The following is a 72,089-nucleotide window of genomic DNA, read 5'->3' as shown; positions in this document are numbered from 1 at the left end:
TGTATTTTGTGTTCTCTGTGTAGCAAATTATTAGGAAGGTGAGTGCTCAAAATTAGAAGAGTGCTAGAAGATTTGTAGTGTCACTAGATTTGTTTCAGAGTTGATTGATAATCATATTAGTAATAATTTTACCATATAAGAATGTAATTAATGGTTTAATAATATATGAGATTTACAGCAGGTTTGTGTGACACATTAACTGTGTTTTATTTGTTTCATTTTTTTATATATGTATTTTTCTTCATAGTTATGTTGGCTTATCAACTGGCTTAAAGAGGGGCATTTCATATTTTACACTTTCATTTAGATGCTCAATCATTTTCATGTCATAACCTTCAGATTCATTACCACAATAACCCCACCTTTATCATCTTTCAAGATAAGAGACAAGATGTTCTTCTTTGCTAATGTTATTTCTAGTGGCTTTGGCACCTCTATGATGGAATTTTTTTCTTCAATAGTTAATAATTATACACTATCTTCTATAATAAAAAAATAAATCTTTTCTCTAAAACTTTTTGTTCAACACTATTTAATACCAAATTAAAGAGTAACGCTATTTAATACCAATTATAAAATAAGTTGTGAGCTGTATTTAAAAAAATGATTATATTTAATTTATTAAAATTACAATAATTTAAATTTTTTATTATAATAAATATATATATATATATAATAGAGTATATCAAAATTTTTAAGACCATATCCAAATTTTAATTTTCATATTAAAAAGTAACTATAAAATTCAAACAGAATTCATTTCTCTTATATTAAAAAATTCATTTCTCTTATATTAAAAATATAATTTCAACGTTGTAATATTCACTCTTATTAAATATGAAATTATTTAAGTTTATTACTACTTGTAATCCCTCACACTCCACGGCTTTCAATGACAAACTCAAGAATTACAGCTACAAATTTAACGACATAATGACACAGTTTTATATAATGACCTGCATATCAATACTGTAAATCTGGGAGAAGGTTATGGGAAACAATAACCACTGAGATACATGGGAGAAGGTTATGGGAAACAATAACCACTGAGATGCATGCAGCTGTGTTAAAATTTACAACTTTTAACAGTAATATGATATCTTACCCACAACATAGCTAAACAGAGTATCAACTTCTTGTAAATTCTAGATTTGGTTATAAAGGCACAGGTTCAAGGAGGGTTCTCATCACCAAACTCTTTGTTTCAACGCTGGAAACGCTGTAGCCATCTCGGTATTTGTAACCTTAATGGAAAGCTCTAGTAATGTCAAAAGTAATTTTCTTAGAAGAAATGGGCACACTGCTCTGGGGTTTGAACCCTTCACTACCGTTCAGTTTATATAGAGGTTTTACGCCCACGCAGGATACTCTTTTTTTGTTGGTTTCTCCAACACGTTCACTGTGATACCTTCCACATCCATTGAATTGTTGAAAAAATTAATTGTCAATTGCCCTTTGAATTGTTTTATTTTTATTTTATTTTTTTTATATGAGATTTACAGCAGATTTGTGTGACAAAATCACTGTGAATGGTAGGGATTATCAATAAATTAATTGTCACGTGCCCTTTCAAGCATGTACCAGGTGAAACATGCGCTTTCTCGACAAATATTTTACTAATTTTGTTCGGATTTGAATATTATTATTTTCGTCTAGATATGATGCAGTAGTACCCACACTTTGGTGAGTGTGCGTTTTATTCCTACATGATTAAATCGTGTAACTTATTTTAAAGAATTGTTATAGATTTATTGTCCAAGTACGGAGCACTTTTGTTAGTGGGGTTTTTTTATTTTTTCTAATTTAAAGAATTATTATAGATTTATTGTCCAAGTACGGAGCACTTGGGTTGGTGGGGTTTTTTATTTTTTATATTTTTTCTAAGAATCAGTATAGGTTTATTTTAATTTCAAATTTATAAAGTGTTTAAAAGATTAAATTTTTTGAAATGGCAATATAAAATTTGAAGAAATATTTACATTTCAAAAAATTTGATTTTCCAAACTTTTAAGTAATAATGGATATATATATATATATATATATAGAGTATAGAAGAATTATTTATCTTCTTTATTTTAATCAACAGGATAACAAAATATTACAACTACACAATGGAGAAATTGCAATTTTTCATTTATAATTTATATTTTTTAATCCAAAAATGGAATCCACTTTAAAACTCGGATTGTATAAACATCAAAACTTAAATTTATATTTCTAACAAAATTTGTTCTTGTTGTTGGATTTTGAATAAAATTATCCAAAATATATACCTAAAAAAAGAGACCAAAACTTAGAATAATTATTCTAAGTGAAAGGTAAGGTTCTAATCATAAGTATTTTTCTTTCTTCAATCACTACATAGTTGACATTGAAATATTCTAAATCAACTTTTCCTTTGCACATTGAAATATTTTGTTTATGTATTAGTTAGCATGAATACTCAAATAATATATATATATATATATATATATATATATATATAGATATTGTATGTGGTTCATCTGTGATTTGTACTAGGTAGTGGACTCAACGATTGAACCTGACCCCAAGAATGCCAAGAGAAATGAACCCTTGACCCCTCAACAAGAATGGTGCTTTAACTATATTCACTCACCCAATTAAGCTAACCCTCAGGGTGATGTATATATATTTTTATTATATTTGATATTGACATAAAAATTAATCCAACTAATTGTAAACTAAGAGATTATGGTTGAGAGAATCTCTCAACAATCTCTAACAACCCAACCCAAACCAACAAACCATTGATAATCATGTAAACATTAATCCTAACACCCTACCTTAATGCTTACATTACAAAGAACAATATTGAAGTCACATTAGCATATTTCACATTGATATTTTTGTCTCGATTTGTCTTTATTAGCACTTCAATCCATTCACGAATCTCATAGCCTTCGCTCTTTCTTTAACCACCAAATTTGAGCTACCATTTGATTCATTTAAGACACAACTACTTCTCACCATCGTTGATGTATTTGTAAGACCGACGATTCTTAACTAATATGAGAAATAATCTCGATACTGAATCACTCTATGGACATACTTACATCCTAGCAGTATGCATCGAAATACATAATTTAATTATATAGGTAAGCAATCTAGGTCCTAAGTGTATTCAGAATCCAGTCATACAATTTGACCCTTTTTGACATACACAAACTTACATACACACAAAGGTAACCTATAATTATTGATCTTGAAGCACCAAAGAACAATTAGGCCCATCAACATATAATACTCTGTAGACATAATCAAATTAGCGATACGTTCTCTTGACACCAAAGAACGTCGAGAACAACTAATTCAAATTATGTTACTCTGTTCTATATGATTGGTTCTTCATATTTCACAAAAAAACCTTAACTAAAAAGTGATAAAAAAACTTCTTAAAAAAGAAGGCAACAAATCCAAAGACAATAAAACCAATCAACTTCTCTCCTCCAAATAGAAGCTCTTTTCGTTGGCTTAGGTTTGATTCCCTTTGCATTCTACTTGAGAATCTCCAATTTTTCTCGGGCTAAATCTGACCACATGGGTAAGAAATCAAGCCTCAAGGGATTTTTGGTACCATGGAGGATGGCTCCCTAAATATCTGTAAAGGTCTCGACAAGTATTTAATGAGAGAAAACACTGCAAAATCTTCTCCAGATCAATGGGCTGGAAAATTTGCTTCTCCATAATTTGATCGAGAGCCCACACTTTGGGACACATGCTGTATGTTGAATCCACTGGACTTGACACGGTCAATATCCCCACACAATTATGAACAACCTGTGATTGGACATAGAAATGAACTAAACCACATCAAGATTATATACAAAGCAAGGGCGCACATGAACACTTTTTTGTTAAGGCTTCTATTGATCACTCACCACAAAGATTTGAGAGAGTTGACGAATTGGAGCTTGTCGAACGAGAGAAACAACAACAAATCCACTTTTTCATTCCCATCGTTGAGAAAAAAAACATCCCGTTAGACGTTGGAGAGCACGAAGAGCTTCTCCTTCCACACGAAAAAGATCTTGAAATGGGAGATGCTAGTGTTCATTCCTTCCATGAAAATGATGTATTGGTTCATTCCTTTAAACAATTGACCACACCCAACTATTATGTAGTCCCAATAATTGAATTCAACTAGCTTGTTTCTCGAGAGCCCTAAAGGACAATCGAAACTAACATGAAATGCACAAATAAGACCAGAAAACTATTGCAATTAGCTCACCAGATGTTATTCTTATGCGTGACAAATATAGCTCTGTCCCAATGGAAATCAACCGTAAACAAAACGGAGAATACCATTATATTAACTACATCTCCAGTAACAATACATATGTATTTTTCCACAAATTCTAACATGTTTGTAGAACAATTGATTTATATTAGAAGATAAGAAGTTGACTAGCACAACAAATGGAACGTGAAATTATGATTTTCGATTAATTGACAGAGCTAAATGGCTATGCTATAACAACAACTCTTTAAAGTTACATCATAGTCTCAAATCATCATCTCGTAATGCACAAGTCATGGTGCCCATCTTCCATGAGCTTTCCCCTTGAACTTTGTAATTGCATCGTGAGAAATGCATTGATCCTGTCATTTCTATGAAGCTCCCTACGACATTGTTTTCATCTTCATGTAGGTCACAATAAGACAATGATTCCTTCTTCAACTACGAAAAAATACACAGACACACGTAAATCTCAGTCATTAAACTAATCTGATCTTACACCCTATGGTAATCTATGTACAACGATTTAAAATTGCAGAATTGGCATGATCACAACCACTCTCTTGAGAGAGTCCATGCTGAACTAACTCTCATACTATGATAGCAAAAATAATTCCACACCAATTTTTTTAAAATAATTCCACACTATTTTTTTTTTCACTCATTCAATTACAAATATTACACACACATATGATTGGAACTAGATCCAACTAATTCTAAATTAGGAGATTATGATTGAGAGAATATCTCAACAATCTCCAACAACTTAATCCAAACCAACAAACCAATCTACATATACTTTAAAAATATGTTCGGTATCCATTGAATCAACTAAAAAATAATTGCCAATTTCCCTTTCTAGCATGTACTAGGTCAAACATGGCTTTCTAGAGAAAATTTTCACTAATTTTGTTTGGATTTGAATATCTAATATTTTCGTCTAAATATCATGTTGTCCAAGTACCGAGCACTTTGGTGAGTGTGGGTTTTATTTCTACATATTTAAAGCGTGTAATTTTTTATGTTTTTTATTTTTATTTTTTGAATTAAGTATAGATTTATTGTCTAGCACTTTGGTGAGTGTGGCACTTTGGTGAGTGTGGGTTTATTTCTATCTGTTTAAATCATGTAATTTTTTTTTAATATTTTTTTAAGAATTAGCATAGATTTATTTTAATTTCAAATTTATGAAGTATTTAAAAAATCAAATTCTTTGAAGTGTAAATGTAAAATTTGAAGAAATGTTTGCATTTCGAAAAATTTGATCCTCTAAATTTATAAGTTATATATATAAACTTTATGTTGAACATGGGAGAATTACATATCTTCTTTATTTTAAGCAACACAATAACAAAATATTAGGAATACAGAATGGTGAAATTGTATTTTTTCATTTTTAAATTATATTTTATAATGCACAAATGGAATTGAGTCCTAAACACTATGATTGTAAATGGCATAACTTAAATTTATATTTCTAACAAATTTTTATTGGATGTTGAACAAAGTTGATCAAAATATATACCTGAAAAAAAAAGGACCAAAACCTAGAATAATTATCATAAGTGAATTTAGTTTTTAAGCATAAGTTTTTTCTTTCTTCAATCACTTTATATAATATATATATAGTTGACATTGAAATATTTTCAATTACTTTTTTTTCTTTGCACATTGAAATATTTGATTATATTAAATTATTAAATTTCGATTTGTATTTTTTCTTTAATTTTACCTCTATATATATGAAGTTGATATGAAATATATTAGTTAACATGAATATTAAAATAATATATATGTGTGTGTGTGTGTGTGTGTGGTTCATTCATGATTTGTATTAGGAAGTTGCCTCAACCACATAGCTTGACCCCAAGAATACTGAGAGAATTGAACCCTTAACTTCTCAATAACAAAGGTTCTTTAACTACAGGGGCTCATTCAATTGAGGTAACCCTCAGAGTGATATATATTTGTTTTTTTTATTATATTTGGTATTGACTTAAAAGTTAATTTCACACCATAAATTATTTTTTTTCACTAATTTAATTACAAGTATGATACATATATATATATACTTGGAACTAGATCCAACTATTTATAAATTAGGTTATTATGGTTAAGAGAATATCTCAATGATATCTAACAACCCAATCCATCCCAACACACTAATTCTAATAATGTAAGCATTAAGCCTAACACCCTACCTTAATGCTTACATTCCAAAGATTACATTACAAAGAACAATATTGAAGTCACATTAACATATTTCACATTGATATTTTTGTCTAGACTGATCTTCATTATTAGTTCTATCCATTCTCGAATCTCATAGACTTCACTCTTTCTTTAACCACCAACTTTGAGCTACCACTTGATCCATTTAAGACACAACTGCTTCTGACCATCATTGATGTATTTGTAAGACTGGCAATTCTTAACTACCCCAACAAATAGCCTTGATATTGAATCACTCTATGGACATACTTGCATCCCAACTGTATGCATCGATATAGATACTTCTATTTATATAGGTAAGCAATCTAGATATTCACTGTATTCAAAAGTTAATGATAAAACTCAACACTTTTTGATATACACAAACTTACATACACAAAAAGATAACCTATAATTGTTGATATTGAAGCACCAAAGAAAAACAAGGTCCATCAACATATAACAAACTGTAGACATAATCAAATTATCTATATGTTCTCTTGGCACATAAGAATGGTGAGAAAAACTAATTCAAATTAAGTTACTCTAGTCTATATGATTGGTTCTTCATATTTCACAACCAAACTAAAAAGTGAGAAAACAAAATTCTTAACAAAGAAGGAAACAAATCCCATGACAGTAAAACCAATCAACTGCTCTCCTCCAATTATAAGCTCTTTTCGTTGGCTCAGGTTCAATTTTCTGTGTGTTCTACTTGAGAATCTCCAATTTTTTCCGAGCCAAATCTAATCACATGGGTAAGAAATCAGGCCTTGAGGGATTTTCGGTACCATAGAAGATGGCTCCCCAAATCTCTATAAAGGCCTTGACGAGAATTTAACGAGAGAAAACATTGCAAAAGCTTCTCCAAATCAATGGGATGGAAAATAGGCTTCTCCAAAAATTTAATCGAAAGCCCACGTTTTGGACACATGTTGTATGTTGAAACCACTAGACTTGGCACCACCAATATCCCCACACCACTATGAACAACTTGTGATTGGGTGTAGAAATGGCTAAACCGCATCAAGATTATATACAAAGAAAGGGTGCATGGGAACACTTTGTTGTCCAGGCTTTTGTTGATCACTCACCACCAAGATTTGAGTGAGGTGATGAAGTGGAGCTTGTCGAATATGAACAACTGCAACAAATCCACTTTATCATTTCCATTATTGAGAATGAAAACATCCTTCCAGACATTGGGGAGCATGAAGAGCCTCTCCTTCCAAATGAAAAAGCTCTTAAAATGGGAGATTGTAGTGTTCATTCCTTCCACAAAAAAAGGTATTGGGTTCATTCCTTTATACAATTGACCATACCCAATTATTATGTAGTCTCAACAATTGAATTCAACTAGCTTGTTTCCCGAGAGCCCTACATGACAATCCATACTGATTGAAATGCACAAATTAGACCAAAAGACTAATGCAATTCGCTCACCATATGTTTTTTTTTGTAAATAAGATAAAATATATTACTTGAGGAACTAACAGATTACAAAATTTGGGTTGTGTGGGAAAGAGAACCTGACACAAGACCCAATCAAAATACTAGTGATGGTCATAACATTGTCTTTTTTATAGTAAAAACATGACAAAAGAGGGATCTGAGTACAAAGGTGGAAACCGAGAGGTGCTCTCTTAACAACATTCTCAGAATTGAGAGTATAGAAGCAAAGAAAGGAGAAGAAAACCTTATCGCGGCCGACCATGCAAATTTTGTTTTCCTCTGCGACATAAAGCCTTTCACCTAGGAAGAAGAACATAAACAAAGGAAGAAGAACAGGGAAGGAAACCGATGACATCACTCCTGGTTGGTGGTGACCCGATCCTCATCCAGATGAATGGGAGTCTCCTAAGAGCTTCCCTCCTACTGCACGGTGGTGATCTGTCGACTCACGGAGGCCCCAGCATGCTCTTTATTGATGCTCAAGGATCCTTCAGCAGTTGAATGGACCTTTGCTGTCAACTGCTTCTTGATGAAAGTATAATTCTAAGCGTCCCGAGTGATGAATCTGTAGTGGTGGATGGCTTCTACATACATTACAAACTTATCAGTGAGCTGATCAATATTTGTTTCCAGAGCCTTGGTGCGCTCCTCTTGTTCCTACATTGCAAGCCCCATGATGGTCTTAACTTTCCACCATGTTTCGATATTACGCACGTAGAGGTTTTCATGCACTCGAGTGAAAGAAAGGTCCAGAATCCAAGCAAATTCGGCTTCAACCTCCTCAGTGGTGACCTCTCTACGGAGAACATTTTCTTGGGCTTCTAAATCTGAAATTCGCTACTGAGTTTCCAGATTAACTGCCACCGCATAGCACAAAGCTTCACACCTAGCAGATGTCTTTGCGCAAGTGGTAAGGGTCGGGCCCAAGGACTGTTAGTGGGAGGCTGCGCGACTGCGCACACCTCCCCAACTTGGACCAAGGGTGGAGCAATTCTTCCGGGCCATGAGAGAAGAAGAAGGACTGGAGAGTGGGGGGAACGAGAGAGCGAGGGACCCACTGATAGGGGAAAAGGCAGAGAGAAGAATGAGGGGGAGAAGGGGGAGGGGTAAATTTATAGAAGTCAGGAGAAGGAGGAAGGCCAGAATGAGGGAAAGGGAGCGGGAAGGGGAAGCATGCGAGGGGTGGTGGAGGAATGAAAAAGCAGAGAGGATGTGACTGAGAGGCAGCGATTACACAAGGGAGAGGGGAGGTGGCATCGCGGGCTTTAGAATCAGGCGTGCCAAGGATGAGTCTGTACTCAAGCGTCATCCACTTGTCCTTCCAACTGAGAAGAGAATTGACTTTGAAATGATGAAAGGTACGCGAATAATTATTGTTCGGTAGAGTAGTTATCTTCATCATTGATTGATGCGCATTCCTGACAGAGTTCCCTTTCCTCCAATTCATGCCACGTTCAAGACTTCAGGTGTAGGGTATGAGTCGTACCCTCATTTGGCAGTCTGTCCACGAGTTTATTTCCCTTCCTTCTAAGTGATAAAAGTGGAGGCCTACCATGTTGTCAATTCCCTGCTTGATCTGTTGTATTATTTTGTTTAGGCACCATTTTTCTGAGAAATTTTCCACCTCGATACCCTGCTGAAGTTTTTTGTCAATTTGGGTGGCCAATGTGGAATCTCCTTTAACTATCAGAGGACTGAGGTTTAGGTCATGCACTATGGTGATGCCATGTTCTAGGGCATGAAGTTCTGCAGAATTGTTTGTGGCTGAACCTATATTTCCCTCATAAATCCATATTATCTCTCCTTTAGAGTTTCTGAAGACTCCTCTAAAACCGGTTGGGCCTGGATTCCCTTTAGCTGCGCCATCATAGTTGAGCTTGAAGGTTCCCTACTCTGGCGGCCACCAAGTGTTATGTTTATTTTCATGCTTGGGGAGGGGAGTGACTTTGCAGACCTTTATTTGAAGGAGGTCCAACATTGAGAGAATTCTCACTTCGAAGAAGGTGGGAGGGCCTTTAATAGTCTGAGTGGGTAGAGAGGTCACTGTTTCCTGGAGCGTGCTTTTGATCTTCGAGATAATGAATTCCCCCTGGATGGAGAGGCCACAAAAGATTCTTGCGTTGCGTTCCTTCCACAGATCCTTGCAGATCAGACCAGGAATTAAATTCCATGCACGGTTAACCAGAGGATGTGGGAAAAGACTGTTCTCCAATTCGTAATGGTACTTTGAATAGATGAGGGGTCCTAATCAGAGCTTTTAAAGACCAAATCCAATTCCATAAATTGGATGTGAAAGGGCATACATTTAACAAATGATTGGGGGTTTCTTCTTCTTGCTAGAAGAGGGGGCATCTCGAAGGGCCAATAAAAACTTTTCTTCTTAGATTTTCCCATGTTAAAAATTTTTTGTGCATTACTAACCATAGAAAGATAGAAAATATCGACCAGTGCTTCTTGTCCCAGATTGCATTCCACTTCGGATCTAGTTGGAGTTGATCATGCTTTTCTATGTATCTGTAGGCTTCTCTTAATATGAAGTGTCTAGTTGAGATCCACCCCCCCCCCCCATCTGAGTTTATCCTCAACAGAGTCAAGGAGGATATGTCTTTTTTGTAATTTTGAAGAGAGGTCCGAATAGGTTTGGGGGTTCATATGGGGAGTCCATTCCGCTTGTTTAATCCAATTTCTCCATCTGTCATTTTCTTCACTTTTTCCCCAGTACTGGTTGACTTTGATCTTCCCTCTATTTTACATTTCAGACTTGATTTGGTGATAATTATCTTGGTCAAGTTTCGACCTTTGTTTCCCGGAATCCTCGCAGAAAAGAGCCTTGTTCCCACTGCCTATTTCCCAGAAACTATGTCTTTGAATGATGTCACTGTTCTCCCAAGCTTGATTCCAGATGACTAAACCTTTGATTTTTCCACTGAGCCTGATGATTTGCTCTTGTGTTAAGGAGGGGGTGTACTTTGCTTTCCAAATGATTCCCCAAGGGGAGTTGGGGGTTGTAATCCATCTCAATAAGTTTTTGGCTCCGAGGGCCTTTCCCAGGAGGTCTATGTCTCTAAGACTGAGGCCACCATATTTTTTGGGCTTGCAGATTTTTTCCCATGCTACCAGAGCCCATTTTTGTTTGACCTCTGCACCTCTCCATAAGAAGTTCCTCTGAAGGTTTCTAATTTTTTTTTAAATCACCTTTGGGGCGGCCAGAGCCAAGTACAAGTAAATCGGGATGGCCTGTAGGACATATTTAACCAGGATAACATGACCAACTAAATTGAGAGATCTGAAGGTCCAATTGATAATTCTTTTCCCCATTTTGTTAATGATGTTGTCCCAAGTGGCCCGGGAGAGAGGCCTATCTGTAAGGGGAACACCAAGGTAAGTGGAGGGGAGAGTACTAATGGGAATAACCAGGAGTCTGGTGAAGTTCCTACAAATGGGCAGTTGAGTGTTAAAGAAGAACAACATGGATTTTAGGGGCTTGATGGAAGTACGAGAAGCAACAAAGAAGTCTGTCAAGATGGACATGAAAGAGGTGGCCTCTTTGATAGATGGGAGGCCCATGAGAAGGGTATCATCCAAAAATTGTTAGTGAGTTGCAGGTGGGGTCAAGGCATGGTTCTAGAGACCGGAGAGCTTATTTTCATGCAGGGCAGCAAAGATAGAGTGACTTAGCCCTTCCGCCATTATAACAAATAGGAAGGGAGAGAATGGATTCCCTTGCCTGATACCCCTTGAAGGATTGAAGGGTTGCGAAGGTGATCCATTCAAGAGGATGGAGAAGAAAGCTCCTGACACCACAGCCATGATCCACTTTATGCTTTCTTTGTGGAACCCAAACACATCCAAGACTTATCTCATATAGTTCTAGCTAATTTTGTCAAAGGCTTTGGACATGCCTAGCTGAATCATCATACTAGCTTTTTTTTGGGATTTGAGAGAATGAATAAGCTCATGAGAGAGTATGATACTATCCATGATTTGTCTTCCTTCCTGTTATGAATAAGTTGGTATCTACGGATAAATATTAATTCCCTAGATAAGTAGCCATATCTAGAACAACAACTTAAAGCACTTCAACCTTTTTCTATAAACAATAGATAAGACAAAGAGAATGAGAGGACCTACTTGTACTTTCAATTTCCTCTTGTCTCCTTTGTATTGTTCCTGTCACTCCTTCCCGTACTTAACATGCTTCAGAAGTACTTGTAAACATCAACAGAAGACAAAGAACCAATCAAAGCAAAAGGTCTATTGATTACAAGTAAATGGAATCAGATACATCCACACATACAAGCATCATATATCAAGATAAGCATATGGAAAAAGGTGCAAATACTTTATCGAACAGAAGGATGAATAACAACCATGAAGCCTAATTTGAAGTCACTCCTCCAGCTTTGGTTCCATCCACATCACATTATAAGCATGACAATCCAACAGCATAATGCCACTTACAATAGTCTCAATTCTCAAACTAACATTATCTCCTTACAATAATCAAAGTCCAGCCCTTGATCACTTAGATGAGTGTTCAATTTATAGGAGGATGAAGGAGGTTATGTCATAAATGGGGGTATTGAATGGTCTTCCATACTTAGAATGAGTTCCATGGAGGAAGGGATGAGAGGATGGGATGCATCTTAACTCATTCCTGATCCATTCTCGAGCTCATAGGAGTTGATAAGTGAGGGAAACTTCTAGATGACTCCAAAAGATAAGAATATTCCCCAAACCCTATGTGAATTTCGCTCAATATTGCCTAGCGCAGGTGAAAGAGGGCCTAAGTGCTCTGCAGAGAACCTTGGCATGGACTCAACTGCTTTGCAGCGCACCTTCACATGGGCCTACCTCCACTGGTCCCTTTAGATGTCATTTAAGGATGTCTTCAAGTCATGACACTATCTCGGAAGGAGGCATTCAAAAGGGTGACTTGTTTAGGGCATGTAGCAACTGAAATTAGGGTTTGATGAGCCCTAAAACACTGATCTGGATGACAGGAGTGATATGCCCAAATGGATTTGTAACACTTCCACATAGCCAGACTATTGGTGGGAGATGAGGAGAGGGAGGATGACTTTAATTTGATTGGAAAGAATTTTGGAGAGTATTTTGTATATGACATTACAGAGGGCAATGGGCATACATTTGTTTGGGGAATCTGCAGAGATACCCTTGGGCATCAGAGTCATTAAAGTAGAGTTAAGGGATTTAAGGACAGACTTTTGAATTCAATGGTGAACCCATCCAAACCTGGAGCTTTGCCATTGGGCATTCCCATGACCACATCTTCCACTTCCTGGAGGGAGAATTTCCTTAGGAGCATTTTGTTATGGTCCTCCATGAGGATTTTGGGGATATTCTTGGTGATCTTTTTGATGTCCTGATCCTGATTATTCCTTGGCTCTTTAAGAAGAGATTTGATGTTAGCCTCACTCTCTTAAAAACAATTATAAATCCAAATAAAATAATTAATTAAATTAAATCATGAGAGTTAGTTGCTCAAACTAGGGAGTTTAGTTAGGAGGAGAGGTTCTCTCCAACTAGTTCTCCTAAGTTAGTGTGTAGTTGAGAAATTATCTCAACCAAAGGTGTCTAAGGTAGCACGCACTATCTTGAGACACTGTCTCTCATCTATTTATTTGTAACACTACATTCAATTATTTTAATGAGAGAGAATCCCTAAGGAAGCCATGAGGCTAAAGCCTTTTCTGCCAATATTTTGTGTCTGGTTTATTATGTGTTGTTTATATATTTGTCTGAGTTAATTTCATTTTTCAATATGTGGTATCAGAGCTAATGGTTTGCTCTTTGGGAGCGAGAGAGCATTGATGACAAAATTTTATGAAATTAGATCAGGGTCCATCTCATTCAAATACTTCAATGCATGAATTGAATTGGTTTGGTGGGAAATCAACGTTGTGTACGAGACTACATCTGGTCGGCATCCTCGCTTCGACATTTGTTGAAGAAGCTTGAGGGTAGCATCCATCCTATTGTTCTTGTAGAGAGCTTTGAGAGGAATGTTGTAGGTATATACATTGGGTTGAACGACCTCCTTCGTCATGTTATTGTAGACTGATGAGATCATCTTAAAGCAATTATGGGCAAGAAGATCATCCAATACATGGTTGTAAACTCTCACAGAGACCTTGCAGTCGAAATCCAACATTATGTACATGGTTTTCAGGGCTTGCTAAGATATTCCTGCTCTCCCATATGCCTTTATTATGTCGATGAATAAATCTTCACTGCTGCTCTGGCCTTCTATTTTCGTCCTGTGCAGGAGGTGTTCTACTTTACCTACTTTTTTTTCACAAGCGAATTTATGAATAATCAACCCAACATTCTCGCGTTTTAACTTGCTTGGCAAATTGAAATTGCAATTTCCTCGTGTAAAAACACCCTTTAGCACACCCATTCTTCTCATTCTTTCTTCTGTCCTTGCTTCTTCCGTCCCTGGAATAAAAGTCTAATCCTGTAGTAAACGAAAACACACTACAATACAACAAAAGTTGGCAAGGGGGTCCTGGGTTCTGAAGATTGCGGAGGCCTGCATTAAAATCAAATTTGGAGATATGAAGAAGAAGCGTGGACTCTTTCCTGGTGATGAATTATGAATTTTCTGATCAATGTCAGTGTTAACATTCTTGTGTGTAGGAACCTATAAGAGGCAGAGCTTTGTGTCATAAAAACGTATTTAAGAAATATCAATACAATTTTCTCTACAAACAGATTGTCTGCAGAAAACTGGAGAAAATTCGTGGATCCTGAGAACAGATCCATGCTTTCCCACATTGTGGAGGTGGACACCGTGAATGGAACCCTTGACCTGTGCCAAATGTGAGATTAGATAACTGGGGTTTCTGTGCAAGAATCGAAAGGGAAACAGATTTGGTTTTGTTCTGATGTTTAGATGGGATGGATGTGTCAGCTAAGACCTTGGCATCCTCGTGCTCCTGTTGTCTTGACTGAGAGAGTATTGCAGCCAATGCCTGTTTTCGGTCAACCTCTTTTCTGGCTTCTATGTTCAACATTCTGGCATCTACACCAATCTAAGGTATATGCAATTCTACAAATAATTCATAGATCTGGTTAATCAATGATTTGGTAGGTTTGAAATCTGTGAGTGTATTATTGGCTGTGTTAAATTCGTTGAAAGTTTCTTAGTGAATGATGTGTGACTTATGTATTAGTCTGAGTCAATCGGTTTTATTGGAAGCGTTAATGTTCGGCTTCGCAAGGGGAAAGAGTTTAGATATTTGTGATAACTATGAAGGGATTCGAGGTTTGAAAGTTTTTATGTGGGAGTTATAAGAGCACAACCATTACTATTGCAATACCTCCTACTTTCATATGTTTAACGAATTGTGTAGAGAAGTTTTATTGCATAATTCAGGTTGAAGATTTGTGCATCAATGAGCTAAGGAGGTTGAGTCAGTTTTTTGAAGACATTTTTCTTTCAAAAAGTTCTAGAATTCTGATTCCATGAAGATGTTGTGAAGCTGAGAGATTATGTACTCCAAAGTTTAATAAAGATATCATTTTTGTGGTGATTGTGTCCTAGATCCGCCCGAAATTGAATAAGGGGATCTTAGGTACATGAAGAGTGTGTTGATGATGGTGCATGCTTCATGTTGTTGCTTTTTGATTTGTGTCTAGTTTTGACACATAAATGATCTCATTTAACACACATAAAGTTCAATGCAAGCAAGCACAACACTTGTAACGAAATAGCTACAAGGAAGGATAATTAAACTCAACCCATGCATTTGCGTCACTACAACAAATAATCAAAGTTTTCAACATTGACATTCTACCTCAACAAACAAATTCACTCAATAAAATCAAGTTCATGAATCTGCAAACTCCAACATTTCAAAGCAAAATCTACATCACTACAATCAAGTTAATGAATCTGTAAACTTCAACGTTTCAGAGCATAGTCTACATCAACATTATTGAACTTGTAATCAAACTCAAATTACATTGAATTGTAAGGGTGCATTCTCAATTGAAACTGACACCCAAGTCTTGAATTGAGTCAAATTGAATTCATTGCAGTGAGTCATTAAATCATAAAGCATTTTTTGGGTGCATTTTCGAACAGTGTTCGACACCCTTCCTTTAAGTAGAATCAAGTGAATGCACGAATTTTAACTCCAAAGCAAAGAAGCAACAAGTTCACATCTCCTACAAGCAAGTGTGAGTATTCATTCAAGCAATTTGCGTCAAAACAGTACAAAGTTCAAACCTTCAAGCGAGCTAGAGTGAAGTTCATTACAGCAACCATCAAAGCAACCAAACAAGTTCAACTCTAACACCAATCAAGCAAGTTGAGATCGACATCAAACGAGCATGGCTATTCCTTCAAGTGAGCGTGAAGTCATCAAGTATGGCAAGTGAGCATTCACAAAAACACGATCTTCATCAAGCGAGCGTGAATTCCAGAGAAGTTCTACAACTCTAGCAAGTGCAATAAGCAAAAAATCGAGCGAGCGTTCCATTCAAGTCCCATAGCAAGCGAGCCTATCATGCAAGTAACAAAATCAAGTGAAACAATTCACAGCATGACATCTATGACAAGAGAGCCTGATTTCAAGTGAGCAAGTTCGGATGGCACAACATATTCAGTTGTTAAACATTCTTCATAGTTTGATCATCTCCAGTGATGGAGACATGGTGCACATCAACAAAGAAACTCTTGCTGATCTTTTACGGCATCTACGACAAACACATGAAACCATTGAGTTTCTTCAACTTGAGTCGCAACTTCAAAGGAATGAATTGCAAGAAAAGAGTGATACTTTCAAGTCTTTGAACCATCTAGATGATAATTCATTCATCCCAACAACTTCAAGTGTCGAAGTTGTTCCAGTTCAAATTTCTTCCAAACCCATCATCAAGCCCTAGGAAGAAATTCAAAATAACAAGAATTGACGAGGCTTAGGATATGTCACTGATGACACCAACTTACATATCCCAGATTATTCCAAGCCAATTAAGTTCGTCAGTGCAGGTTTTCTTGCACAACCCACCTCAGCGGAATCTGAGAAAGTTGCAGACGAATAGAATTGCATGCAACCCGAAGTTGAAGTCCAACCGAAATGTTCTCATTGTCAAAGAACCAGTCATATGGAAGATTAGTGTTTTGATCTCCATTCTTGTCGCCATTGTGGCAAGCCCAATCATTCCTCGGAAAAATGTCGCAACCAAAAAAAATCAACCAGATTGAAGATACATTATGAATGGATCGATCCTTGGGAATGGTCATCCACAGTCAAAAGATTGTCTTAGTTCTACAACCGACTACAATCACACATAGTGCAGCCAACAGTGAATCGATGATGGTACTCTCATGCAGTTTAACAAGGGGGTACAACAGTGAAACTCTCCTACACCTGAAGGGGGGAGTTCATATATATTTTGGAGAAGATTGTCTCTCCTTTCAGCTGATAAAGTGGGGAAAATGTTAATGAAATTGACAAGTGGTTGTCAGACTGAAAGTCTTGACAACATCAGCGAAGCAGCCAGTGGGCATCTTCATCAGCCAGTGGGCATTTTTCTTCAGCAGTGAGCATAAGCAAATTTGCCAGTGGGCGATCAACAACAAAAGCAACAGTGAGCAGCTTTCATCATAGCAAAAGTAACATTGAGTTGTTTTTCAACATCTTCAGCCAGTGGGCGATCATCATCAGCAAATACGCCAGTGGGCGTTCATCAAATTGTGTCAGTGGACACCGGATGTTGTTTTCAAGCAAAGGATAGTTGGATCCTTTTATAGCTTGGCACGTGATGGAGTTGTCAAGCGACATTCAGAGATGAATCAAGCATGCAGCTGATTCATGTTCTCTTCAGATTTGAGTTTTTCCAGCATCCAGCATTGGCGGTTTTTTCAGGCAGTGTTTTTTGAGGAGCAACTTGAGAACTTGGCAGATGGTTCCTTGTTCTTTTTGGATTTATCATTGAGGGGGGGAATGTTAGCCTCACTCTCTTAAAAACAATTATAAATCCAAATAAAATAATTAATTAAATTAAATCATGAGAGTTAGTTCCTCAAACTAGGGAGTTTAGTTAGGAGGAGAGATTCTCTCCAACTAGTTCTCCTAAGTTAGTGTGTAGTTGAGAAATTATCTCAACCAAAGGTGTCTAAGATAGCATGCACTATCTTGAGAAACTGTCTCTCATCTATTTATTTGTAACACTACATTCAATTATTTAATGAGAGAGAATACCTGAGGAAGCCATGAGGCTTAAGCCTTTTCCGCCAATATTTTGTGTCTGGTTTATTATTTGTTGTTTATATATTTGTGTGAGTTAATTTCATTTATCAATATTTGAAATAATGGTTGAGCTCTGTTTCGAAATCCTCTTTAGAGTGAATGAGATGACCTTCTTGATTATTTAGAGCCAGAATTATGTTGTTCCTCCTGTGCTGTATCATTGTTTTATGGAAAAAGGCTGTGTTCCTTTCCCCACATTTTAACCAATTTATTCTAGATTTTTGTTGCCACAACTTTAGTTCCTGAATGGCTCTTTTTCCTAGCTTTGTTGTAGTCATTGTTCCTCTTGCTTACTATTCTCCATTAGCCCTTCTTCAATTATATTTTGTTGGAGAAGTTCCAATTAGTGTTCCAAGTTTTTTTATCCGTGATGATGTTGCCAAATGTTTCTCTGTTCCATTTTTTGACTTCCTCTTTGATGTGTTTTAAATTTTGTTGGAAAGTATACATTTTGTTTCTAGTTCTGCTATGAGAATAAGTCCACCATTGTTTCATTTTTTTCTGTGAAATCCTGGTGTTCCAACCAGAAGGCCTCGAATCTAAAAGGCTTATTTTCTGGACCAATGGAATTTGAATCTTGAGAGAGATAGGCCAGTGATCAGAGCCTACTTGCGGAAGTATTCTCGCCTCCATTTCCTAAGAGGTAAGATAAGTTTCCTCGGATAGAAGGAAGCGGTCTAAACAAGAGAATATTTAATGGTTTCCTCCTCTTCTATTATTCCAGGTGAATAAGCCATTACTAGTGGGGATGCTGATGAGGTTGAGGTTTTCAATGGTGGTAAGGAAAGTCTCAAAGTGCTTATCTAAGTTTCAGATTCCTCCTTTATTTTCAGATAAGTTTGTTATCATATTAAAATCACCAGCTATGATTTTGAGAGGGTGGTGCAAAGGGTCAAGGAGATTGGATATGTTTTGGAGAACTTTGATACGATCTACCACCTTGTGCAGGGCATAAATATTAGTTATGCAAATGGTCTCGTTGGTGCCTATGATTCTTAGGATCACTGTTATGGAATGGTGGGTGGCCAGAGAGGAAATAAGGTTGAATTTAGAGTTTTTCAAAAATGTCATTATGCCCCCTGTCGTACCTGTAGCTGTATTAGCCAAGGAGCTGTAAGGCTTGAAGCACGAGTTGAGAAGGAGGGGAGGGTGAGTCGAATCAAGTTTAGTTTCTTAAATTAGAAGGATGTTGGGATGATCAGACATGATTTTGATTTTTAAGATACGTTTCTTCCGAGGACTGTTAAGTCCCCTAATATTCCAAGAGATGCAATTCATTGACATGGAGATGGGTATAGAGCGAGAGCCTTTAACTTTCCTTCATTGATTAGCTTGGCACCCAGTTCTTAAAGGAGCTTACTAGTGGTCTTTCATCCTCGCTTTCTGCTTGAGCCTTTGAGGTTGAGTCCTTCTACTCGAATATTGGCTAATATGCCTTTTGAAACTGTGCTTTCTTGTACTGGATAGTGAGATTTGAGTTTTAATTCTTCCTGGAGGAGATAAGCTCCTTCGATTTTTTGTAAATGTTGTTCTGATATGGTATTTATTCCTTTTTGTTTCCATTCCTATGCAATTGTGGCAAGGTCTACCCCCTCTAGAGCTTCCTCTATTGCATTTTCCTCTAGTGTTTCCTCTATTTTTACTTGCTGCATTTTTGTATCCTCTTGCGCCTACTCCTTTCCTCTGTTGGTATTACATGTATCCCTTTCATCATGTTCACTGTCTACTGGGTTCATTTCTTCCTCTCTTGCTTCATCTACTATCAATTCGTTAGGATCCATTTGCTCTTGGGTAGTTTTCAGTACCTTGAACTGATTCTGGCTTGCTTCTTTAGATAGGTTCTTCTTGGGGATAACTATTTTCCTGTTATTCTTGGTCGTGGAGATGAATTTAGTGATTCCTTCATTGTATTTTTGTTTATTTGCTTGCTCTTGCTTTTGAGGGGTTTTATTCATGGGACAGTCTTGGAAAAGGTGCCCATGCTCATGACACTTTCTGCATCGGAAGGGAATATATTCATAATCTATATTTTGAAGCCAAAATTCATCCCTGAAGATTAATTTTGATTGATTCTGGTAGGGCACCAGAGACGTCTATATATACGCATATTCAGGCGTAGGAAACATAGTGACTCGTTCTGGTGCCTTCAGACATTTTGATGTACTCCCCCAGCTAGTCTCCTATTCCTTTTAAGACTGAATGAGCCCAATAATCAGTTGGTAAGGAGTAGAGGCGTACACAGACTGGAACCCTAGTAAAATCCTCTTTTTCCGGTGTGAAGTTCTCCATCCAAAATCTCATGTATAAACTGGGTAAATTGTAGAAATAGGGTCCTCCTCCAAAAATTCTGTCTCTATCTTATAGGAGGTCAAATATGATTGTGAAAATTCCTTTGGAGCCCAACTGAACTTTGATCTCCCCTTTGGGTTTCCATTTGCTCTAAATCCACTAGTTTAGGGCTTTTTTAGTTGGACACATTCCCATGAACTTGCATATAACTTGTTGTTCTTGCATTTATTCTCTATATTCAGATACCCCGGGGCCCTGGATTTCTAGTTCTGGGATTTTCTTGGCTTTGGGGTTACAATTATTCTCAGTCCTTTTCCCCTGATCCTGCGTTGCTCCTAATATTTTGAAGGATTGATGCTAATAGGGAAGGGCAAGTCTGCGACCTTGCCCTTGTCTGGCCGAGTATCATTGCTTAACCTTTCACTATGTCTTCGTTCCTTTTTGGTAGCTTGTTTTTCTCATGTTTTGTTGTGGATGAGTAGTTTCTTCTTTGTTAGAGCTTCCTCCTGGTGGCGTATAGAAGGTAGAGCTGGAGGCAAACTTTGTGAAGAATGAAGCATGGTCTGGCGACTGACCAGAGACCATATCCTTGAAGGAGTGGGCACCGGGATGCTATTGCGGATCCGCCATTGCTGACAAGGCCCCAAAGGCCAGACCTAAAAGCACCAAGGGGAGGTCCACAAAAATAAATATGTATATGTATATGGTCCCAATAGTGAAGTGCTTTAATGCACGAGGGCTTCACTGGGCGAGCAATATCATAACACATCGGTTCACATTAGGGGTTATATATTAACGAAAAATTGAAATAATATAATGGGGGATATATAGGGGGTAAAGGGTTTTTATGTTGGCAAATATAAAAAATGGAGCTCAAAGTTAATGAAAAAATATAAAAAGATATAAAAAATGTTAATAAAAAAATGGATACCTACAATATCTAGTGAAAGTAGGGGTTTTTTAAATTGGGAAGTTGTATTGGGTTCATATTGGTAGGGGGTTAAATAATGTGATTTTTAGAGGGATTTTCCAATATGTAGTCAAATTAAGGGTATTGTTTAATATACCACAAATGCACGTGATATGTCAGAGGTTCATTAAGTGAATCCCCCATGCTTCAATGTGGAGAACTCAACCAATTGAGCTAATTCTTAGGGCTAAAAGGAGATGTTTTTAAATTGTTGGACATTATATATATACATATTGATATAAATATTTTATTTTTTTAATATTAAAATTTTCTTAATTTAAAAAAAAAGAAGGTACTTTTTGAAAATAAGTGTAATATGCAACATCCTTGATTATTACCTGCCTCTTATGCAACAAGTAATTAGCTAATACATTTAATTTTTTCTAAATTTTATTGGAATCATAAGTTTGAGTTGTGAATGTGTGCAATTCTAGTGACCCATAAGTTTTAAACAACAAAAAATCAAGATTTGATAAAAAATTATATGACCAACTTTTTCAAAAAAAAAGTTCCAAAATATATAATATTTATAGTGAATCATTTTCTAATGGGTTTTAAATAACCAAAAAACAAAATTTGGCTAAAAGTATGACTAGATTTTAGAAAAAAAGAAAAACTCAAAATGTATAATAGCTAAATTGAGTCATATCCTTAATATCAAGGCATTGAAAGATTAGCTTTCAAAAATATTGTTTTTAACCATTTTAAAACTAGTTGATAACTATTTTTACAATTGAAATTATTATAACATTTTTTAATTTCAAAGTAAATAACATATTTGGATTTGAGAGATTGTTTTGCAATATTAATCCATATAATGATGTCAATATGAGTTATGTCAACTATACACTTTTTTAAAATGAACTTTCATGTGACTTTTATCTTATACGTTTCCTCACTAAAGATTTTTTTTTTATATTTTAATTTTATATATTCTTGACCTTGGAAGCTTATATGTTATGTATATTGATGTAGTTTATTTTTGTTTGTAAGTTTGGTAGGACTATATCTTCATCATGTTCAACTTCTCACCGTGATTGGGGGGATAGCACAAGTTTTGAACCCAAGACTTCTGGTTCAGTCACACTTCATTTCCATGGCCATTGCCAATTGAACTATCCCAAGCAAACATATTGATAGTATTTTAAATAAAGAATATGATTTATTTTTTTCTTTTGTTAAAATTTGTAATTGATTAGGATTCTAATTAACCTAAATCATTTTGAAATTATTAAAAAGAATATTTTAAATTGTATTTTTACATATTTATATTTTTGTAAATTATAACTTCAAGAATGTGAAATTAAAATCCAAATAAATTTATCATAACAAACTAAAAATAACTAAATTCTAAAAATAAATAAATTCAAATTCTAAAAATAAATAAATTCTTATTATTATTTTTAACATGTTACTATAATTCTTAACTTTAATTAGTTAAAAAATAAAATAAAAAATATAATAACATAAAAGTTATATATATATAGATATATATATACATAATAATAATAATAATAATAATAATAATAATAATAATAATAATAATAAAATTTAAATTATTAGTAAAATACCGTGAACACAATCACAAACAATTGATCATGTTTACCCTTCTACTCATCATAAAAATATCTTTTCCACAAACGATGCAGAGTGCAGCTCACTTTTTGATTAATAAAGAACACAAGTTTTTAAACATTTATGTCACATCTATGGAAATAAAGAACCTAAAACATATAGAATATTTGAACATTTTGGTGGAGAGTGCAGCTCACTTTTTGAGTAATAAAGAACACAAGTTTTTAAACATTTATGTCACATCTATGGAAATAAAGAACCTAAAAACATATAGAATATTTGAACATTTTGGTGGCCACGACCACACAAAAAGGCAATGTTATAGCGATAAATTTACGTTGTAGTCTAATTAGTTTGTGAATTTGTTTTGAAAATCACTGAAATTTTGGTACGATTTTGATAAAATATGGTAGGGATTTTTGTAAATCCAGGTTATAGCTGTCAAAATTCAAGATTTGGGTGCACCAGAAGTTTTTGATAGTGCTGAATCTATTTCCACCATCAAAAACATAATTCAAACACTGGTACTGTGAGAATTTTTGAATTTTTTTTGGCCGGATTCATACCACTTTTACGAGTCTAAATCATGGATTAGTTAGTCAACTGAATGTATTGACGCGAATGCACTAAGCCTTCAGTCTGTTGGCTACCAATAGTGCCATGGTTGCATTTTTTTCCATCGTGCATTACTTCTGAGTACTTCACCTAGTGTATTACAATCGTATTCATGTAGCCTTGTTTATTTAAAGATATGTTGTGATTTAAAATTACTGCGTGATATTATTTAATTGCAACCATTTTTAGGCCGATAGGCCTTTCTTTTGAATCAGGACACCTCTCATTTTTGTCTACCCTTCTCCTCTCTACTTAAATCTGTGTAGAGGTCTTTGTGCTCACCCTCCTCCTCTCCAATTAACAACTGTGCACCAATATTTTTACGTCGAATTACATGCACCATATTAATGCCATAGTTCCAGGGCATATTTCTTCATTAAATGCACCTCTAGTCTGAACTTCCGATACACATGCATTTTCCAGTCACAACATTTATGGAAGGGTATGGTTTCTTAATTCCTCTTCATGGTCACTAAACCATTGATACACCTATTGCTTCCAGTCACAACATTTCTGGAAGAGTGGCTCCAACACTATGCCAACATGCGAACTAGTTTTATGATACATGATGAATTGTCTGTCGATTTTTACAGTAAGCCAAACTAATTTAGTACACTCCTGGCTAATTTTGTGAATGATCCAATTTCCATTGGAGCATTTCATGCTACTCAGAAAGGAATTCTGGTTGTATCCTATGTGGGAAACGACGAACCTGATTCTCAAACTGTCGTAAATACTAAGCCATGTATTTTTATGGTTGGAGCGACCTCAATCGATCGAAAATTCTTGTCAAACATTGTGTTACACAACTATAAGATTATTGAGGAAAGAATAGGAGACAACAAACCCGAGAGTATTAGTACTTTCAATTGTTCACAGGAATTAGTACTTTCAATTGTTCAACATTTTTCTAATAGATTCGGCCAATATTCAAGGGCATGCCCTGTTTTTACAGAGATAACAATGAGAATTTCATGCTGGTTGCTAATGGTATTAAAGACTATTTAATAAAGAAGTTGATTAAACCTGCAATAAAATGCAGTTTTGTGTCCATTTCGCAAATTGGGGCAACAATTTTGGAAATCAAATAGATGTAGATAGGTTCTATAACTAACATTTTGTAAAATGCATATAAATTTTTTAACATTTTTCATGATGTCTAGACCTATTACTTTGGGAATCTTTGTAAAAAGATTTGTACTATGCATTTAGGGTAAGGGAATCACATCTTTAAATCTCATACAGTCGGACATGCACCCGCTTGTGTATGTAGGAAGCAATTCTGACAAGTCCAGTGATCCAATAGTTGCAAGGTAAATTACATTGATTTTCCAACACAAATTTGTCTTAGGGACATTAAACCATACAATGTAGGAAATTTTATAATCATATTTTTCATGAGGGGAAATTTTAAGGATGGTATGCTGCCATAATTGTCTTCTAGAATCCTTAGACGCAAGAAAAGAGAAAGGAAAGGTTGTACTCTGTATTGCAAATGCCACAACTACTTCGAAGCAAATAATGAAAATAACATTCCGGGACGCTGGAGGCATAGGCATGATTTTTGTGGATTATTTACATATATTTGAAGCAGAGGTCTCTAGTACCTTGCAGCTACTACCGTAAGTACATTGTTTGCAACAAAGATATTTTCTTACATAAACTCGACCAGGTGCGTAAGTGCATTGTTTGCAACAAAGATATTTTCTTACATAAACTCGACCAGGTGCGTTTAATCCTATTCTCTGTCACATGTTTATATTGATGAATTATTCATTTGGATAGTTGATTACAATGTGGCTATTTATAATCTTCTAAGCCTTGTCATTATATAAATCCCATTGCAACAATTATTCCAATAGAGGTTGTCACAATTTTACAAGCCCACTCCTGTTATTGCATCTTTTCCATCAAGAGGACTTGGAGGGTTGACCCAAAACATTCTCAAGGTTAGTACTCACTGATTCAGAGTCCATTTAGCTTAGTTAACATTCAAAAGCTAATTATGAGAGATCATCACAACATGAACACTTTAATTGATATATGCAACTAGACATCAGTGCACCGGGTGTGAATATCATTGTTGCATGGGATCTTACCAATACGTTTATAGACATAGATCTTTCAAACATTTCTTTTAGGGACGATGTCTACCACATTCTACATGATGTCTAGAACATCTGTAGTAGTTCCTCATGTTAGTGGAACTGTTGCATTTGTAAAATCTATGAATCCTACTTGGAGCTCCTTTGCTATCAAATCAACCCTGATGACAACAGGTACTTTTCAAGTTTTATTCTTGAAATTTGTCGTGTAATAATGCAAATATCACATTGACCAAATTGTGGAGAACTTTTTCCCCTTATTCTAAAATACTCGGTATTTATGATTTCAATAATGCCTAAATTGAATTTAGTACTTTGAAATGCATAATCCCTTAAAGAAATTTTTTTCCAAGGGTTAGTTTAGCAAAATCTTTGAAGTCAAGTGTTGATTCACAATCATTTACATGGGGAATTAGTTCAACTAGTGATTGTAGTCAATGTAAATGGTAATGGGTACTTGGCTGATTCAATGTCAGCATAATATCCTCTTTAAAAAAAAATCCTTTTACAATACCACAGTTGCCACTTTTTCTAACATCTACACTCTAATGTATATGTCAGTTGTTGTAAGGAACAATATGGGGGAACTATTGACTAGTGAATTAGATATATCTGGGACAACAATTGGTTTTGGATCCAGAGTAGTAAATCCAATAGGAGCTCTGCAACTAGGACTTATATATGAAATATGTTAGGTCCCTATAATACTAGTGATTACCCCATTACTATTGCCATTGTAGCCCTTATTATTATTAGTGTGCCCCTATTATCACCATATTGTTAATAGTGTGCCCCATAGAAACCCACTATTCTTATTGTTGTGCCCTTATGTTTTTACTATTATGTTGGCTTGATTATATTGTGACCCCTTAAACCCCTATATATAGAAGGGAGGTTTAGTCATTTGTATCATCCAAGAATTGTTCATTTGTGTATATCAGTTTTATGTACTAAGGTTGCAACAGTGACATGTGGCACTTCATACAAGCTCGCTCTACTGAACTAGTATATAATCAGGTCACCGTGGAAGATTTGGCATAACTCTTCCTTGGAGAATCCAATCTTAATCAGACTTGCGGGGTTGGAAAGACGACGCAAAGGGCTACTACAAGACGCAATTTTTGATATTCAAGCTCCACATTCACAGAGATACAACAGATTCAATATCGAGCTCTTACAAAGTGAAAAAAAGGTGTGTAGTTTTTTTAAATTTTGCATAAGATTGATTTGAAAAATTAGTTTGAAGGAATTCAAAGGGAATAGTGAAGAATTATTAGCATTAATTGATGCCTCGAAGAAAGAAAATGGAAACACCTAGTAAGCAACCTGAAAGCTCTAGCATGAATCGTGAAGAAGAGGAATAAATGAAACATGATATATCAAAATTACAAGGCGAAGTACAACAAATTTCACTCTCACAAAAGGTAACTAAAGCCAAGATGAATGACATGGAAGCTAATATGAATGGCGTGCAAGTTAAGATTGATGGTGTGGAAGCTAAGATGGATGGCATGGAAGCTAAGATGAATGGCATGGACATTAAGATGAATGGCATGGACGCTAAGATGGAAGAATTGAAGATAAATTTGAATAAGTTGCTACAAGAAATGGTTACTAATGGTGGAAGGGTAGTAAAGGAAACTCATGATGAGAACAAAAGAAATGTTAATCATGATTTCAGAAGCTCTAATGTTGGATTGAAAACCCACCATGTTCCAAAAATTGATATGAGGAAGTTTGATGGCAAGGATCCCGAAACATGGATACTACAGATGGAGCAATTTTTCGATCTCCATAATGTGAAAACCACACAAAAGGTACATATTGCAACTTTATATTTGGAACAAAATAAGTTTGTATGGTATCGATGGCTTTGCTCTCGTAAAAAAATTGTCACTTAGGCAATTTTTACGGAAGAAATCATAGCACATTATGAAGATACAAAAAGCAACACCTTCTTTAGCCAATTGATAAATCTCAAACAAAAGGGTTGCATGATGGAGCACATTGAGTACTTCCAAAAATTGAACATAAGGGTAAAAGATATTCCAGAGGAGCATAGGATTGATGTGTTCATATGGACTTTAAAGGATAATATCCAACATGAGGTTCACATTTGGGAACCTGATTCATTGGAGAAGGCATTCAGGTTAGCAAGAAAAATGGAAATCAAAATTATGGAAACCAGGAAGCCTACCACTCACAACTTTAAAGATGGAAGTGTTGTTGCCCCTAGCCTTCCACAACCTACAAGGTTGACACCACAAAAATTGGAAGGAAAAAGAGCAAAAGGGCTTTGTTACATTTGTGATAGCAAATACACTAAAGGTCATAGGTATGCTGAGAAGAAATTATTCTACATAGATTGTGAAGAGGAGGAAGAAAAGGAACAAGAAATGTCAAAAGAAGAGGATATACTCTAGGAACAAACCCTAGATAAAGAATAAATTTATCCAACCATATCTTGTAATGCATTGGCTGGAATTACCACTCCTCAAACTATCAAGATAGAAGGACATATAAAGAAGAAAAAGGTAATAGTGTCGATTGATTCGGGAAGTACCCATAATTTTATTTGTTGTAAGATAGCCAAGGAATTGATTTTCTTCCTATATCCAACACCAGAGTGTCAAGTGATGGTTGCAAGTGGAGGAACCATAAATTGCTCTGGAAAGTGCCATAATATCAAGCTATCCATGGGAGAATATGTATTGAATAGCCCAATGCTTTCCATTCCAATGGGTGGTGCTCATGTTGTACTAGGAGTCCAATGGCTATAATCCTTGGGTACAATAGCTTCTAATTTTCATGAAATTTTCATGAAATTTTGTGTGGAAGGAAAGGAAGTTGAATTAAGGGGTGTGGTAGGGAAACCGAGAAATATAATCAGCTCTAACGGTATGACAAAGCTTCTAAAGAAGGAACAATGAGGCGTAATTGCACAATTATGTTCACTAGAGGTTCCCACATCGAAACCATCTATTTCTCCAGATCTCTAAAAAGTCTTGGACAATCATTCCAAGGTATTTGAGATTCCCAAAGGCCTCCCACCTATTTGTGATCATGATCATGCTATTCATTTGATTATAGGAAGTGTTCCTCCAAACATCAAGCCGTACAGATATCCCTATGCCCAAAAGAGTGAAATTGAACGTATGGTTGCAGAAATGCTAGAGGTTGGTATAATTCAACCTATTCAAAGTTCTTTCTTTGCTCCAGTAGCACTAGTGCACAAGAAGTATGGATCATGGCACATGTGTCCGGATTATAGGGAGCTCAACAAGCTCACTATTAAAGATAAATTTCCCATTCCTATCATTGATGAATTATTGGATGAATTGCATGGATGAAGTTACTTCACCAAGTTGGATGTTCGTTCAGGATATCATCAAATCAGAATGAAGAATGAAGGCATTCCGAAAACAACATTTAGAACTCATGAGGGTCATTATGAATTTTTGGTCATGCCTTTTGGCCTTATCAATGCACCTTTTACATTTCAAGGTTTGATGAATTCCATTTTCAATCCCTTGCTTAGAAAATTTGTGTTAGTATTTTTTGATGATATACTAATCTACAGCAAGTCTTCGAAGGATCATGTTCAACATGTTGACAGGGTCCTCAAACTATTGGAGGAGAAACAATTACATGCAAAAAGCTCCAAATGTTTCTTTAGAGTACAAGAGGTGGAATATCTTGGTCATATTGTATCTCATGAAGGTGTTAAGGTAGACCCTAGAAAAATTAAAGCCATTAAGGAATGGAAAATCCCCACATCCACAAATCATCTGCAGGGATTTCTTAGGTTGATAGGATATTAATACAAGTTTTTTAAGAATTATGGGAGAATAGCAGCACCTCTAACAACATTATTGAAGAAAGATGCATTTTCATGGACTCCAGAGGAAATAAAGGCCTTCGAACATCTTAAAGAGGTAATGTTCCAAGCACTGGTCTTAGATACACCAGACTTCACAAAAACCTTTATTGTGGAATGTGATGCCTCAAGAAATGGAATTAGTGTTCTTTTAATGCAAGAAGAAATACCCATTGCTTTCGAAAGTCGTCCAATCAAAGGAAAGTATTTACACAAATATATTTATGAGAATGAAAAGTTGGGAATACTACATGCACTTAAGAAATGGCGACCCTACCTAATGGGAAAACACTTCAAGGTAAAAACGGATCATATAGTCTTAAATACTTGTTAGAACAAAGATTATCCTCTGAAGAGCAACAAAAATGGGTCACAAAGATGTTGCTTTATGACTTTGAAATCATCTACAAAAAGGGGAAGAAAAATGTTGTGGCAGATGCACTCTCAAGAAAGAATGAGGATGTGGAAGCATTGTTGTGTGCCATTTCTATTATCCAACCAGTTTGGATAAATGAAGCAAGGGATGAATGGAAGAATGACGAAGAAGTGTGGGCACTCATTCAAAAGATATAACAAGATCCCAGTACATCTGATACATTTAGCTGGAAAAATGATTCGTTATGGTACAAAGATCACTTATACCTATGTAAGAATTCCCAACTCAAACAAAAGATTCTTATGGAATTGCACACTTCTCCCTTAGGAGGGCACTTAGGGTTTTTAAAAACTTACCACAGGGTTAAGAAGGAATTTGTTTGGGATGGCCTTAAATCGCATATTCAAAAGTTTGTGGCAGAATTTTTGGTTTGCCAACAAAATAAAGTTGAAAAAATTAAGACCCCAGGTCTATTACAACATTTATCCATTCCAAGCCAATGTTGGGAGGAGGTTTCAATGGATTTTATCACAGGTTTACCCAAGTCTGAAGGAAAGAGTGTCATCATGGTGGTAGTTGACAGACTTATCAAGTATCCACACTTTTGTGCATTATCGCATCCATTTAAAGCAAGTACAGTTTCTACTGCATTTATGGAAAAAATTCAAAAGCTACATGGAAACCCAAAGATTATTGTAAGTGAAAAAGATCCCATTTTCACTGGAAATTTTTGGACAAAATTATTTTCTTGTCTCGGTACTTAGTTAGCTCATAGCTCAGCTTATCATCCTCAATCTGATGGGAAAACTGAGATAGTAAACAAATGTTTGGAAGGATATCTTCATTGCTTTGTATCTGATAAACATACATAATGGGTCAAATGGTTTCCTTTGGCTGAATGGTGGTATAACACTTCCTTCCATACTGCAGCAAAAATGACCCCATTTATGGCACTTTATGGATATCATCCACCATCCATCACATCATATTTAAGATAAAATTCTAAGGTTCAAGCAGTGGAACATCACATCGAGCATCAACAACAAGTTCTCCAACTCTTAAAGGATAACCTCATGTTGGCACAGAATAGAATGAAACAATAGGTAGATCAACATCGCAACGAAAGAACTTTTGATGTAGGTGACTGGGTATTCCTACGGCTACAACCATATAAACAAATTTCCCTCAAGCAAGCTAAGAAGGATAATAAATTATCACCAAAGTATTATGGTCCGTACAAGGTGTTGCAAAACATTGGTACTATGGCATACAAATTGGAGCTTCTCGCAGCTTCTTGAGTGCACCTAGTTTTCCATGTTTCATGTTTAAAGAAGGTTATAGGTGACAGGCTTCCAGTTCAAACAATATTGCCAGAACTTGATGAGGAAGGAAAAATCATATTGGAACCAGAAGCAGTCACAGAAGCAAGAACTTGACAGCTACAAAATCGATCAATTTCGGAGTATCTCATTAAGTGGAAGAACTTATTGCTAAAGATTCCACATGGGAGGATGAGAATTTTATACAGAAGCATCTAGAACTACTCAAGTGTTGAGGACAACACTTTTCGGAAGGAGAGGGGCATGTTAGGTCCCTATAATACTAGTGATTACCCCATTACTATTGTCATTGTAGCCCTTATTGTTATTATTGTGCCCCTATTGTCCTGAAATTGTTGTTAGTGTGCCCCATAGAAACCCACTATTGTTATTGTTGTGCCCTTATGTTATTACTTTTTTATTGGCTTGATTATATTATGACCCCTTAGACTCCTATATATAGAAGTGAGGTTTAGTCATTTGTATCATCCAAGAATTGTTCATTTGTGTAATGTAAAGGAGGTTTCCCCCTCAAAGAGGCTGAATTCTAAGGCGTTGATATATTTTTTCTATCTTTTTGTGAGTAGGTTTCATAATAAAACGTCAATGGATGATTACTTCTACTTTCTATGTAATTATGGTATGGACTCCAAGAATATCAAGCTCATTGCAGCGAATGAAAGCTATACATGTCCATCTAGTGCAAAGGTGGATTTTATCAATAACATGAACTATTCAAGAATAGCTATTTCCAATTTAAATATTGTGAGTGGGAGGAAAAATGTGAGCAAAAGTGTCACAAACACCAGTCCTGATCTCACACCCACTTACAAGGTTACCGTCGGTGCACGTCCTGATTTGAATGTGAATGTCCCTCCATAAATTCTTCAATTATTTGAAACTGCCAAGAAGCTATCTTTCGATGTAGCTTTTACACCAACCAAGGTTGCCACCAAAGGATATGTTTTCGGTACACTTGTGTGGGGCGATGGAAAGCATAATGTTCGTAGTCCTTTTGCATTGAATATGGTGTGACGAAAGTATAACAGGCAACCTTAGATATGGTAAAATAATAAAACGAATGAAACAAACAAAAAGGCTACTTATTCCTTGCATAGACTATAAAGTAATAAAACAAGTGAAACTTGTTTTTTGTGAGGTCACGGAGATATAATTTTTTATGGTTAGATATAATAATTTCTGACAGTTTCTAGTATTCATCTACATTAATATAATATTCATTATCTACATTATTATCAAGGGAAAATAATTGAGTTCCTAAGAACACATAAACAGTTAACGGTAATTTGACTTTATGACCTTAACTTAATTAACCTAACACAACAAAATATGCATCCAGAAACAATGAATATAAGCGAACATAAAGCATGTTGATCTGTACTAAATTGGGGTGAGGTGGGATTTTGAAATTCTATGAGTGAACCATTCAATGTATGAAATTGAGGAAGAAACCAACCCGTTCTTTCATTTTCATTGTCATTTGATAAGCTAGACCAACCAATTCGCATCTTTATGATGTGCTAGTAGATATTGGCATACCAATTATAAAACCAGTGACGCCATGTGAAACTATAAGACAAATTTCGGTGTTCAAAATGTTCTTATAAATAAATACTTAAAACAAGTTGCATTATAAATTTAAATATTTTTATAAGATTTGGTCAAACATTTTATATTGCAAACAAGCTGCATTATAGATTTAAATATTTTTATAAGATTTGGTTGATTTTTATATTGAAAACTAGTAAGTAATATTCTTCAAATTTTTTAACTTTAATATAAATTTTCATCCCTAATTTTTTTATTTAACTTTAATAAAAAATTCCAGCACTAATTTTTTTTAGGTTTACCATCCTAATTTTTTTTATGTTTACCATTGAGTGAGAAATGCAAAAATAAATCCATATCTTGAGCATAAATTTGTGTGGTGATTTATAGTTTACAAACATCCAGAGAGTGAAACGAACAATACATTTTTTGAGAGCTTAAATGGAACTAAATTATGTCGTGTCCCTCTCACCCTTAGCACATTGAATATAAAAATTACAGTCAAAAGATTTTGAAATTTCATTGGTTAGTCAAAGATTAAAAGTTAGTTAATTAAGATAAGATTTTTCCAATATTCTAGAATATGCAATTAATGACTGCCTTCATTAATTCTTTGTATTTTTGATACTGCACTCGCACCCCTTCGCCTTCTTTTAATTTTGAAAGATAGATAGAAAGAAAGAAATTATTTTAACGTCCACGAGGCTAAGGATAGCCTATGGGACATATTGCTTTCTTCATCTATTTGATACAGACTTTATAATACAACCTCTGAAATTTCTCCTCCATTAATTTTTTATACAGACTTTGCAGTGAGATTTTGTGGCTAAAAATTGGGTTTGTGTTGATCTATGATGGTACGGATTTATATTATAATGAAAAGTAAATATAGGGATGTTATTTATAATGAACACATTTTCTTGTTTCTAAATGAAATATGATGCAATGAATCTCATGTTTTAATTCTTAATACATTTTCAATAGGTAGTTATCCTTAAATTTGCAATGTGTGATATGCCCCAAGATGATAAACCATAATCCCCAAATTTAAAATGAAAAAACATATGGCATACATATCTACAAATGCATTCCTCTTAAAACTTTTCCAATTTAACAAACCTATCAGCGTCTCTTTGCACCTTTTGGGGAAATTGCTAGTCATAATAACATTTGAAATTGTGGCTGCCAATTATCTCCCTGCACCTCTTCGTATGCCATGAGATTAAAAATGTATTTAAGAGTAACTAATATTTTTTTAAGAATTAATAAATAAATATTTTTCTTGAAGTGTAATTGATGTGTTAGTTCAATGTCGCTAGCACTTGCATTAAATAAGGAATAAAACTTTATTACAAAAGGTGATGGGTCAAGTTTGTTGCTGATATTTAATGTAGAGGTGCCATTGAGATTGTTAAATTTGTTTTTTCGTTTTTTTTTCCACCAAAGAAATCAGGCTTGGAGAAATTTTTAGGTGTACATAATCTTGCTCCAAGATTGGAGTGTAGAACTTGTAAGAACCAAACCTCCACATGTAAATGTAAACGTAAATGTTAGACCACAAGAATAATTGATATTATTACCTATTCTCAATTACTTATTCACGAAAACAAGTGGATGCGAGCATGTGGGTAGGATGCACATCATATGAGGTGTTGGGTTGGAGCAGTTTTTAGGTGTACATAGTCTTGGTTCCACGCTGTTGGTTCTTGGGTTTTGTCTGAATTCCACTTTCACACCTGGTGGCTGTGAAGACACTATAAAACTTTGGCATTCCAATTAGAATTATGCGCGGGGTAGACGGAGGGCTCAGGGTGCAGGCACAAATTGTTTATGTCCTTGACTCCTATTGATGTCCTATGAGGAGGACATCAAGTTGGAATGACAATGTCTTTTTGATTGGAAAGTTGTGGAAGATTTAACGCAATGGGTGCCCAATGTTGGGTGGCCAATGTTGGGCACAACAAAGATCGCCAAATCCAATATTTCTTGAAAAGTCATCTCTATGGGAGGATCGATGAAGACTTTTTCCCATCAGACCTTTTTGGGAAATGGAGGATGAAGAAATTTGTGGGTGATAAGTGTGAAGCCAAATTCATGTAGGATTCTAGATCCTTCTACTCTGCCATTAGTTTCTAGATCTCCATCTAAATCACATGTAGGATTCTAGATCCTTCTACACCGCCATGAGTTTCTAGATCTCCATCTAAAACACATGCAGGATTCTAGATCCTTCTTCAGCCTCTATAAATTTGTAATTTCTCTCGCCAAGGAAAGCAAGCCAAGGTCAAGGGCTGTTACGTAATGCAAAGTGATTTCTATTCTCCAGTGATTGTTTTATCTATTCCGTTGTTTCTGATTGACTAATCTTGTTGTTTCTCCATTTGTCTGTCTCTGAAATTATTCTTTGCTATTGCCATCTAAGTCTCTGAGTATAAATCTGCTATGTGTTATGTATGCTCTGAACTAAAAACTAGTATCAGAGCTAGGGTCGAATATCCACTGTGCAAGCCACTTAGTGCCATCACCTTACTCTGGCAGCATTCATTAAAACGTCGGCTGTTACCTCTGGAGTTGTTGAAGGATCTTTCTAGGAAATCCGAAATCCCTGCAAAGAAGAGAGTCCAGGAAAAGGATCTATTTAGGAAATAACTGAGGAACTAGCTGAGGAACGTTAAGACAAGTGTTGCAAGAAATAAAAAGGTCGTGGGCATATGGTGAAATGTGCCATGAAGCCTAAAACGTGGAGTGCGTGAGTGCTTTACATGGAGTTCGTAATTTTTTTCATCAAGCTTGCACGTATACATCAAGTTCTTTTTTAAACCAACATATGTATATGTGAAATGTGAAAAGGTTAAAACATTATATATGTTTTTTATATTTATTATGAAACATATATAATTATATGTTGGAATTTTGAAAAGTATATTTTAAAAGGAGCAACAATTTTGAAAAGGGTATTTTAAAACGAGGAAGGTCATTATTACTAAATTTTAAAGAGTAATAATTAAAGTTTTACTTTTAAGTGGAGCTTTTTTGTGTTTTGGGGCGTGAATTTGATTGAAAATGGAGACAATAGTTACTGATATGGAGAAGTTGAGCAGGGCTAATTTTGCACTATGGAAATCACAGATGGAGGATATACCGACTTTGAAGGATCAGTATTTGCCAATTGAGGGCACAACAAGGAAACCCTCATCGAAAACAAGTGAAGAATGGAATAAGCTAGATAGAAAGGCGGTTGCAACAATCCGCCAATATCTAGCAAAGAATGTGTATTTCAATGTGTCCGGAGAAAAGACATCTGAAGGATTATGGAAGAAGCTCCATGATCTATTTGAGAAGAACATGACATCAAACAAAGTGTTCTTGATGAAGAAGCTTTATAATCTCAAAATGAAGGAGGGTGCTTCAGTTGCTGAGCACTTGAATGCATTTAATATTATTACTAATTAGTTTACCGATGTTAAAATCATTTTAGATGATGAAATTAGAGCTATTTTGCTAATGTGTTCTATGCCAGACAACTGGGAAGATTTAATTGTAGCTATGAGAACTTCAACAACTGAAGGGACCTTAAAGTTTGATGATGTTAGCAGTAATTTAATGAATGAGGAACTGCAACACAAGTCAATTGCGGAAAACCAGGGAGGAGAAGCTCTAGCTCTAATTGATCGTGGTAGGAGAATGGATCAAGGCTGGCAAGGGCGATCAAGGTCGAGAGGTCGATCAAAATCAAGGAGAGGAAGGATCATCTACTTTCATTGTGGCAAACCCGGGCACATGAAGAAAGAATGTCAATTCTGGAAGAAAGGACAAAAGGATCAGAGACCATCCAGTACAAATCACAAGTCATCCAGCACAAATGAAGGTGAGACTACTGCTATAGCCATAGATGGTGATGTGTTGTTTACTGTTTCAGTAGAGGATGCATGTGTATATACATCTAGCAATAGCTTTGATTGGATCCTTGACTTTGGGGCATCTCACCATGTAACCCCATGCAAAGATAGTTTTGTTTCATATAATCCTGGTGATTATGGTAGAGTGGATTTGGGGAATAATCATTTTTGTAGTATTGTTGGAGTGGGATATGTTCAGATCAAGATGAAAGATGGACAAGATATATTGTTGAAACAGGTCAGGCATGTACCAGAAATGTGCATGAGTTTAATATCTATGGGATGACTAGATGATGAAGGCTATTCCACAAGCTTTGGAAAAGGAGGCTGGAAAATTAGCAAAGGAGCATTGGTCGTGGCCAAAGGACCCATGACAGGAACATTATACGCATTGAAGAAACTGATAGGAAAATCAGATTTGGCTACTATCACAAAAGAAGGAAATTCAGCAGATATATGGCATAAGCATTTGGGTCACATGAGTGAGAAGGTGTTACACTAAAAAATGTCACCATGACTATTTACAGTTAGTATGGCTCAATCAACAGTCATGCTACCCTCTTAGGCAAGTCTTATGCCTCTGCTCTCCATGTCAAACTCCAAAAAAGAGAGAAAGTCTTGTATAAATGTATTTATCTCTGGGGACGCAGGTTCTCTCAACCTTACCTGCGGGGACGCTCCCAATGTTCACAAAAACTGCGTCTTTGGACGCTCTATATGTAAAGGGGCAGGTGCGTCCCCCTGTAAAGGTTAGAATGCGCAAGTTTCATCTTTAAAAAGTTACTTGTGCTCATTTCTAGAGCATTCTAGAAGGTTGTTCGACGTGTATTGAGCGCCTCCAGATGGTTCATGCACTCCTATCAAAGAGGAACTTATCCCATCAATAAGGGAGCTATCCCACCCAAAGAGGGGATTATCCCATTGATGGTGGACCTGATTAACCTCCTCTTGAGCACTATAAATACAGGCATTGGGCTAGAAGGAGGAGAGGTTGGAAGCTATACATTTCTATGGGTAGATGCTGCTGGAATTAGGACTCCCATTTAGAAGCTTGTGAGGAGAGATTGCCATCTTTGCTTGTTCTATTTGGAAGTGGGTGAGCTTTGTCAAAGTAAAGGAGAACTCTTGATGGACCCTGGGAAGGACTTGCACAACACCAAGGCTCAGGTTGTATTTGTTCCTTTTGTTACCTATTAATGCAAATGAGTCCATTCTTCTCAATAACTTGTTATTTATGAGTTGTTTCATGTACTCCTTGGTCTATGTGTTAAATATGTTTTATTCTATGAGATTATCAAGTGCTATTTAATCGTTTGATTGTTAGTGTATGCAGGTTTCAAAGTGAAGGAGGAGCTCATCCGGATCAGAGGAGCTGGACTGCTACAATAGTGTTGGATTACAGGTAGGATCTAAACACTTGATTTCCCATATAGTAAATGCATGTTTAGAGAAGGATTGCTCTTGTTTGTCTTGTTTGTCACTAGAGAGTCTTAGGCTCCTAGGGAGGTTGGTTGTGTCCGCACAATCGACTCTTTCCGCCTGAAAAATTGGCGACTCCGCTGGGGAATCCATTGATGTGAAAGTCTTTTCCTTTGTATGAACTTTGCTCTGAGAAAATTGTTTTTATTTTTCTGGTTTTTGGCTCTGTGACTTTGTTTTTGGGTGGGTTAGCTTAGAGTTAGATTCATTTTAGTTTTTCTTGACTTTTCCAGTAGGACGCACCCTCTGAGTATTGCACAGTGCATCCCTGGACGCACTGTCGCTGTGTGCACAGAGCGGGCCCGCACCTGTTTTAACGGGTTGCCTGCGTCCCCTGCTAAAATTTAAGAAAATTTCCATTTTTTACATTTTTCCTCTTAGATTTTGATTTTTCTTAGTTTTTACTACCCAGATCCATTAGTCTCCTGTCAAAGATCTTCACCTAAGCTTGTTTCATTGGCATTCCTGCTTTAAGCTTTCATCAATTGGGTGTTTTGAGTCTCTTTTTTGAGAAATTCTTGATTTGATTTCCTTTGGTCATTACTTGGAGGTTTCTCTCAGTCCTTTCACAATTTTGCATCTTTTTGCTTTCGTTTTTGCTAAATTGTGTATGAGTGTTAATCGCCTTTGAGTGTTTTTATTTTTGATCTTTGGAACTCTCACCCAATTTTCTCAATTTGCACTTGATTGGTTCTTAGATCACATTAGAATCGTCTTGTGTTTGAGAATTCTCTTGCATAGATCACATTTGCATAATTAGAATTCTCATTTTCAGAACATGAATGAAAAATGTGCATAGATTACATTTGCATACTTTTCGAGTGAACTGTGCATAGATTACAATTGCATAGTTTACATTCTGAAAAATCAATCGTAGATTTAGATCAGTTTTCTGTGATTTGAATTTACACAAAAATAAAAATAAAAAAAATGGTTTGGAATTGATTTGCATTAGTTTTTCTTGATGAAATTAGTGCATTAGAGAATTTGTTATATTTTCTCTTAGTGATCAATTTTTGCATTGTCGGAAGTGAATGGAAACTCTCTCCTTACTTTAATTAGGATTCATCGAATTGCAAAGATCACATTATCATATTCGATTGCATTCAGTTGAGTCGGGTCATAACACCATTGGTTTCATATCCATTTACCCATTTGAGTAATAACAGCCTTAATAACACAGCGCTTAATTAAAATTCATCTAGTAATTTTTACATTTCTAGGGCTCTGAAACACCAACATAGCTTAGGCTAGTGTCTTGGAGTAGGAGAGTAATTAACTCTCCAAGACAGTAAAACCAAACAAGTAGCTCATCTTGTGGTAGGATAAATCCAATTGTTTCATTTGTACTCTGGGAAAGCTCCTCTTAAAGGAGAAGCACGAGCTCGTGTCCGAACCAGTGAGGGGATCAATCCTCCCTCGTTGGGAACGACGCCAGACACGCACGTACTACAAACGGTAAACCTTGGATTAACCATTGTCGAGGAGCCAGGGGTCACTTGTCGGTAAACCTTGGATTATTGTCAAGGAACCGGCAAGGGGATTGAGCTTGATACTCTGCCCTTGCGTGCTGTCAGAGTGTAGACTTTTCCCCCAGGTGCATTTGTTGCTGTTGGTAACCTTAGTGACCATTATCTTTAGGATTCTACCCAAGGTGACGGTGGAGGGAAGATCCCACTGTACCTGGAGCAGACGTCGGCTAGACTCACTTGGATTTTCTGGGGGGTTCACTTCACTCGAGACGGTTAAAGTGGAGGAACTTGGTCCAGTCTATTCATTAAGTAGGTTGCCGGGGTAACTGTTCCACCCACCACTTCTGTACTGAATTCGGCGATGTTGGGCTTCATCACCAACTAGTGTTTTCGGTCCGGAAGGTTACTGTTTGTGTATGGTTTGACTCCTAGATTTGATAGCGCGTGTTAATTTTTTTTGTTTTTACTTTTAGAGACCATAGGTGTGAATTGTGAATTTTAATTGTTAGGTGTGAATTGTGAATTGTTAATTTTAGTTTTAAATTGTTAATAAAATTCACTGAAGTTGAATATAATGGCAAATGTTCCAGAATTTATCAACCTAGGAACCCCTCCTAACGAGAATCCTAGTACTTTTCCTTACTTTGGAAACGTTGGTCCTCCTTATATGGCTACTTTGTCATTACTTGGATTTACAATAGGTTTACCAATATGGTTATTTTCAACTTCGTTGGCCCAAAGTACTCCAATTGTTCCACCTCAACCGGATGCTTCACCTCAACAGAGTTCACCATCTCAACATCACCAACCTTCTATTGACCCTTTACCTTCTTCGCCTAATTTTTCTTCCTCCATTTCTTCCTCTTCGCCTGGTAAAAGCCTTGATGCTAGTAAACAGGAGGCTAAGAAGAAGAAGAAAGGGAAGAAGAAGAAGAAGAAGAAGAAGCAAGATAAGAAAGAAGTCAACCAATCAACCACGACTGTAAGTGTTAGTTGTGTTGAGGAAAACTCCGACATGCATCGTAAACCCAAATACCCTTGCAGACTTTGTAAGGGTGACCACTTCCTTGTCAATTGTCCTAGTATTCCAAAGGTCTTGGAAGTATGGTTAGAAAAATCTCATCAACTTTCCATTGATCCATCAACCAGTGATAGTCAGGTTCCTGGGAAAAAGGGTAAAGTTAGGTTTCCTTGTAAGTTATGCAAAGGGAGTCATCAAACTCACATTTGCCCTCACATGGATGAAGCCTCAACGTTGTTGGAAAACCTTACTGTTCCACAGCAAGAATTTCCAACTGGTTACCGTAAACTTTCTCCCAACCTACCGTCAACTGACGGAGTGATTGATCTAAATTCAAGTACGGTCGATCACACTCTTCCATTGGAGAGTGAAACTCATGTCACTCAGGTTGATGATCAATTAGTTGATCAAGTGGTCGATTCAATTTCACATTCGGTCGATCCCACTTTCTCTTTAGAGAGTGAACTTCATACCGCTCAAGTTCTTCTTGTTACATCAGATTCTTCTATGCCGGGGGGCATTTCACCTGTTTCTATAGAACCCCCTCCAAGCACTGAGGTCTTTTCCTTTGATTGGCATAGATTGACAGAACCTCGTCTTCCTTCCTCCATCCCTTTCCAAATCATTGTCAAGGCTGGTGGTAGGGACATACATCGTACTCAGGTAGATGAGGGTGCTTCTGTTAGTATTTTATCCTCAACTGTTTCGAAAGCTTTGGGTTCCCCTCAGCTTGCGCCTATTACGCAGAATCTGAAAGCTTTTAACAGAACCATTAGTGAACCTTTAGGGATCCTTCCTAAGTTTTCTATTACCTTGGAAGGTAAAACTGTTTGTATTGATCTTATGGTAGTTCGAGGTCCCTTGGATTTCAAATTACTCCTTGGGCGAGACTATGTTTATGCAATGAAAGCTGTCGTATCGACACTCTTTCGCGTAATGTCTTTCCCTCACAATGGCAGTATTGTGACTGTAGACCAGCTTTCATTCCCTAGTCTTATTTCAGCTACCAATAATATGACAACCCTAAATGTTCCTGATTCTAAAGTGGTATCTACCCTGCCACGGGTTAATTATGTGGCAACTGGTCCCATGTTTTCAGTTACCGATGTAAGTGAGCCTCTCACTGTTGATTTAGATCCGGTAATTGACATGGAAAACTCTATGGGATTACTTGAACACGATGTTCTTATCCCTTTTGAGTCCCTTGACATGTGTTCCTTCCAGAGAAGTATTCTTCCTTCTGATGAAGACCTCTTGGAAGCCATGGTCAAGGTGTGTCCATTGACATGTCTTTCTTCCAGTTGGAAGCCATGATCAGTGTGCGAGGATAGTTTTTTCTTGTATCAACCTCGTTAAAAAATGAAATAGGATGTCGTGAGGATAGTTTCTTCTAGTCTCAACCTCATTAAAAAATGAAACTGGAAGTCATGAGCATAGTTCCTTGTCTTGTGTCAAGCTCATTAAAAAATGAAACAAGGAGTTGTGAGGAAAGTTCCTTTTACTGTGTCAACCTCGTTAAAAAATGAATCAGTGTGTACGAGGAAAGTTCCTTTTACTGTGTCAACCTCGTTAAAAAATGAATCAGTGAGTGCGAGGATAGTTTTTTCCTGTATCAACCTCATTAAAAAATGAAACGGGCTAGTATGAGGAAAGTTCTTTTACTGAGTCAACCTCATTAAAAAATGAATCAGCTAGATTTTAGGATATGTAGGTAGATTGTAGAAAGTAGGATTTTGCGAGGACAGTTCCTGTTACTGAGTCAACCTCGTTAAAAAATGAATCAGATATGAGGATAGTTCCTGTTACTGAGTCAACCTCGTTAAAAAATGAATCAGGTATGAGGATAGTTCTTTTCTTGTGTCAACCTCCTTAAAAATTAAACAACTCCCTTTTCAAGTTAAATATTGAAAGTAAACCTTCATTTCATCCAGCCGGTTGAATGCAATGAAGCCTGGGGGGCATGTATCTCGCTTGCATCATTATGCTGGGGGCATGCGAACTTTTTGAGCATAGTTCCTTGTCTTGTGTCAAGCTCTTTAGAAAATGAAACAAGGGTAGGTTAAGTAGGTAGATTGTAGAGAGTAGTTACGAGCATAGTTCCTTATCTTGTGTCAAGCTCGTTTAAAAAATGAAACAAGGGTTTTGAGGATAGTTCTTTTCCTGTGTCAACCTCACTAAAAAATGAAACAACTCCCTTTTCAAGTCAAATCTTTACAAGATCTTGAAAGTAAAGCTTCATTCCATCCACCCCATTGAATGCAATGAAGCTTGGGGGGCATGTACCTCGTTTTGCGACATTATGCTGGGGGCATGTGAACTTATAACAAGCATAGTTTTTCATTTCAAGCTTGCGTAAACATGAAACTGAATCCGAGCATAGTTCTTTTCCTGTGTCAAGCTCGTTAAAAAATGAAACAAATCCTCCTCTACTTGAGTCGAGAGTTTGACTAGATCTCAAATGTTAAGTTGAATATTTAGGTTAGTTAGTTTTGCATAATTTTCTTATAGTTTAGGTCGGGTCTTTCAAACGATCTCGTTCATGAACCTTCATTTCATCCAACTGGTTGAATGAAATGAAGCTAGGGGGGCATGCACTCTAGCAGTTACGCTTAGGGGGCATCAAGCACAATTTTATCTCTGTTTCAAGCTTGTGTAAAAATGAAACTACTTTGAAGCATAGTTTTTCTCTGTTTCAAGCTTTTGTAAAAATGAAACCTATCTCGAGTCACTTTCAGTTATTTTCAAGACTCGTTAAACAAATGAAAATGCCGAGTTCTTTCCGTCTCTTCCTGCTCGTAAATTAAATTGAAAGTCGGCCGCATGAGTACATTTTTATCATTTTTTCGAACTCATTAAAACTTACGAAAAAGTGAAAACCATGAGTACATTTTTATCATTTTTTCGAACTCGTTAAAACTTACGAAAAAGTGAAAACTTGGAGTTCTCTTTTAAGCCCTTTTCAGACTCCTAAAACATGAAAAGATTGCCGAGCATTTCTTTTACACTCGTTAAAACGGAATTAAAAGACGGTCCCCTTATAGCCCTTTTCTGACCGTAAAAACAGGAAAAGGTTGCCGGGTTTTTGTCGTTTCAAACTCGATACTAGAAATAAAACGACGTGTCTTTGATCGCTTTTTACTTTTCAGGTCAGTGACACTAATTATGAAAGTACTCCTTGGTCGCAAGATCAAGCGGTTCCCCCAGGTATTATTTTATACTTTTTCGGGCTTGAGGGACACAAATCTACGAAAAAGTTCAACTTGGAGTCTTCTTAAGTTTTTCAAACTCTCTAAAATTGAAAAACACCGAGTTTCTCCTATACTGGGCTCGTTAAACATTTCACAGTAAAGGACCTGTTCAATTACAAACAGGAACGAACCACTCCTTCCTAGGGTTCGAATCAAAACTAGGTTGGACTCATCCGAAGGATGAGCTTATAATCAAGCATATGTTATCCTCCTCAAGCTTGTTAAAAATAAAGAGGTACTTGCCAGAAATGGTGGGGGAAAAGAGAGAAGAATGAACCTGTTTGTTATCTTTTGTCTCAGAAGAAACTTTATTACCACTCTTGAACACGACACTTTTCATTCACCTGGGTTGGGAAATCCTTTACCTCACAGTTGATCAAACCACTTTGGAAGTCTTCAGCCGGGTTCCGGGGATTAACTTTGAGTTATTTATCACCAAACCATCTGTCGTGTCGTTATGTGTTCAAGAGGTCTGCAAGAAAAACTTTCATCTGCAAAATACTTGTCATCCATTTGACCATCCCTGAGTCAGTCCTTACAGCAACATTTCTTCAACTTGAACAATGATTTCGTGTTGTGGGCTTGCCTGCAACGGGTCGCTTTCTATCGACATCAGCACATTATCTAGAGAGATGACTTAGAAATCGTCAGTACCTTGAAGTCTGCATGCATCAATGGCAGGTTTCTCGCCTTTGACGTCAGTATTACATCATTGACTTTCGATCGAAGGATTCCGTGAAATGTTCGACATCAACTCATGCATTCACATCTCATGGATTGTACTGGGTACTTTGAGAACCATTGACATTACTGGTGGTCTCTCTCACGCTTGTTAACAGTTTACATCATCGACTGGTAATCAAGTGGTTTCTACCATGTTCGACATCAACTCATTTATTCGCATGGCTAGAATCGTACCAATTCGGGAAGTAGAAATGAAGACCCTGGATCTAGTTTCCACCATCCAGGCTGCGAGGAGTTTTGTACTCATTATCTAAGTAGACTAATCATAAACAGATGGCTGCGTCCATACTGTGTCTACAAAAGTCTATGATTGTGATGTACTGCAAGATCATTCCTGTATCAGAGTAGTTAGTCTGTTAGTTAAAGTTTTTATCTGAGTATGGGAATGCCTACCTCAGTGATGATATAATCTTATACATGTATTTTGTGTTGAAAATTGCAGGTTCTGACCAGGCTCTCCACGAGATAATCCTTGAAGTGATAAAGCGCTTCACCCTTCCTAGATAATACAAACCCTAATCTATTACAGGCTTCGCACTTTAGGGGGCAATCTGTTACACTAAAAAATGTCACCATGACTATTTACAGTTAGTATGGCTCAATCAACAGTCATGCTACCCTCTTAGGCAAGTCTTATGCCTCTGCTCTCCATGTCAAACTCCAAAAAAGAGAGAAAGTCTTGTATAAATGTATTTATCTCTGGGGACGCAGGTTCTCTCAACCTTACCTGCGGGGACGCTCCCAATGTTCACAAAAACTGCGTCTTTGGACGCTCTGTATGTAAAGGGGCAGGTGCGTCCCCCTGTAAAGGTTAGAATGCGCAAGTTTCATCTTTAAAAAGTTACTTGTGGTCATTTCTAGAGCATTCTAGAAGGTTGTTCGACGTGTATTGAGCGCCTCCAGATGGTTCATGCACTCCTATCAAAGAGGAACTTATCCCATCAATAAGGGAGCTATCCCACCCAAAGAGGGGATTATCCCATTGATGGTGGACCTGATTAACCTCCTCTTGAGCACTATAAATACAGGCATTGGGCCAGAAGGAGGAGAGGTTGGAAGCTATACATTTCTATGGGTAGATGCTGCTGGAATTAGGACTCCCATTTAGAAGCTTGTGAGGAGAGATTGCCATCTTTGCTTGTTCTATTTGGAAGTGGGTGAGCTTTGTCAAAGTAAAGGAGAACTCTTGATGGACCCTGGGAAGGACTTGCACAACACCAAGGCTCAGGTTGTATTTGTTCCTTTTGTTACCTATTAATGCAAATGAGTCCATTCTTCTCAATAACTTGTTATTTATGAGTTGTTTCATGTACTCCTTGGTCTATGTGTTAAATATGTTTTATTCTATGAGATTATCAAGTGCTATTTAATCGTTTGATTGTTAGTGTATGCAGGTTTCAAAGTGAAGGAGGAGCTCATCCGGATCAGAGGAGTTGGACTGCTACAACAGCGTTGGATTACAGGTAGGATCTAAACACTTGATTTCCCATATAGTAAATGCATGTTTAGAGAAGGATTGCTCTTGTTTGTCTTGTTTGTCACTAGAGAGTCTTAGGCTCCTAGGGAAGTTGGTTGTGTCCGCACAATCGACTCTTTCCGCCTGACAGAAGGCATAAAAATCCTTACTGGTAAAAATTTATTGCTGGGTTTGAAATCCTACAATCTTGATCTTTGTGAGCATTATATATATGGTAGACAAAGAAGGGTTTCATTCCTTAGAGGTGGCCATGACAGAAAGAAAAATGTGTTAGAATTGGTACACTCAGATGTGTTTGGGTCTGTTAACATCAAATCATTAGGAGGAGAATCATATTTTGTAACATTTATAGATGATGCATCTAGGAAGGTTTGGGCATATCCTATGAAAAGTAAAAGTGAAGTGTTTGGAATATTTCAAAAATTTCATGTTGTTGTTGAAAGAGAGACTAACAAATTGCTTTAGTGTTTAAGAACAGATAATGGTGGAGAATATTGCTCAAATGCATTTAAGGAATATTGTAACAGGTTTGGCATAAAGCATGAGAAGACTGTGCCTGGTACTCCTCAACAAAATGGTGTCACAGAAAGGATGAATCACACCATTATGGAAAAGGTGCGAAGTATGTTGTCCAATTCTGGTTTGGAGAAGAATTTTTGGGCTGAAGCAGTCAGGACCACTTGCTACCTCATAAATAGATCTCCAACTACAGCCTTGGATGGTGGTATCCCTGAAGAAGTTTGGACTAGTAAGAATTTGAATTATTCTCACTTGAAAATCTTTGGATGTGAAGCATTTGTACATATTCCCAAAGAAAATAGAACCAAGCTAGATGATAAATCTATGAAATACATTTTTTTGGGATATGTGGATGAAGATTTTGGTTATCGTCTATGGGATCCAGTCAAACATAAAATTATTAGAAGCAGGGATGTTATATTTAATGAGTCAGAAATGTCCAAGAGGACTGTAGGTCAGTTGGAGGTCAAGAAGGTTATTGACAGGTTTTAATAGTAGCAGGAAAACATACCACCAATACAAGGAAATGAACAGCAAATTCAGGAACATGAAGAACAACAAGTGGAAAATGATGAACAACAAGAAGAAGGAATATTGCAGGAACCTTTACAGGAGATTCAACCTGATAATTCACCACCACAGTTGGTTTGCAGATCTTTCAGGCCTCATAAGCCTTCACAAATGTATCCTCCTTCAAACTAAATTTTGTTGACTAATGAAGGTGAGCCTAATTGTTTTCAAGAAGCTTGTAAAGTTGAGCATAGTGAAGAATGGAAGAAAGCAATGGAAGAAGAAATGAAATCTTTGTTGGAAAATAAAACTTGGGAGTTGGTAAACCTCCCAAAAGGTAGAAAGGCTCTACAAAACAAATGGGTTTACAGGATTAAGCATGAAGGTAACGAAAAGAAGGAGAGGTATAAAACAAGGCTAGTGGTGAAAGGTTCTTCCCAAAAAGAAGGTATTGACTTCACTGAAATTTCTCACCTATTGTTAAAATGTCATCCATTAAAGTCATTCTTGGTCTAGTTGCTACTTTAGACTTAGAATGTGAATAGTTAGATGTAAAAACTACTTTCCTTCATGGTGAATTGGAGGAAGAAATTTATATGGAGCAGCTAGAAGGCTTCATAGAAAAAGGCAAAGAAGGCTTTCTTTGCAGGTTCAAGAAGAGTCTCTATGGGTTGAAATAGGCACCTCGACAATGGTACAAGAAATTTGAATCATTCATGTTGGAACATGGTTTTTAGAGGTTGGAAGCTGACCATTGTGTCTATATCAAGAGGTATGATCATGGAAAGTATATCATATTACTGTTATATGTGGATGACATGTTGATTGTTGGGCATGATAAGAATAAGATCAATAGTTTGAAGAATGATTTGGGTAGCAAATTTGCAATGAAGGATTTGGGACCAGCGCAACAGATATTGGGCATGCGGATTATGCGTGATAGGAAAAACAAAAGGTTGTGGTTGTCACAAGAAAAATATATCAAGAAGGTGCTTGACAGGTTTAATATGAAGGATGCCAAGCCATTTGGTACACCCCTTGTAGCCCACTTCAAGCTGAGTATTGAATTATGTCCTAGTGATGACAAGGAGAAAGAAGAGATGAGAAATATTCCTTATGCTTCAGCAGTTGGCAGCTTGATGTATGCCATAGTATGCAGATGACCAGACATTGCATATTCAGTGGGAGTAGTGAGTAGGTTCCTTGCCAATCCAGGAAAACAACATTGGCAAACAGTAAAATGGATTTTGAAGTATCTCAAGGGTACTAGTAATTATTGTTTATGGTTTGGTCATGATGAGACTGTGCTTGAAGGATTTACAGATACAGATATGGCTAGAGATATGGCTAGAGATATGGACACCAGAAAGTCCACTATAGGTTATTTGTATGCATTTTCAGGTGTAGCAGTATCTTGGGTGTCAAGGCTACAAAGAATAGTAGCCCTCTCTACAACAGAAGCAGAGTACATAGCTGCAATAGAAGCTTGTAAAGAGATGTTGTGGATGCAGCATAGGAGAGATAGGAATAAAGCAGGACAAGTATGTGTTATATTGTGATAGTCAGATTGCCATTCACTAGGCGAAAAACCCAACATTTCATTCAAAAACCAAGCACATTGAATTAAGGTACCATTGGATCTGACATGTGTTGGAGGAAGAACAATTATTCTTAGAAAAGATCCATACAGATAGGAACCCTGCTGATATGCTCACTAAGATTCTACCACGAAATAAACATGAATTATGTAGAGGCATGGTAGGACTCGGTGTGACTTGATTCATGACTCTTATTTGGCTTATAGATATATATATATATATATATATGGATGAGATTTATCTCTATTTTTCTTATTATTTGTGGATAATGTTCTTTTATATAATATGATACAAGTTCAAGAAGCAACAGATTTCTAATAAAACTAGGATGGATGTAAACTTTGTGAAATTCTCAATTTCCTTTGTTGATATGAATAAGGAGAGAAGTTAAAAATATTGACAATTTTTTTTTCCCTTTTAGAAACATCAATTATAACGATGGTTTAAACCACTTACGATATGTTTAAAAACTTATAGATACTATGGAAAAAATAATGGTAATGGTTAGTGGGAAAAATAGAGGTCAAGATAAATAATTGTGACGTATACCAAGTAATTATTTAGTAGGAGGATTGACTTTGGTTAATTTTATCTTTTTTATATATTTTATCATATATTTTAAAGAGTTATTTATTTTCTTCTTCTCATAATATTAGAATTTGGTGGTTTAGAAAAAGGAAAAATGGAAAGTGGTTGTTTGACCCAAAGATGAAGGGTGAACATTAAAATTTCCTATATGGGAAAGCCATCTTTAAAAGATATTATGGAGAGTCATCATTTAAGGAGTCATATCGGAAGCAATAATTGTGTAAAAGCACATCTTTAAAGGAGATTATGGAGAGTTGTCATTCAAGGAGTCATATGGGAAGCGATAATTGTGTAAAAGCATATTAGCATTTATTTTCTTATTGATAGGATTATGGTAAGAGGAAATAAATATGTAATGTTTCCACTCACTAAAAGTTATGACGTAGCCTTTGAATAGTATGTAAAATAGCTACGGGAAAGGTAAGAATAAATCCATGGTGGGTTATAAAAAGAATCACGCGTTCATAAAGACAAATATAATTATTGTAGGATAGGGATATTTTCACCATTAAGAAGGTCGTAGACCAAGAATCTATTAACATATGGAAATGAATCCATAAGCATTTGTCAGCAACGATGGAATATGGTAGTTTCTATATAAATAGAAGGGGAAACTTAAAATGTATGGAGTGATTACGTTGAAAAACATAGGAGAATATATGTAAAATAAATCAAGAAGCTAATTCCTTAGTGTAATCAAAATCAAACTTTAGGATTGTATTCAACAAGAATGGGCTGCCAAGCAATTTTTTCTTCTAATTCAAAAAATAGAGCTTGGTAGTGAAAACATTTATGGAAGGTTAGCCCCCAAAGAAATAAAAAATATTCATGTGGTTTGAATTACAAAATAAAGTTTTAACATTGGAGAATATATAGATAAGAAAAAAGTAGAATCCTAGGATAATGATATCTTTTCAAAGAGAGTAATGAAGATATATATCATATACTTGCTAAATGATCTTATGTGAAACTATAGTTATAACTAAGTAGATAATGGGTTTAATGAGAGGTTTGGTGGGTCAAACAATATAGAAAACCCTAAGAAGTTGGCGGGGAAAGAAAAAAAAGGAGTGGATGATTATCCCGTTTTTGACATGTTGGGGAGTGTGGTTGACTAGAAATCAATTTCTTTTTGAGAATACGTAGATTCTATTATTTTAGAAGGGCCACCAAATAAGATATTTATTCTTAGAATATAAAATTCCAATTAATAAAAAAACTACAACGAAAAATTCAAACATGATTATTAACAAATGCTAATCCTATAGCCTTTTTCATGATTCAGCAAGATCCTAAAGCAAAAAGAAGTTCCATAAGCTATTTATTCAATTTAATGCTCATTTCTTTGAAGCAATGGTAACTTTGGGGAAAAGTTCCAATAATTTCATTAAACTCATGTTTAAGGATGTTTCAAAATTTTGGAGAAAAAAATTAAGTCTACTCAAATTTATGGGGATTCTAAACTAATTATTAAATATAGGGATGATTTAGACAAAGTATTACATATTCATTTTAAACTTTTGGATAATCACGTTAAAGAAGTTATAATAAAATTTCAAAGTGATTATTGTTTTGACATGTAGAGAAAACAAAATATGAAAGAATACATGTCACAAAAGAAGGAAACTCAATGGCAAAAGGCATAGTTGTATGAAGAAAGCATAAATGGATTTGGCTTCATTTTCAAATAAATTTATGCCTAGAACAAATATTTAGTCTCATTATTGTAGGTTCCTTTGAACTCAAAAATTGATTCATCTGTCATGTTATGTTTTTTGTATTTGCTTCTTGTTACTAATTGCTTTCATGTGTAGCAGAAAATCAAAGAAAATATGGTTAGAAACTAATCAATCTCACATAAACAAATCACGCGATGCTCCATTTCTCATAAATAAATTATAATTTATAAGGAAAACTCAAACATCAATCAACTTCTAAAGTCACGAACATGATTAAACACTTGCTCTAAACGTAGGTAGCTTCTAAGTAATTCTAGAACACTTAGTTTTTAACAGTTAGTAATTTCCCGATCAGTACTAAGACTCCCCTTTAAAAGAGAAATGAATTTTCTACAAGACACAACTTAATTCTACAAATTTCAAACTTAGTCTTTCCAACATGCTTGGTAAATATGCCAGCCACATTTTCATCCGTATTGCAATATGCCAAGTCAATTTCTTTTCGCTGTATTTTTTATCTTATAAAATGATGTTTTGTTTCAATATGCCTTGACTTGGCATGATACACTAGATTATTTTCCAATTTGATGGAACTTACTGTAGGTACTTGTTGCTTTTCTCCAACATCTTCAAATGATTCTTTTGAGACATAATGCCTCACAAGTAGCATGCATAATGCTTTATGCTTGGCTTCTATGGATGGCAATGAAATAATTGGATATTTATTATTGTGCCATGATATAACTTTAGATCCTATACTGAACACATATGTAGAAGTGGAGTTCATGTCATCTGGATTTCCAGCCCAATCAGAATCAGTATGACTTGTTAGCTCAACATTACGATAATTAATACATTCAATTCCAAAATTAGTAGTTCCTTTTAAGTATTAAAGGACCCTCATTGTAGTATTCCAATGACTATTATGAAGCTTATCCATAAATTGACTAAGTGTACTAACTGAATTTGCAATATTTGGTGTGGTCGTAGTGAGATAATTCAAATTTCCCACCAACTATCAATACAAAATGGTTCCATCATCACTGTTGAGTTTCATTTTTTCTTTTTATAATGGATAGACACTTCCTTATATTCATCCATACAAAACATCTTGAATATTTTCTTTACATATTTACTTTGCATGATTAAGGTCTTACCATTGTCTCTAAAAACCTCTATACCTAAATAATACTGCAACTATCCAAGATCCTTCATCTCAAGTACTTGGGACATATGTCATTTGATATATTCAATCAAGTCAGTAACACTCCCTATTGATGGTGTATTTATATGTTTCTTATTTCAATAGGGATTTAGGCTACAAAATACATTTTATTTTGTCACACTGGGTTTGGTAAGCTTGCAAGGCACTCTGTTCAGTATACACAAGAGGAAAGCTCCCCATGTTGTTCTTAATGGCCTGATCAAGAAAAACTCATGGCGACACCGATTCAGATGGAAGAATTGGCTTAAGGATAACCCATTACTTGGCTAAATGGCCTTATGCACTTAGATCTTGTTTGAGGGTGGCTAACTCTGTGTCACTGAGTGAAATCGAATCCTAGAAATTATACAACACCTAATACTGCAACATCTGCTTTAGAGTATGTTGGCACTGCAGTGGTTAACTACAAGTCTCATCCCCCAATTAACCCAATTTGAAATAATTACTAATCTATGGAATGAAAGAAAAGAACATAAAACCACATGTTAACTACTATGATAACTATTATTCTAAAAATTGTAATAAACTGAAATAAGATCAACTAAATATTAAAGCATTTAAACACATGAAAACTACGATAAACATAAACAAACAATTAACCTACTTGCAAAATAAAAAGAAAATTAATTGGTAGATTACCGCACCTTGAGTGGGACCCCCCCCAAAGCTGGCCTGTGCATTCATGTTGTTATACTATAAGCGCAAGGTTGAATTTAGTACCAAACTCATCCACAACAACATATCAAATCATAATCACAGAACTCAAATAGATTCACACACAACTTTATATTACGATTTATATTGAAAACAAGCACTAGTTACAAAGCTTATTTATTGATCACTATTATGCATTGCAAGGTACACACACACACACACATGTACATACATATACATATATATATACACATATACATGTACACACACACACACGCACACACACACACACATACAAATATACATATACCCATATACATATAAGTATACATATATGAAAAGAGGCTTTGTTCAAATTTGGATGACAATATGACCCCTCTTTGGTGGACCAAATCAAGAAAAAAAATAACAGCTCATTAATTCTAGTTATGGTAATGCCAAAATATAGTTACATATTCCAAATTTGTGATTAATATGAAAACTGTATGCGACTACACAAGCTTGCATGTTGAGCTGAGGTGAGTGTTTCAATTCGAGTTCTCACTCAACTTGGAACCATGTTTTCTAACTGCTTCGGAGATGTTAGTACCTGGTTAGGATTTGAGACATAATGTATTATTTCGATTAATGATTTATGGTTTCTTATGGTTTTCCACTCAAATATGTGCCAAACAAATATGCCCATGGGACCGTGATGTTTGGTGCCAACGTGCACATTCGATCTATCCCAATGTATCCAAAAGGGTGTTCCCCGTGGCTTCAAAATAATTGGGGTTTTGTTGATGCCTCAAAATTCGCTACAACAACATGGGGGATAACCACCCTGTCCATACCTTAAACAACTCCTTTTCCATTTGGGGTAGTGGCTCCGACCGGATATAATGAGACTAGTTTCCCAACAAGAGGTGATTAAATGGATAAGAAGTTCTTATAATGGGATGGAAAAAATGGATTTGGAATGGTTTATGACTAAAAGATAAAACATATAAAATAATCTACTTATTACTTGGGTATTTTCTTAATAGTTTGATTGTGATCTAGAATAATTTTCCTTAGTAGATGAGTAAGAAATTAATCATTTACTTCAGAATTGAAAAACGATCTAAATTAATTCTTTTAATTAAGAAATTAATTAAAAGAATGATGATAAGCTTATATCACAATCAAAATATTATTAACTGTCTTTGATACATACCATTAAAATATTGCAGCACTTAAACATATTCAAAAATGAATTTATGCCAAGGCCGCTTTACAGAAATGCATATAACACAAAAGATAGAGAAACTGCAAACACTAAAATAAAACATAATTGCTTTAAAATACTGATAAAAATACCATATCCAAAAAATGCTTTCTTTTCAGATAATTAGCAATCTCAGCCTTTTCTCCTATCCTCCAACACTTTAAAGTAATACAAAAATGCAACAACTCTCAAGTTTTTTTGCAAAAACGAAAGAGGTGACGATCCGAAAATTTGATTCAAAAAAATACTCAAGAAGGAATGCAGAAGTGCGAATTCTTCCTTAGGATTCCTCTGTCAAATTATGGACCATTAAATCGATCCATCATGTGTGTTTAAATAATAATACAAAATTTTAAAAAATAGGAGGTCTGCGCACAACGCTAAAAAAATTAAATGAAGTTCCTTGAATCATGAAAAATAAAAATAGTGTGTCATTTCTGGCTTATTATCCTTGACTTTCGATCACATTATCTTTGCTTTCTGCAGATTCCAAGGAAAAAATCTTCCTTTTCCTCTGCGTAGCTATCTCCTCCTCATTGTTGAGCTCTGTGTATACCTGGAAGGATAAGCTATGAATAAGTAAATCGTGAATCGAGACTGTATTTTCATATAAAATTGAATAAAAATAGGCGGGAGAATTTTAATGCAACAACCAAAATCTAAATCGCAATCGCTTCAAAATCGAGGGCAGAACCCAAAATAATCGCAATCACATCTAAAACCGGGAGTACTCCGATAAAAAATCAAAGGGGGCCTTTTGAAACCATGTCGTAATTTCTTTTATACTAGAACTTATATCAATCAAGACCAAATCACAATCACTGTGAATCCGGGGAGTTATACTAGTCGAAATTGCATCACAATGGAATGGGCAGAGGAGGAATATGGCACATGGCCCTTGAATCTTTCGATTCGATATCACAATCGCAACAATGAAAATGTGGATGGCTATCGGTTCCAAACTATTTTTGATTTTCTATCTGTGGGATGATGTAATGATGACGTGGAGATGACGTGGATCTGACATGGTAGATGATGTGGCGGACTACGTGTCAGTTGAAAGGGTCTTGTCGGGGCTTCTATCACAAATCACAATCGGCGGTTCAGAGTAGTCATGTCTGTGGTTCTTCTGATTGCGCGGACGGGGGGGGTTATTAAATGGAGTATATGACTCTGTCAGGTCTGGGCGATCACAATCACAAAGGGGATGAGGGAATCAAACATGGCCTTTGGAATTTGTGATAGCCACAAACGTGGGGTTTTATGAATTACGATTAATTTTCCCGTTAGGTTCAACTGATGAATCGTAATTGCATTTTCTTTAAGGCCATGGGTATTACCATGGGGAGGAATTCCTATGTATGTTCGGATGTGTTTTTTTTTTTATGTTTTACAATTGATAACGTTGTCGGGGAGTGGGATTTTGGATAAGTCAGAGTTTTAAATCATAAATCATATTTTAATTGAACTCCGATTTTTTATTTTTATTTTGATAACCCAATGTTTAATACTTAAGGATTTTAAAGCCTAAGTATGAGTTTTGGTCTCAGGCTCTTTGAATTTTTTTATTTTTATGAAATAAAATCAAATGATAAAAAAAAAAATTATTCAAAAAAAATAAAAATATTTTTTGTGTTTTTAAAACTTAAAAAGGGTCCCCTATTTTTAAATAATTAATTTCATAGGAAATTATTATATAAAAATTGGGGGTTATTGAAGAGTACAACAATTGGCGATTCACTCGAAGAACCAGTTATCTCTGATGAATAATAATGAAATTCTCCAAAAATTCAGTACAAATAATTTAGGAAGTGGAAACTACTTTTCGAAACATTTAGATAAATAAAATTACTCTGACTATAAAACTCATTATATTGCAATTTATTTAAAAAACTTTCGTGAATGAAAAAACACCTATTCACTTGTATCAGTCATTAATCAATTATAGAGATAAAGTAGGGGGCTTTTACAACTTAGCTTTTGATGTACTCGTTCATCACAGGTAAAGTCATTGCTACCAGCAAGCAGTCATAGCTTCGACAAGGTTACCTTTTCACCAACAATAATCTAGTATCCCATCCATTTAGTAGTGCAACAATTAAAGGTAATTTTTTAAATTTTTTCTTTTCTTTTCTATTTTAACTGATGCCTAAACACCATTGTCCTGGTTTGGTGACCAGATAGCGATAATGCCATTCACTTGGTAATAATTAAACGGAACAAGTTGGCTCGTGATGAGACCCCTTGTCTTATAATTGAAACAATCATAAGCCATTACCTTGATTAGGTGTTCAACATTGGTAATGTTAGTTTAATTAGTTCCCTATGATCATGGTGTGCAAGCTCGTGATGAGACCTCTTATCTTTTAGATTTATTATATTTTAGAATTACACTCTAAAAATTGTTTTTTTAATGGATGGGGAGAATCATTGTCTCCTTAAGAGTTTTGGATGACAAATCTGAGTTGAAAGTGTTTATTAGTAAGGCAATCTTTACCTTTTAAAGATAACCTTTTTGACTGAAACTAGAGTAAAAGGATATAATTTTTTTATCTAATTTTCAATATTGGGAACCACTTCTTAAAAAATTCCTACCTTCAAATTGAAAAATGAAAAATAACTTCAAGAGATGTTTGAAAAGTCAATAGAGTACTATTTAACATTTTTATTAACATTATTATTATTATTATTATTATTAAAGAATTTCTTTAAGATGAACCCATTTACAGGAAGAGAATATCTCTTCCCTTATAAATCTTGCAGTATGAATGTAGCTGGGCCTATCTGTTCGACAATCTGGAATGGACCGAGTCAAAAATTTTGAAATTTTGTATGTTTCCCTTTTTCTTCATGTGCTTTGTCCCACTTAAGAACTAGGTCTCCAACTTGGAAGCATTTTTGTGTAACTGAGCTTGCATCAAAAGAATATTTAACTATATGTTGATGTTTGGCATGTGTGAGTTTGGAATTTTCCCTTTCTTCTTCAAGTTTTAGGATTTGGGAATGTCTTAATAGTAAAGAAGAAGTAGGCATTTTTTCAATGAATTGAACTAGGGCTAGTGAGGGAAGAGCTAAATGTGATGGAATGATGGCTTCCTTCCCATACACTAGGTTCAATGGAGAAGTACCTATAGAGGCATTCTAAGTTATCCTATCATCCCATAGAGAAAATATTAATGATTTATGCTAATTACGTTGATTTTGGTCAACAGTTCTTTTGATTATTCTTAGGAGGTTTTTATTAGTGCATTATGCTAAATCGTTTCCCCAAGGATAGTAGTTAGCAGAATATTTTAGTTTAAAACCTATCTTAAGTGCAAACTCAGTCAAACTATTACCCGAAAAGTAAGATGCATTATCAAATATAAGTGCAGAAGGTAAACCAAATCTTGTAATGTTAAATTGATTAATAAACTCAGTAACAACATCAGAATTGGTTACCTTTAATGGAATTTCTTCTACCCACTTAGTCAAATAATATTTAGTAGTCAAGATATACTTATGTTGTCTAGAAGAGTGAGGAAAAATCTCACCTATGATATCCAGTCCCCATTGTTTGAAATGATTTTCAATGTTGACTGGTTGCAGAGGCAAGGCTGATTTCCGTTGTCTTGTAGATGCAATTTGACATGTTTTTCATTTTCTTACGTATGCATGAGTATCTTTGAAGACAGTGGGCCAATAGTATCCTGCATGCAAGATTTTATGCGCGGTAGTATCTCCTCCAAAGTGTCCTCCTATTGGTCCATCGTGAAGTTCCTACAAAACCTTTTGGGCTTCATATTTTTCAAGATATCTTAACAAAACAGAATCATAGTTTCTTTTGCATAACACATTATCAACAATATCATATTGATTTTCTTTCAATATTAAAGCCCTTTTTCTTTTATGATTGAGTTCAGGAGGAGCATATCAATTTTTCAAATAAAAAATCAGATCAACGTATTGTAATTTAGTATCAATAAGGCTTACCTCATATACGTGCTCATTGTTACCTATATCCTCATCAGTTGGTATGTTGGATGTTGTTGTAAGAAATCTACAGAAACCTTTTCCTTTGATGATTTTGGTTGGTTTCATTTCAATATCATATTCCTGTAGAGCTGTTACCCAATTTTCTATCTTTTCTCCTAACTCTTTCTACATAAGTAATTGTCTCACTGCTGGGATTGGGACTATTACTTCCGTATGTGTTTTTAAGAGAAAAGGTCTAAAATTCTTTATGGATTTATAAACAGAAAATGCTTGTTTCTCTACCTCTGAGTAATTCAATTTAGGGCCTTGAAAATTTGAACTAAAAAAAGAGATAACCGTTTCAATTTTTTGATCATTAATTTGTGTTAAGACAAGAACATAAGATGTTGAAGAAACGAAAGTATAAAAGATGTGGGTGAAGGGTTCTCCACTACAGTTCATTATCGACAATGGGAGCCGAAATAACCTCATTTCAGCATAGGTCATGAAGCGGTTGGGCCTAATGACTACAGAACATCCATAGCCATACACCATTGGGTGGCTTCACCAAGGTCGTGATTTCCACATCATGCAGGAGTGTCACCTTCCCTACAACATCAAGCCCTTCACGGATGAGGTACTGTGTGATGTCACTCCTCTTGAAGTTTGATAATTATTATTAGGACAACCATACTTATGGAAGCGACATGTTGTATATGAGTCTAGACCTCGCTATGTTATTATTTCTTTGGGTACTACGTTATACAGGATGCCAGAGGTAGCCCCACCTACCGCCATCTCTTTGATCTCTACTAAGAAATGTAGTAAGGTCATCTCCTAGACTGGGAAATTTGTTTTCTTCCTGATTCACTCTCAAAGTAAGGGGAAGGTCGTAGCCACATCCATGGCCCTTAGGAAGGGTTCCTCCAAGAAGAAAAAATAGGTGGATACAGTCGTGGAAAAATACAAGGACATCTTCTCCTCACCCAAAGGGGTACCCTTGCATTGCTAGGTCAATCATTCAATCAATTTGACTCCCATAGGCCCTCTACCCAACGGGTCAATATATAGTCTCTCCATTCTGGAAAATGAAGAGATCAAGTGACAAATCCAGGAGTTGCTACAAAAGGGCACATTCGACCAAGTTCCTCGCCTCTTGGGAGGCTGAATGTACTTCTACAGAAGAAGGATGGAACATGGAGGCTCTACATTGATTATCAGGGACTAAACATAATCACTGTCAGGAATAAGTATCCAATCCCATAGATTAATGACCTACTGGACCAACTTAAGGGGCCCAAGTATTTTAGCAAGATTGATCTGAAGTCTGGTTATCACCAAGTTTCAATAGAGCCCACAGATATATGAAAGACCACCTTTAAATCCAAGGAAGGCCTTTTTGAATGGTTGGTTATGCCCTTCGGGTTGACAAATGCCCCAACTACTTTTTTGAGGCTAATGGATGACATCTTGTAGCACTTCACTAACTCATTTGTGGTGGTTTATCTAGACGACATCCTCATCTTTAGCAAGAGTTGGGAATAACACTTGCAACACATTCAGAAGTTCTTTCAAACCCTTCGACCACACAAACTTTGTGCCAAATTGGAGAAATTCACCTTTGGCATGAGCCAAGCCCAATACTTGGGTTACATCATAGACGAACATGGGATGCATGTGGACCTGACCAAGATCCAATTCATTCGAGATTGGCCAGGCCCGACTAGTCTAACGGAGCTTCGAAGCGTTTTGGGCCTTGAAAATTTCTATCAGAGGTTTGTCTTTGGATTCTCCCATATCACTTGGCCTTTGAGTCAAATTACTAAGGGTGGGTTGAAAGAAAAGTTTTCATGGTCCGAGTCCCAATATAAGGCATTTGTTGAGTGGAAGGACCGCCTCTACTCTACAGTAGTACTCACACTGCCAAACTTGCAACAACTATTTGAAATCTTGACGAACGCCTCAAACTATGCTATTGGTGCAGTCGTCACCCAACACGGGCATCTAGTGGCCTATCATAGTGAGAAAATTTCGATAAAATTCATAATTACCCCACCTATGATAAACAGATGTATTCCATCATGCATGCTTGCTGACAATGGAAGCACTACATTTTGGGAAAGGAGACGGTCATCCACAATGATCATTGACCTCTTCAATTTATATAGACACAGGGGAAGTTGCAGAACGATCACCATCATAAGTGGTCTAAATATCTACAACAATTCCACTTGAACATTAAATACAAAAGGGAAGCACCAATCATGATGCAGACTACATCAGATGGCCCCTAGTTGCAACATTGAATATTGTTCTCAACTCTTGTGGTCATAAGACCTTTGGAAGGCCGCAACTATACAAAAATGATCCAGAGTTTGCCTTGACATGCCAGATGCTAGTAGATGGAAAGCAAGTTCCTTCTTTCCACCTCCTGGATGCATTATTATGATAATTCGGCCACCTTTGTGTTCCTTCAAGTGAGTGTGCCAAGCTGATTTGGGAGGCACACTACAATCGGGTCACAAGACACTTTGGTGTGGAGAAAACTGTGGTTGTACTACAAAATTACTTTTATTGGCCCAAACTCCGACTGGATGTTGTGAAATATATCAGATCCTACACTGCATGCACCATCGCCAAGCCAACCATTAAGAAACAAGACATGTACACTCCTTTACCTGCTCCCAGCCAGCCATAGGAATCCATCTCCATCGACTATATGTTTGACCTCCCTTCTACCAAGCATGGTAATGAATGTGTATTTGTGGTCGTGGACATATTTTCTAAGATGGCTATATTGGCGGCATGCAAGAAGAGTATCACAACAAATGACACTGCCAAACTCTTCTTTGAATGAGTATGGGTACATTTTGGGATCCTGCAAACCATTATATCAGATCGAGATAACAGGTTCTTGAGCACATTTTGGTCAAGACTCTGGACAATATTGGACACCAAGCTCACCAAATCAACTGCCTTCCATCCCCAGACTGATGGCTTGATGGAGGTTGTCAATAGGATGATAGTGTACATACTCTGCATGTACAATTCCAAGCATCCTCGAAACGGGGATGAGAGTCTTCCATATGTGCAACACATTTATAATAGATCTCTCCATAGCTCGACATGGTCCCAGTCCCTTTCAAGTGGGTCTAGGATTTCAACCATTGTGTCTGAGTGATGTTGCCAAGCCTCATGCGACTACATAGACATAAGCCACACATGTACTGTTTGAGGATGATAAGGCGACCATATTTATTAAACGCATCCAACACATTTTCCAGTAGGTTCATGACATCCTAGAGAATTCAAATTCAAAGTACAAGCATCGACATGATCAACATTGGGTGGCACACAAGTTTCAGGTGGGCGACAAATTCTGGTTGCATTTTCAGAAAGAAAGCCTTACCAAAGCCCATCTGAAGCTCAAACCACTCCGATATGGTCCTTACACAATTACCAAGGTTGAGGGAGACAATTCTTTTGAGCTCATCATTCCCCCATTCCTTGGCCTGCACCCAATGTTTAATGTGGACCACCTGCGACCATACTTCCAACCATTTTTAGACACATCAGACATTGCATAAAAACTCACACCAAGAGAGTTAAACCCAGAATACATGGAAAATGCCACAACTGATTGGATTATGGACACACGGGTCAAGAAAACTTTCTAGAAAAATATTTACACTAAATTGGGTTATCAAAGCTAGCCAACTCTTGCACCAAGCAAGTGGCTCAGCAGGGACCAGGTTCAACAAAAATTTCCTCACCTCATGGAGGCTTTTCATGCAATGGGGACCATGTTGAAGAATCTAGGGCAATTAGTATTAGTAGGATTCTTCTAGGAATGATAACAATTTGTGAAGTTCTTTTACAATGTATCTTAGCTTGATCTTCTTCGTCTTTATTACTGTGTGTATTTAATTCATCAAACTGCTACCAAAAATAATGTGACAAGAACACAAGATGTTGGTTTTCTTCCAGTGCCCAAATCTCTCCTTGTTGGAGAGGAAAACCCGCTCAAAATTCTTCTTATAGAGATTCCAATTGATGAATACCAAGACCCTTGACAAAAGCGTTCGACTCAAGATTACCTCCAAGATACTTGTTACTATGACCTGTAGTCTTCGACCTTCAAGTTACAGACTTCTATTTTCACATTGTGTTGCTTTAGAACTCTTCCTTCACACTATTATATCACTGTGTTATTTTAGACCTTGGTCTCCTTTTTCCTTCAATGTCTAGGTACAATCCTCGGCTTCTAGTATTCTCTTCTTCCTTGGCTTTTATAGTTCAACGATGAGAGTATCACTATATTGTTGTGACACTGTCTTATAGAAATCATCAAACCTTTGCTGAGATGACAGAGATAGGACAAACTTCACCCGAAAACTTCGTAAGACATGTATCACTTTATTGCTTCTTGTAATGAGTTCTTCCTTCTTCGCTCTATTAAGTAGAGAAGTCGGAGATTCCTCGAAGATTGTGAGGTGAAGTCACTACATATATAGTGATGTTGATGGTGCTAGACCCACCAACATGTTAGGGGATCTCCCCGGTAATAATTCCAAATTAGACCTCATACCGTTTGGTGTAGGAGTCCCAGCAATGGGTCGTACGGTAATGCCTTGACTGCGGTTTTGCACAAAGGCAAGTAAGATGTCTTTGTTGGTATCAAGGGTGTGACATACGCAGCAAGCCAAAGAAGGTGCATAAGAGGTAATAACACATGGAAGGTGAGTTGAGTGTGCCCCTTGGAAACCTGTGATAGCACAGAGCTAAGAAGGGAACACACAAGTGAATATGCATCACAACATGGAAGGCAAGTTAGATAGCAATCCAAAGTGATTGTTAAAGCAACATCACATTTCAAAAAGATTCTTACATACATACACATAAATAGCTATACATGCATGTGTAAGCAAACAGAGACATATATCATTTAGAGTAAACAAATAGCTGAAATACAATACAACATATGGATGAAACATGTTGTCTCTTGTTATATTAAGAAGTGTAACTTCTAGTCATACAATACATCCATGTCCAACCGCTAGTTCCGACATCAGAATGTGACAGCCAGAACTGCCCGCTCCTCCAAAGAGATGTACTAGATCTGCGCAGTGGAGAAGCCAAGGCTCGTTACAATACTGTCCAAGCTCTCTCTAAGATAGTTCTATTGGAAGCTTGGCTAACGAAAATCCTTTACAATGAGTTATGAGGGACTATTTATAGCAAAGGGTGGGGTGGCCCTTGACATTCCCCTTTGTGACAGTTCATCTACCCTCATGACTCTTCATCTACTCTATGGATGTTACGTCCAACTATCGACACTTGAACTTATACTTGACAAGACGTTACATTACAATGCATATGTACCCATGTGAGACAAAATGGCTTGAGCAAGCCATGAAAGATATCACTATGACTTGGACAATTGTTGGAATACCAACTCTTCGACATCTTCATGGTGGTCGACAATAGTGAACTGATGCCAAGATCATTAGTCCGTGATGGTGTCCATGTGCTCCAAGGTGACATCTTTCTAGAACCTGACTCTTGCCTCCGTAGCATCTAGGTACACTGCTCGGGACCCTCTGTCCAAATCATCTGAAAGAATGTGCATAATTATCTTGAGTATTGTCAGACCAACAACATACTTGTACATGGCGTTTGCACTGATTAACAAGTCTGGGCTGGTGGCTATGTGGATCAGCTTGTCAAAGTACGAGTCAAGATCTAGTCAGACATGTGCCTTTGTCTTAAATTGGGTGAGATTCCAAATAGATGGGATCACATGTGTGCACACCACAACATCCATACTCTTGAATACACGTGCATGGGAAGCTTGTAGACTAGAGATGAGCTGCAAGAGCTCTTCATAGTTCCCGATCTGATCTGACTCTGGATGTGTGCCTTCATCTCGACCGCTCTAGGATTCATCATCTTAGGCAAGTGAAGCGGGGCTCCCTTGCATCTCATCGTCCATGTTTGCATGCAATTAACAACATCATGCACGTTCGACAAGATAGGTGCTCTTCTAGCACATCGCTGCTGCCATCCGTTGAGATGGACGATTGCCTTAAGAACGATACAAAACTTGGAATACAACGCCCACATGACTGTACCAAGGGACAATAATTCATCTAGTATTTCCTTCTTCAATTCTTCTCGGGAAGATGTTGTAACCAAATCTCCTCCTTACTTGGATGTCTGTAGCTCCTTAGCCATTCGCTCATTCACAGGTATCAGAAAGTGAACACTTGAGCTAGTGGCTTCAACATATGCTCTGGTAGAATTGACCAAGGCTGTTGGATATTTGTGCATGTCAAACATGATCACTCGTTCCTCAAATTTCACAGCAGGTGTATGATCATCCGGAGTCGACACTCTGCAAGACTGCACAACTCTATGTTGAGACTTGTCGAATGAGATGTTGTGCATCTCTCCTTCTGGCTGACCTCCAAGGATCTCAGTGTATTCTTGGTTGCTTGGGACTTGCTCCTCTTCTAGATGTGGTGAAGCTCGTAGGTCAACCTCTTGGTGATGAGGCATGAGGTTGATATATTGTTCTAACTCCTGTTGCTCCATATATGTATCCATCTATTCAAGTGCTTTCTCTATCTCCTAAGAAAAGTCCTACTCCTATGATGGTTCACCCCGTCTACCTCATGCAAACTATTCGGATGAGTCCACTACTTGTACGGGTGTTGTTTCATTTGTCTGTACATGTTGTGCCCCCTGTTGTACCTGTTGCTGTTGTGCTTCCCTCTCCTATTTGCGCAACTCTTATTCCTTTCGGATTTTCTCCTTCAACTCATGCAACTCCTTCTTTGTTTCCTCCATTCTCCATTTCTCCCTCTACTTTTGCGCGATTTTATTATCGTGCTATTTCCTCTTTGCCTCTATAGCCATAGCTGCTTTCTCCACAAGTGGATCTGCTCGGAACTTGCAGCTTTTCTCTTCCTCCATGCGGTCAAAAATCTTCATCTTTCCCTTGTCGCGCGTTGGTATGTTCACCTCTGTTACTACTACCACTTCTGGCGCTCTCTGGGATGCTGCTTCACGTTGCTTCGCTAACCATTCCACGGCGAAGCTGACCTATTCATTAGGTCTGGAGAAACTATGGCAATATCTCCATGGGTCCTCCTCCTCCCAATGAAATGCCTCGTGGATTTAGTTGAACTATACTCTCGCACAATGATCTTTCACAAGGAAATGCGGGTCATACGGATTGTAAGTTTGGAGGTCGAATGGATACTTCTTCATCTATTTTGTTTCGACATCCACATGCCTGAAAATATGAATCTCGTATAACCCAATGCGCAGTAGAAGAGCGGGCCAAGGTGCCTTCTTCTTCCAGTGCAACCTAGCTATCAATCCTGCTGAGATGTGATATGCTACTTCCTACATGACGAGTATGTCCAAGGCAAACTTCGGTAGAACATGCGGAGGCTTCTCCGTGCTGTACATCCGTATGAAGGTGCCAGATGACGAGGCATACCAATCAGTTATGTATATCAATGCCTCCATTGCTGCCTTCGACATGCAAGGTGGATCATGTTCGAATATCATCATGTAGACCGGAGTGACAAAATGATCGGGCATCCATGTGATAACTCCTCTGAAGATGCATTCGAACAACATATTATAGTAAGTGTTCACAATAGTCTCCATCAGTGTCCATGCCCACTTCAAGCCCGGGAACTCCTGCTGGGCACAAATTGCATCCAAGATGTAGGCAAACATGGAGATCTCTACTTGCATACCTTTGGGCGGCTGTCGAGCCCTTGTTACCTATTCCTTCAGTTGATGAGCCAACATGCCAGACCAGTTACATGCTTTTCCTTCTCTGGCCAGTTGGTCTAACGTGATCACCCAACTCTGTGGGAAGGTTTCTGTGCTTTCTTGGCCATACAGTCGACATGCAAAGATGACCAAGTATTGATACACCTTCCGCAGTATATTCGTCTTGTAGACTTGGTTGGGTGTCATCCTGAATCTAGCTGACTCCTTCACCCAGTTCTTCAAGATTTATCTGGAGTTGGCATTGCTGCTGGGTATGCTGAAGGTAGTCTCCATGATGGTCACGGGCTCCGAAATCTGATACATCTCATCATAATCCTATGCCCTGAAGATTGCAATCTTCATCTTGGTGACATTGCTTAATGTCATCGTCTTGGGGTTAGTGTGAGGGATGATCCAATGTATCATGTTCGCACATGGGAATGCAGGTTATCTACATGAAATCCAGTATAAGCCAAACTTGTGAATGTTCACATATACCTGGCAGTCTTCGAGGTCTTCCCCAAATGTTCCTGCAAATTCATCATTGACCTCTTGCCGTTTCAGCTTGAATTCCTTGTCTAGAATCAGCTTGGTATCTTCTTAGATCAGTAGACTTGCAGACACTCGCTCAACTATCGCTCCAGTTGCACTTTCATCAGAGTCCTTTGATCCTTCTCTCTTAGAGGCCATTGATCCTGTACTGCTAAGATGCGGATGAACACTTGCAAGATCTGGAGACAAAGTAACATGCATTGTAAGAAATCTGTCAGCGAAAACCAAAGCAAACTTGAGGAATGACATAACACATACCTGGGGATTGAATGGAAAGGATTGAGCAATTTCATCTGGGAGGCTGGGAGACTGGCTACCAGAATTGCGCAAAAGGAAGTATGGGCTATCTAGGATGCATGACTAGCTGCTGGAATTGTGCAACACGCAATCTAGGTTGACTCCTGGAATTTCCCAATGTGCAATTTCAGCTGGCAATTGTTGCAGGCCCAGTGACTGCATTGCACATTTTTGTGGGCCAACAGTCACTGTCCCTCAGAATTGTGCAATGCAAGACTGAAGGATAGTCATTGGGAAGAAATGCACATTCACTGAGAGGAAGAAAGAGCCTTCCTTCCTTGGATTGGGAAATGCTATCTTGGTGAGGCAGAGTCCGGCCCAAGGCCACCCAGATCCGTCAACGAGAAACTGAAATAAAATGTGAAATTGAATGCATGGCGATACTGGGTGTAAGAAAAAGTGATTAATCATGCATGCAAACAGTGAATGAAATATTCAGATAACAGAACAACATGCATGTGGGTGAAGCAAGTGGCTGAATCAATGACCTTTTGTGAAAAACAATTTCATGCATACGATAATAGTGAGATGCTAACAAAAATTGAAACGGTGCTAGGACAAGCTAGTATGCATGTAAACGATAGCAAGCGTTCAAAAAAATCAAGCAAACAACACTCACAAAAGCAAAAACATAAAAAGCGATAGAAATGCTGAAAAAGACAAGTTAAGCCAACTTACCCATGAATAGTTGAGGTGGATGTGTCGAAGAGTCCTGGATGTACTTTTGGATGTCAGAGCTACAAGATAAATGTGAATGACTGAGCTCTAAAGCATTGAATAAATAAGTTTAAGGTTCATGACGCGCATGCCACAAATCTAGGAAAAGGTAACACTTGGAGGAAAGATTCTAAAACAATCTTTGCATGTAACCTCCAGCTGCTAAAAATAGCTCCATAAAATATAGGGATTCTTTTGGCATGTATCTTTTTATATTCCAGGTAAAATCAACCCATGCATGCAACTCAAATTTCCTTGGTCCTAGGTGGAACTGGTCAACCCAACTACACATGCAAGAGCCTGCTCAACTACCGGGAAAAAATTCGCTTTTCTGGGAGGGAGCTGGGCAAGCTACCCATGAGATTTGTGCAATTTCTAGGAAGAGCAGCTGGCTGCTGCCCAGGATTATGCAATTCCTGGGATGAGCAACCCTGCTGGGAAGAATTATGCAATTTTCTCAGTGAAGCTTGACTGGCAGATTTGCACAATTATGGAGTGCAGCAGGCTGGCAAACAAAATTGCACAATTTATGGAGGGAACGCTCGTTGTCCTCCAAAATTGTGCAATTTCTTAACGGAGCTGCTCAACCTGCAGCTGGACCAAGTCTGGAAGAACAATCTGTGAGGGGAATGCAACAAGCTTTGATGGACAGGTTGTCATTTTGCACAAAAATCACTAAAGTTTTTGTACTCGATAGGGCAAGACATGGTGCTATGAAAGGTTGGTAGGGATGTTCCAAAACGAAGCTAAGGAAAAATTTTGGAGGGTGGTTGTAGCCGCTACAACAAGTGACTAACGTTATCTTATTAGGTCGACATATGAATCTAGAACTAGGCCGGCACTACCTTGAGGAGATTACTTTCTATATTTTAGCCAACTGCAAGAGGGATATTGACAATCATTTTGGAGTGTAGACTTTGACTTTGACTTCTGGAATATTTATGACAAGACAATAAATCTGAAATACATCAAGAAGAAGTCTTTGACCTATGGTAAACACATCTTGGTCATGAAACCCATGATGCAAGGAATAATAAATTAATTTGATTCTTCTTTACATAAAATTATAATTACAAGTCATAATGAAAACCGAACCTAATTACATTTTCTTCAACACTCCCTCTTAACTAGGGAGGTATTCATAATGGTACTTGGTCATTCTCAATCTGAATAATTTCTCATAAGAAGAATCAGATTGGTAATCCCATCTGTATAGCATCATATCAATCAACATTGTCATAGTGCAAGGCCTTGACTAATAGCTCCATCTCTCTATGAGACCATTAGCTACAATGCTGGCGAGGCCAATGATTTATAGACACCTTCATCATTGTCTCTCAGGGTTCATACCCACACGAGTGTTCACTGAGTATGAACTTATAGGAATATTATTATCTTGGGTTCCCAACCCTCAAAGAATATTGGTCCTCTTTCCTACTCTTATCTTGGATGCCCTACACATCCTCAAAGAGTATCGGGTGCCAGACGCTTACCCAACCCTCCATTATTTCTTCCCAGGTGAAGACAAGAATGATGTGTCTATCATGTGTCTACATTTCCATTCATGGCCTTCATCTAGACTTACAGTTGTTAGTCTCGGATGTAGGTTTTAACATCGTACAGAAATTACCTGCATATGAATTCTAGAACACAGAAAATAAACAATGCGAGAGCATAACACATAAAACACATATACACAGAGATTTTCCCCTAGATCCCAAAACTGAGACTACCAGCTTTATTTTTCATTATGATCCTTTCAATGTTACAATACATATTTATACATGCCGAAGCATCGAATACCATGGATCAAAAAGTATCACATCCAAAACCATGGACCGAAAACCATCGCATCCAAAACCATGTGTGAAAAACATGCACAAAACCATAGGTAGGTCCGCCCAACCTAATATAGGGTCCAAAAACAAATTTTTCCAGGGCACTGCCCCAGACCCCATAGAGTGGGGTTACCTACACCCCTCAAACCCTTTGTGAATCCCCTCTCTACTCAATCGGCGCAATGAAAGGGGGCCTTCGCCCCCCTTCTAACCCCTCAGTTAACTACATGGGCTAGTCGTGGAAAGAATATAACACAACCCAACATTATCCCATTTGTTGTTTTCTTTCCACGGGGGGCCACAAGAGAGCTTAGTCATTTATCCAGTCCTGCAACACCCATTGTTTCTCTACACCAAGAGAACTTCTCAGAGCTCACAGATTTTGTCAATGCATCTGCAGTATTCTTCAAAGTGTCCACCTTTACCAGCAACACCTTTTTGTCTTCTATCACATCCCTCACAAAGTGATACTGAACATCAATGTGCTTTGGCTTTGAATGATATGCAAGGTTCTTTGCCAAGAATATTTCACTTTGGCTATCACAGTCTATCCTTATAGCTCCCTGTACTAACCCCATACTTGAACACAATCTCTGCAACCAAACTGCTTCCTTGCTTGCATGAGTGGCTACCATGTATTCTGCCTCTATAGTTGATATTGCCACTACAGATTGTTTCTTACTCATCCAACTGATTGCACCTCCAAATAGGTTAAACACATACCCACCTGTAGTTCTTCTCTGATCCAGATCTCCAGCCTAGTCTGCATCAACAAAGCCACGAACATCCAACACTTTATCCAATCCTGTTCTTCCTTGGTAGCACAAACCATAATCACTAGTGCCACGCAAATACCTGAAAACCCGCTTCACTATTGTCCAGTGCTCCTTCACTAGTTTTGACATAAACCTACTCAATACTCCCACTGCATGTGCAATGTCTGGTCTAGTACAGACCATCGCATACATCAGGCTACCGACTGCACTTGCATATGGATCACGAGACATGTCCTCTTCCTCTTCTAGTGTCTTGGGACACTGTTCAGCAGATAATTTTACACCTACAAGATTAGGAACCTTCACTGGTTTACTATCCTACATATTAAACCTCTGCAATATTGTCTCGACATACTTCCAATGGTTTAACCAGAGCTTCCTCTTTTTCTGATCTCTTTTAATTTCCATGCCCAAAATATAGTTTGCAACACCAAGATCTTTCATGTCGAATTTGGGGGACAAATGGGTCTTCAAATCTTGGATAATTTCTGTCATTTCCAACCAGTACATATAATCCACATACAAGACCAGATAAATAACACAGTCACCAATTAATTTAAACTACACACAGTGGTCTGCTTTACTTCTGGTGAAGCCATGTCCCCGTATAAATGTATCAAATTTCTGATACCACATCCTTGGTGATTGTTTTATCCCATACAGAGACTTCTTTAACTTTCATACCAGTTCTTTCTTACCCTTCACTGCAAAGCCTTCAGGTTGCTTCATATAGATCTCCTCTTCCAGATACCCGTGGAGAAATGTTGTCTTCACATCCATCTGTTCTACCACAAAATCAAAAGTAGCAACAATAGATAAACGTAATCTAATAGAAATTATCATATCACCAAAATCAATTCCTGGCACCTGGGAAAAACCTTTTGCTACCAACTGAGCTTTATATTTCTCCACCTTTCCTTCTGCAATTTTCTTCTTCTTGAACACCCATTTGCTGCCAATGGGTTTCCTTCCAGCTGACAACTCCACCAGATCCCAAGCCTCATTTTTGTGCAAAGATGCCATTTCATCAACCATGGCCTCTTTCCAGAGTTTTCCATCCTCTGAATCTACTGCTTCCTTCACAGTTCTCGGATCATCATCGGTAATAGAAAAAGTAAAATTTGAGCAAAAAGCAGATGGACTATACCTTTTTGGTTGCCTTCTTTCTCGAACTAATCTTCTCACACCTGGATTTTGTGGCTCTTCATCTTCTGATTCCTCCTCTGTTGTAGAGTCTGATTCTTCCTCCTTTAGCTCAAACTCTATCTTCTCAGGTTCCTTTGGTTGGACTGCATGTTTAATAACATCTTTCACCTCTCTGAATACCACATCTCGGCTGTACACAACCTTCCTTGTTACTGGGTTCCAAAGCTTATAACCCTTTAAACCATCCTTATACCCAATAAAGATGCACTTTTTTTATTTACTATCCAACTTGGTTCGTTTCTCCTTTGGAACATGTACATATGCATCACATCCAAATACCTTCAGATGTGAAAGAGAGGGTTTCTTACTAGTCCATACCTCTTGTGGAGCCTTATCCTCCAACGCTGATGAAGGTGATCTGTTGACCAGGTAACATGCTATCTCCACTGCCTCTACCCAGAATTCTTGTCCTAACCCAGCACCACTGAGAAAGCTTCTTGCCCTTTCCATCAATGTCTTGTTCATTCTTTCTGCAACTCCATTTTGTTGAGGTGTATATGGAGTAGTCTTCTACAATGCTATACCACACTTCTTACATAATTCTTCAAATTCCTTACTGCAAAACTCTCCACCGTTATCTGTCCTCAACACCTTTATCTTCTTCTCTGTCTAGTTTTCCACCAAAGCCTTAAATTATTTAAACCTATCAAAGTCTTCTGATTTCTTCTTAAGGAAATATATCCATGTATTCCTTGAG

The sequence above is a fragment of the Pinus tabuliformis genome, chromosome Q (genome assembly GCF_031772625.1).
Source record: "Pinus tabuliformis cultivar Carrire ecotype Pingquan chromosome Q, CPIR1, whole genome shotgun sequence".
Lineage (NCBI taxonomy): Eukaryota > Viridiplantae > Streptophyta > Pinopsida > Pinales > Pinaceae > Pinus > Pinus tabuliformis.
This window is presented reverse-complemented; position numbering follows the sequence as displayed.